This window comes from Mugil cephalus, chromosome 2, assembly GCF_022458985.1.
Source record: "Mugil cephalus isolate CIBA_MC_2020 chromosome 2, CIBA_Mcephalus_1.1, whole genome shotgun sequence".
Classification (NCBI taxonomy): Eukaryota; Metazoa; Chordata; class Actinopteri; order Mugiliformes; family Mugilidae; genus Mugil; species Mugil cephalus.
Genome location: NC_061771.1, coordinates 20,982,007 through 21,052,701, shown reverse-complemented (window position 1 = coordinate 21,052,701; position 70,695 = coordinate 20,982,007). Strand labels below are relative to the sequence as shown.

The window sequence follows — 70,695 nt, the reverse complement described above, 5'->3', positions numbered from 1 at the left end:
TACACCTCCTCCTACTGCATTCGCTATAACCCCTAAACCAGACGAACGCTTCCTTTGCCCCCCCTCCACACACACAATTTAAATGCACCTTGTCATTTTATATGGGACGGTGAAAATGTGGTTTACGTCAATCCAGTTTTAGACTACCAAGCCAAGTACTATTCAGACCTGAATCTCCACATTTCGAGCACAAAGGCTGAGGTTACGTGGAACAGAAAGAAATCATAGTCCGTCATGTGATAACTGTCTCCTCAGATCCACTAGACGCCCCCGTTCAGCGTTTCCAGATTAAAATGATCAATCGAGACATATTAAAGGCTATTTTAGGTTCACCTCCTAAAGCCTCTGACAATGAAAAACTGCAAAATAATAATAAAATATAAAACACTGCATGTCTCAATCATCCGTTCAGCTCACGCTAGAGCTAACGTCTGTTGAAACTTTGGAAAGCAATCATAAGTGTTCTATTAATACTGTTTCCAGGTGGACGTTCAGCTACAGGCCTATAAGCCGGATTAACTGCTAGGTTTTGATTTACCACACGTACGTCTTGAGCAACGGAATACATGTTAAAAAATATTTAAAAAAAGAAAGAAAAACTATTGGAAACTTTTTTACTGAAGCCCAATAAACAACCTTTCATGTCAACCATGGTTACTGCCCAGAACAGGAAGAGTCAAACGTCTCAGGTGGAGGAAATAAGTTCTAGTCACTCGAAATAAGTCATATGCTGCGTTTGGAAATACACAGAACTCAATTATCGCAATAAAAAACTGGTAATGGAAACGCCTATATTTCTAAAAACCTCTCAAATATCTAAAGCTAAAACACTTTTATGCTCTCGTGAGGTGGTTTTTCAGACGTATCGATATAGAAGTTTATCAAAAAGGTGCAATTTCACTGCTTTTCACCGCGGTCGATGCAGAGCAGCTCATTCTCAAAACACCTTTCAATGGAAACACATTCAAAGCACAGTTGTACTTTATCGAAATTTCAGAAATATCACTTTTATTTAGCAAAAAATATAGACACAAAGTACTTTTACTCAAGTATTGTACCTGATCCACATTGGAGATTTACAAATACTTTGTGCTGTACTTTTTAGCTCCATTCAGCTGTTGTTCTTTTTACTTAACTTCATTCATGTGACAGCTAGTGTTACTTTAATTTTACTTGTAAATAGTAAGAACGCTACATTTGTACTGTTGTGTCAGGACTGAATCCAAATCCCTGGTAGTCTCCAAATAATTTCAACATCAGCTGTGATATTGTCACTGCTCACAAACTAATAAGGAGAGAACTGTGAGATTCACTAATATTTTTAGTTGAGTATTTATGATTTTTTGTGTGTGTAAATAGAGATTTTCCACATAATGTGAAGGCACATCAAATTAATAAAGTACACAGTGAACATAGAAAACACAAAACCTTGGAGGTACAGTACTGGTACTTGAGTATTGCTATTTAATGTGGCATAAGTTGCAATTTACTACATTTTATGTAGAAAATATAGCTGGTTTACTTCACTGCATTTATCCTGTAGTGTATTAGAAAAAATAATTCATATATGTGCATACGATACACAATATATAATAATATATTTTTATATTATATATATAATAATATATACTAATAATATATTAGTTGCATGCTGGACATATTCGATAGCTGTTGATACCTGTATTTTATGTGTAATACTTTCACTTTTTGTGTCTAATTAAGTGAGTCCCAGTGAATTGTAAATGTAGTGTACAGCAGAATACAGTAATCTCTGCTTTAGAGTAGTGCACATTATTGCCAACAGCTTACATGGTATCTTTTTTTTCCTCAATAAAAAAAAAAAAATCTGGAGACTTCATCCATCCACTCCTCCATCACTGGACAGTAGAACATTTTAAAAGGTCGCTGCTCTCTGGCTGCAGCCAAGAAGAAAAAACAAAACAAACACAGTGCGGATGATCAATAAGTGCTGAAATAGTTTGTTCTGAATCTTTTCGTCAGGACGCGTTTCTGTCACTTCTGTGCTTCAGTTAACCCCAATCAGCTGGTGCCAGACCTTTATTGAACAATTCGTCTTAGATTGTGTAGATAAATAAAGCACACCGGGTCTGTATAAGTCTGTGATGCTGAATCAATGCGACACCTCGGGGATGGCACGGGGGAGGCGGAGGGGGGGGAGGGAAGGTCGTATGCCAGGCTCGTTCTTCACACTTTTTTTTTTTTTTTTTTTTTTTTCTTTAAGGAGGGTTGTGTGAGAAATAATACCCGCTCATTAGGAGCGCGCTGGCTCCTGGTTAATTCATCCTGGACTGTCACGGGCTTGTGTACGACCCCCGGGTAACACATAAATCACGCACAGAACCGAGCGGTCGTGCGGGGAGCTCCGCGCCCCTAACGCCGCTGATTTATCAACCAAATTACTGCGAGTCCTGCTCGGCCCCAACACTTTGCCGAGGAAATCACCGACTAACCCCTGAGCGAACCGATTTATTGAAAAGCTGCCCCCCCCCCTCCCGCCTTCCTCTGACGCCCCGCCCCAGCCTCCCGTGTCACTCCACTCATCTCTCACTGACTTAATTAAAATCTATCCCGTCGGCTCGTTGGCATTTATTACAACCACTGGGCTAATGAAACAAAGAGCACCACAAAAAAAAAAAAAAAAAAATCATTGCTCTGCAGTGCACCGGTCCCGGCACAAGGATTTCTCACTCCTCTTAAATCTTAAATCATCATCATCATAATAATAATAACTTGATTACAAAACAAACAGAAGTGACGCTGATGCTGAGGTGCACTTTAGGTGAGTGAGATGAAATACAAAAAAATTACCACAAATCATTATGATAGTTACTATATACTGATCTGGCATTACATTATGACCACCTTACTAATATCGTGTAGATCTCCCCTTATGCCTCCGAAACAGTTGTGACTCGTCAGAGGGTGTCCTCTGCTGTCCTACAACAGGATGTTATTAGTGGGGGTCTTTGGGTTCCTACGGGGTGAGGGAGGGGCCTCTGTGGATCATCCCACAGATACTTGATCGGTTTAGGATCTAGTGAATTTGGAGGCCAGGGCAACAGCTTGTGCTTCATGTTTTTGGTTGTTGTTTTCTAAACCGTTTTTGCGCGTGTCTGTTTGGAGATGGCTAGTGCCATCAAGGAGTGTCGTTGTTAATGGGGTCGGGGGTGCCTGGTCTGGTCTGGCCTGGTTTAGTCTAGGTGGGTGGTACATGTCTAAGTAACATCCACATTAATGCCAGGTCCAAAGGTTTAACAGCAGAACACTGAATTGTCGCAAGAAGGTCAATGTTATTCACTTCTCCTGACAGTGGTTTTAATGTTGTGGCTGATCGCTGTGTGCTACAAGCTTGAAAGCAACAATTAGAAGTGCCAAGGCCTTAATCTCATTTCTTAGCCTACATTTCTGGAGTTACGTCCAGTTCAAACTCCGTAACTGTTACAAAACCCCAAAATGTTGATCCACTGTACGCACACGTGTGATTTGGATGTGGTGAAAAAGGAAACTCTGGGTTTAAAAAGTAGGCCTGAGTCACAGATAAAGCCCGGATCACATTTAAAGTTCACATTTAACCACTCGGGCAACGTGACATTTGCTGTTGCCGGCTTAAAACTGGGTTCAGAATCACGGTTTGAGCAATTCTCATGAAATTATAGAAAAAAGTACAAGAAGTGTCAACCTGATATTTAAAAAGAGAGCGAGAAAACGGTGTTAAGTATGTTTTATGAGCCTGCAGGAGATCACTGGCGCTGGCAGGGAACATTAGGATTAAAACTAAACCAGCTACGACGCCACACGACTTAAGCCCTGAACTTGGGCTGACAGGGTGAGAACGTATTTAATTCATAAAAGTCTTTCATTAGCTCCTCTTCTAATTAGTTTTGACAAAATTAATATGTTTCTTTTAAGGGAAGACTAATTGAATTGAAACACGTTTAGTGGTGATTCTGGTTCGTTTTGAATGAGGGTAACTTTATATTTGTCTAATGATTCACGTGCTAAAGGTCAATCTTGACCTGCGAAATCGTCCACTTTTCCAGATTCTCTGCCAATATCTCAACTTCTTCCTCGTAGTTAATCGCACAACAACTGCTGGAAAAGCTTGAGAGCCCAAATCTTTGACATTTGCGTATGTCCATCCATGCATTTCTGCACCATACACCTCCCATATGGCGTACAGACCTAATAATGAAGTCTTTGATAGATCCCAACAGATATAAGCCATATTAAGTTGTCTGCTGATGAGGCTCGGGCCCAAAATATTAACCACTGTGGGTTCAGTGAGTCTAACGGAGCATCACTGGTGTCTGATGTTGGCTGCAGGCCCATGCCAGCCTGGATCAAAGACGCATGGTAATGACAGAAAGCTGCTAATTTACTCTGCGGTGGAGTACGGGAGGTGGTGGAGAGTCAGAGAGGGGTGGAGGTTGTAATAGGTTCTTGAAATTAGGCCTGTAATTAATTGTGCAAATTTGTTTCTATTAAATAAAAATAGCAGGAACTCAATTAGCGTTAATTAATCCTGCAAGAAGGGGAGAAAAAAAATAATAAAACATAGCAGGATGGAGCAGTCTCTCTTCTTTTCTGACATTATTTCTTTGATTCCCTCTAACCCCCGGGTTTTTTTTCTTCTTCACCGTTGGAGGTTAGACAGCCTATTGGACTCTCTCCTTCCCCTTCCTCTCCTCTCCTGTTTTTTTTTCTTCCTCCTTCCTCTTGAGAATTGGAAATGGGGGATGGAGACGGGGAATGTGGAAGGTGCTAAATTAGCTGGCTGATCCGCGCTCATTGCCGCATACACATCCCCCTATTACCGCGCCCCGGCGCCGCTTAATATTCCGGGCATGGCGGGCGCGTCTAGATAGCAGATTTATCAAATGGGAAAATGAATGTATGATGATCAGTTAAATTGAAAATCAGCGCCCGGGTGACAGGCCGCACTGACACCTCGGTAATTAGAAAGAAAAATGATGGCGTCCGAATGCATAATAGAGCAAAAACAATTTACGCTATCCCCCCACGCCGTAATGATCGCGCGTTCAAATTGAAAATTTCTCCCGGTTGAAATTGAATTCATAAAGTGTGATGCATGAGCGGCACGGACACAGCGGGGGGCCCTGCCCGGTACAGGCTGGGCTTGATCGATTGGTCGTTTGTGCCGGTGCCACAAGATCCCCCCCATCTCTCTCTCTCTCTCTCTCTCTCTCGGTCTATGCCTCTCTGTCTGTCTTTTCTTTTTTCCTCCATTTTCTTAACCTCCCCATCTATCCCTCGCCCTCACTCTCCCAATCTTTCACCCTGGACACCCAAAATAGATGGATGAATAGAACTGTCTTGAAACAAAACTTCCTACAGTCACCGAGTCGTTTTCTTTGGGGTTTTAATCCTTAAACGCAGAAATAATGTACAAAAATATATGACACCTCGGCCTGAATTACACCTCTACCCCTGAAATCCACTTAGAGGTCATTTATTTCCAGCTAATTAATTAAAACTCCAGACAGGGACGTTTGAATTGCTGGAAGCGGAAATGCTTGTGTTTTTCACTTTTTTTTTTTTTTTTTTGGATTTCTTATCTAGACATTACCGTGTTTGAAGGGTGAGACTATCTGTCTTCTAGTAACGTTGTGCCCACAGCATAGGTTTTATTTGGAAAAAAAAAAGGTGTCCAGTCTCATAGCAGAAACTCATTCTCGGTTGGTTTTTCTCTCTGGGCGCAGTCACACGCAGACACGCGTATAAAAGGCCTTTCGCTGAGGGGAGATCAGACCTATATTTTCTAATTAATCGCGCTCTTGAAACTAACCGATTATAATAAAGCGTTTCTCGCTGCAAAAAGAGAGAATAAAAGTGGGAATTTCACACAGCTCGCGCGGAATGAACGATTTAATGTGATTGTTTCGGTCGAAGGGGACGTTTCCCGAGGCCTTATGGGAAAATAATGTCCTTATGAATTAAATAATAGGGTTATTACTTTCATTGATTTTAGCTGTCTGGGAATTTAGTGTTCGGGCTCCGGTCTTAACCCATCCTCCTCCTGCTGTTTTCTCTCTCTCTCTGTCTAATTATTTTCCTGTAAGCTCCTCCGCTTCCTACAGCGCAAATAGCAGAGTCACCGAGCGAAAATTATGTAAATATTATTAAAGGGACTCGGGCACGGAAATTCATTTTAGGTCGGCGCAGCAAAAGCAAAGCTCTGTCCCCTCGGATCCCCCTCAATTTATTTGCAAATAAAAAGGCGAGGTGACCGGGAGGGATCAGGGATATTTAGCCGGGCTGTCAACACGGCTCCTCTGGCTCGCCGGCTCGCCGGAATTAATGGTTTTAATACGAGCGTGGAGCGCGCGCGCAGGGGGCGCTCCACGTGTGCAGGTGTGTGAGCTCGTGCGCACACACCTGCACGCGTGGAGGGAAAACACATGTCTCCTAAACATCTTTAATTAACCTATTCTTCTTCTTCTTTTTTTTAGTACTAACAACAGTTGGTCAAAAAAAAAAAAATATTAATGTAACATCACTCCTCCTCTCCCCCTTTTCTCTCCTATATCTTTATCTGTCTCTCCCTCCCTCGAGGGACTCGCGGTCCTATTAGAACAAATGACGAGGGGCTCGGGCGCTTTTGTAAAAAAAAAAAGAAAGAAAGAAAGAAAGAAAAGGGGAAAAAGGCGCATGCGGGCGGGCGCGCGGCTGTCCTATTATGTGCGACACATGATCAATAGGGCGATAACGCAGCAACATCAATATAAGCGACAGAACAATGAGGGATATCATCGAACATCTATCTTAATATAGCCGACTACAAGGGGCCGTCTGACAACCGCGGCAGCTCATGAAAATTCCGCCCCACGAATCCACCGCCTCCTCCTCCTCGCGCTCAATAGAGACTATATGCGCCCTCACGCACACGAGCGCACGCGCTGGCACGCGCATACACACATCCGCGGTGCAGCTGGCGCGTGTATTATTTTCCCATTTCAATTTGACACCCCTGCCTTTCATGCTAATTCTATTATTGTAGGAAGTTTATGTGATTCCATATCACTAGAAATCGGTAATGTCTAATAACCCTTTGGGCTGAAAGGAGGGGGAGAGGGGAAAAAAAGAGGAAAAAAAGAAAACTGCCTCGAGACCCGCGGCAGCCAGTGGGAAAATAATTACTTTCATATCAAAACTCAGCAGGAGGCGCAGGGTCCTATAGCCCGCGGCCACTAACCTCATTCCAGCTCGGCCTTTCAAATGAATAAATTTGTTAAAGCAATAAATACAAACAGCCAGGCGGACTTGAGCCCCAGCTCCGGCTCACTACACAGAGGCAGTGCTGGGGGGGCTGGGGTGGGGTGTGGTGTGGTGGGGGGATTTATCTGTAACACGACAAAACTCCAGCCGCCATGATCCGAGGTTCTGCCACACAACAATCACCCCCCCTCTTTTTTTTTTTTTTTTTTTTTACTCCTTTCACTCCCTCAATATGTCCCTGGAAGACAGAGATTCAATTTAAACAATAACTTTATTTATCAAAATGTTTACATATAAATATCATTTTCTCGTTTTTTTATTTTATTTTATTTTTTATTTTTTTTTTACAATATCTGAGGATTTCTGTTGTGTGTAAGATGTTTATTGTAGCCTAGTTTTTGTTACAAGTTGGTCACCAAAATTAAAAAAAAAAAAAAAAAAAAAGAGAGAGAGAAGAGAAGAAGAAAACTAACAAAATGAAAGAACCTGCTTCTAAAGGTGTCTGGGCCTAAAAGCCTGAACATAAGAGCCACAGCTTTGAGGGACCATCTGGATTGGACACACCTTACGATTAAAAAATAGATGAGAATTAAGTCTCCTGATTCCTGATATGTTTTCGAGTGTCTCAGCAGAGCTTTGGGAATGTTTGAATAGTCTGAGCGGTGTTCCTGGTCTTTTGTTTGTGTTTGCTCCTTGAAAGTGTTAGTCCATATCGACATCCTCTCCATCTGTTCCGGGTGTTTCTTGACAGTCTGTGTTTGTCTTGAGACACTCGGAGAGGTCTGGAGACGCTCGCTCCTCTCTCGCACCCTTCTCTTTTGCGCACGGCTCGGCGGGCTGGCAGCCATTGGCCGCTGCCTCGGATTTAACGTTCGGACCCGTCTCCTCGGCGCTGTCGCCAGCCTGTGTGGAGCTCAGCCGGGTCAGGGCCGTCTGAGACGCGCTGTTTGCTGGAGGAGAGACAGCGAATCTTCCATTACTGCAGTCACCACCACCACCACCACCACCACACTCCTCCATGTCGGTTCCATCCACTCTGCTGCTAATGTGATTGTGGTGATGCTGTGTGTTATGCTCCGTATGATCCGAGCTCAGGGGCTTAGTGATGCTGCCAAAGCTGGAGAGGTCACAGGGAGCGGGGCTCCCCTCGCTTGGCGTGCACCTCTGGCCCAGGCTGAGTCTGTTAATGCTGTCCTGACACGGTGTGGCCTTCAGGGCTGTTTGGGGCACTAGAAAACCCAGGGGCTGATGGGTAATGGGGTAAAGCAAGAAGTGACCTTTGCCCACCAGTGTCCTCTGACTGGGCAGAGAGGGGAAGTCCAGCTGAGATTTCCGCCGAGGCATCGTGTCAGAGAGGAGGCTCTCCACGCTGAAAGGGTTTCGTTTCTGCAGGGCGGAGGACCTCGGGCCTCCAGGACTGGAGCTGTGCGTGCTGCCCGGGGAAACCTGCTCCGGTTCTCCTGCGGTTCTTTGGTTTTGGTGGTTTTCTAGTTGACCGAAGTCGTGTCGTGTTTGGTCACAGCTGGATTCGGTTTGGTGTCCTCCCGCACCCTTCGTTGCTGGCAGTTCAATGTGAATAGACCCATTAACGCTCGACGTCTGCTGCTCGCTGTCGGTGAACTGAGAGACCCCGCTGTCGCTCTCCGACCCTCCGGGTGTGTGGAAGCTGTCGCCGGCCAGAAGTTTGCTCTGGGACTTGAGCAGCTTCCGCTCCTGTTTCCGTTTCTTCTTCTCGGCCCGCTCCTGCTCCCTCCGTGCGATCTCCTCCGGGTCCATGGGCTCGCCGCTGCACGTGGTCGGGTGGGAGTTGTGAGCGGGCCGCCCCGGCCCTTTCTTCGTGTTCTCCTTCTTTCTCCATTTAGCGCGTCGGTTTTGGAACCACACCTATGCACACGCACACACAAGTACACACATGAAAATACACACATGCACAGGTGGGATACAGGCGTGAAAAAGGGATTGTGCTCTGTGTCTTTTTGTGTCTACGAGCAGACAGCGTCTTTAAGGTTGTACATTATAGTACATTATTTCATGACTTGTGCTGTAGGTAGTTAATTAATCGGACGATTCCCTTAAAAATATTTTGATAGTCACATTTGATTAATTAATTTACTCAAAACACCTAAAGATCTGGTACAAATCTTCTCTAATGTGATGATTTGCTGCTGTTATTGTAAAATATATTTGCATTTTAGCTTATTCAATACTCAGGCCTATGTCCCTGTGATCATAATTATTCACATTTTACATTTTACAGACTATATAATAAAATAACATTATCAGTTAGGGCTGAATGCACTGTGTGTGTGTATATACATATACATATACATATGGAAAAATAATATTTGTTGGTTTATCTGACGTCTTTATAATTTATCTTACACATAATATTCAACAATCTAACGAAACACCATCTGTAATATTTACTTTCTGAGATGAGCTATTTCTACAATATAGTGATGTTTAAGGGTTAATATATGTGATATTAATGTCCTTACCCCTGTCAAGAAAACCAATAAATGAAGTCACTCATGTGGGCTGCATTGGATAAAATGTCATTGGTGTGTGTGTGTGTGTGTGTGTGTGTGTGTGTGACATCCTCAGACGCCAGCAGCCCTCACATCTGCCATGACATGCTGATAAATCAGCGTGGCAGTGGTTATCAGATGGTAAGGACAAAACCAGACTGCCTACAAATTCCACAAAGCCCTAAAACAAGTGAAATCCCTGTCCCCTGCCTCCCCGCGTCTTTGTTTACAGCAGCTTTAAACGTCTAAAGAGTACACTGGGTTAATAGGTCACAGCGGTGGACCAGAAGATGCACAGATGTGCCGGTGTTAATTACCAATGAGTCTCTGTAATAGGCACCTCGGCAAATTACATCTAATTGTGCTATAGCTAAATCAGCCATGTCCCTTCTGTGCGCACTCTTTCGCGCCCGGCCGTGCGCTGTGGCCCTGGCACCGCGGCGGTCCCCGGCTCTCCTCCCTCCGCCACCGAGCCAAGACGGGGAGCTTCCCCCGCCCGAGAGCTCTCGCCGCCCGGCCTCTGGGCGCGCTCGTGGCCGCGTGTTCGCCGCTGATAACTGCGGGAGTTTAGCATGCGGGAGCAGGATCGACGAGCATTGCATAATAAGGGACGGGGTACCGACATCATGTGCGACAATGGCGCTTCTTATGAATTGTTAATGTTGCCTGTATCTTTCCCCCGCAAACCTGGCGATAAAGGGGCGTTAAGCAGCTTGAGGGAACAATAATCGGAGGTTTAGGAGCGAAAATCCCCAAACAACACACAGCTACGATGAGTTCGGTTTCTGTCCCGAATTATCTCGTCCCAACATGTGAACTACGTACTTAGAAATACATGAATATACGTTAAATTATGCCTTGATCGACTGTCTTCGATATACAGATATTAAAGCCTGCGTAGCAAATAATTTATTATTATTATTATTAATAATAATAATAATATTAACAACAATAATAATAATAATAATAGTAATAGTAAAAAACATTTGGTAGTATATATTGTAGCATCACGATCAACGATATTATATATTTTGTTCCCTATAATACAGTTATGTTTTATCTTAGCAATAACATTATTATTGTTGTATTTATTATTATTATTATATTATCTGATGCCTTATTTAATTAATCTATATATGCTGATGCTTCTGCCCTACTACAAGGGTAATAATAATAATAATAATAATAATAATAATAATAATAGGAAGAATAAGTTATTTGTGTGTGTGTAAATATATCAAAGCTGAAGTTCAACCACTTAATTATTATTATTTATTTTTTTTTAAAAAAGATGCGGAATAAACTGATTAAAAGATAATAAAAAATAAGGGTATATTTCTGGATTAATTAAAAAGACTCCAAGTAATTAAAAGTGTAGAAAAGGACACAAGCTAACGGAAGAATAGTATTTAGTCTTTTCGCCCAGTTTGCTCAGTAAATAGCCTTGTTTTTATTAACCCATAAATCAATAGGTTGCCTACATGCATAATTCAAAAGAGACTCTTTATTGACGCTTTGGTAATTGACAAATAGCTGTCTCAGTGTGGGGCAGGCCTTCGTGGACCGTCATAGCGTTGTGGATTTAATTAAGTCAAAAATGTCTGGGAAAATCAGTCACAGCAGATGAAATAAATAAATCTGGGGGATGTGGGGGGAAAAAAAAGGCAGTTTCTATTGTTTTGTATTTATCCCATAGCCCAGCACCGATTTGAATAAACGCTTCTTGTCTTTACCTGAACCCTGGACTCCACGAGGTCGAGCCTGAGCGCGAGCGCCTCGCGCATGAACACATCCGGGTAGTGACTCTCGTTAAAAGCCTTCTCGAGCTCCTCCAGCTGCCACCCGGTGAAATTTGTCCTCGTGCGCCTTCGTTTACAACCGGGACTTTCCTTATCCGGGTCCCCAGAATCTGGAGCGAGTGTTTGTGTTTATGAGTTCAGGTGTGTGTGTGTGTGTGTGTGTGTGTGTGTGTGTTTGTGTGTGTGTGTGTGAGAGAGAGATGGATAGAGAGAGAGAGAGAGAGATGTTCATGCTACACGATCCATGGTGGTACACTGAGATTGTTAATTTAAAATAGTTTAGCGTCAACCTTACCGCTGTCACACGCGTTTATTTAATTAATTTACCGTCACTCTTTTCCTAAATTATGTCATAACAATTGGACCATACAGATTTCTGGCATAGGCTTTATTAGACATTTGACAATGTTTCCTAATAATTGCACAATATCTCTTAGCATTTGTTGGACATCACTAACCTATATATTATACTTTTTTAAAAAAAAAGAAAAAAAGAAAAGGAAAAGAAAGGTCTTCAGTGGAGCCTTTATAATAAAATTGGCCAAACTGAGTTTGTGCAAAAACTGCACATAAACTTTTAAATTTCCTTTTTTTCTTTCTCTTTTTTAAAAAATAAAAATAAATAAATAAATAATATTAACCGAGCTGCAAAACTTTTAAACAATGTGTTTTCTTATCCACAGTTTGATATTCTCAGAAAATCTGCTCTCACGGGCTAGGAAATGCATTAAATTCTACAAATGGGCTTATCTGACACTTAGACAAGCAACTTGCATTGGTCGCAATTTTTTTCCAGGTATTGTTTCCACACTCTTATGTTAATGAGACAACCAGACAAAAAAAAAAAAAGAGCCAGGCCTACCTGAGAGTTTGAACTGCGGACTGTCGGAGGACAGCAGCGGGTTGGAACTGACCACCGAGGCCGAGCACGAGCCGTTAAGTAATCCGTCTATAGAGAAGGGCACGGCGGCCGCGGACTGCAGCTGGTGTCCGCTCGCGAGCTCGTAGACGTGCTGGTGATGGTGGTGGTGGTGGTGATGGGGGCCGAGCGGGTACGGGAAGCCCACCAGCCCGCCCAGGGAGCCTCCGAACTGGGCGTGAGGATGCTCGAGGACCCGACTGTCCATGCTCGCCCGGGCTGCGGCGGGGCCGAAGTGAAGATGCAAAGGGAGGCAGTGTGGCTGAACATGCAGTCAAGAAAAAAAAGAAAAGTCGGGGAGAGGAGGAAGAAGCGGCGAAGAGGAAAAGGAGGAGGTAAAAAAAAGGCGGAGGGGGAGAGAAGGGAAGCCAGTCAGACGGCCGTGTCCCGCGGCCACTGTACGGTCGGTCAGTGAGGAGCGGCGGGGACCGGTCCGGGCTGTGGGAGGAGGTATTTACGGTCCAGCCGAGATGTCAAATCCTGCGCGTTCTCTGCGCGAGCCAGCTCATTAGGACTCCTCCATCTGCTCGCGGGACCAATAAGAAACGTTAATCGCCCGGTGACGTCAGAGACGCGGTTAATGGAGTAACGGAAGGTAGAGCAGGAAAAGAGAGAGAGGGAGAGAGCGTGTTTTCTTGTTTTTTTTTTTTTCCGGATCGATCGCTAATTACACCTGGCGCGCTCCTTTAATTCAGCTCTGTCAAAACAATGAGGACGGGGCTAAGCTGGCGCGTGGAAATAGTTAAGTGATTGAAAGGCCAAGTCTATTAAATTCTCGGCAGTACAGCCTGCATTTTAATTTCTTAAATATTTTTTTTTTTCTTTTTGAAAAAAAAAAAAAAAAAAACGCGTTTTCTTCTAACTTTAAAACAACCGGTGCAGCCTGCCGGCCCTCTCATTCTCATTCACACGCTCAGCCGCGCCACCGTGCGTGTACGTGCGTGCGCGCTCCCTCCCTGCCCTCCCGCCTCGTGTTTTACTGGGGCATTCAGGGCCAGATTGATCCAATAACTGCGCCTTTATCATCACCCCCCCTTTTTCCCGAGCTGTCACGTCGCATTTTAAACTACAAGCCTCTCCTCACCACCCACCGCACATTACACAACCCTTCCATGTCCAATGTGTTACTTGACCAAAGTCAAACCCCTTGCATTTGTTATTTCGATTTTTCACCAGTTTACACCCTTGTGTGGGGTGGATTGGAGGTTTCAGGATGCAGCGTGAGTCCAATACTGGACCCTGTTCAGTCTCTTTGCAGCCTAGAGTCAATTAAGTGAATGCATATTACATAAAGAACAACCTAAAGTACACCCTTAAAGCAACTTGAAAAGTCTGGAATGGTTAATAAAAAATAGGCTACAGTAAAACAAAACAAAACAAAAAAAAACATACAGTAGATAAGGAAGTAAATAAAAACAGAAACATAAAGAGAAATGGAATCACCAACAGATGACATGATATGAAGGGGGAAACTTGGGGGGGAAATTGTTCAACTAAACAAATTGATTCCATCTTCACTTGCATATGAGCTATCTCGTAATTCCAGAGGTTCAAACTGAGGATGGTCCTGATTGGTTTAAATGAGTTTGAAAGTTTCCTCATTATCCGGGAAATGACAACAGTGACGAAACGGTTTTACCTCGGGATCTCTGAAACGCAATTATTAAGTCATATTCTTAAACCAAGACAAATAAGCCGAGTCCATCCCTTCAAAAGCCACTTCCACCGACGGATGAAAGTGAAGAGCACTGTAATGTGATTTTGAAGTTACCCTGCAGAGTTTTCTCACAGTTGGCGTATGATACAGTGCATCACTGAGGTCAAACGAACTCCAGGTGACAATGATAATGGCACGAATCGGACAGTGCTCAATAGATAATGGATTCATAAACTGTATTTCTTTTACACTGTAATTTCTGACATTAATCCACAAATTAAATATTGTGTGAAATATCTCGACTGAGCCTCTAACTACACTGAAGACTGAAGTCGGTGTTTGATTTTTATAAATGAAAAGCAAGTCACTTAAATAACTTGAGGTTCAAATTAAGATCAGTGTTGCACCTTCTTTTATTTATTATTCAACACTCGACTGCTTGTTCCAGTCCTGAGATACTCTTATACTTGACTGAAAGGAGTACATTTTTTTTTCTTTTATTTAATTTGCATGATGTCTTGCGTGCAACATTAAAAACATCTCCGCTGCTGCTACATTTTCATGGACCGCACGGAGTCACTGAAAGTGGCCATCGAGTAGCAGCAGAAAAAACATAAGCACACTTTAAAAGGACCTTGCAACTGCCAGCTATTTGTTGCGACTCCTTAATCAGAACGGCCATTTTTGCTGCTCTGACTAATAAAACAGACGCTCTAATGAAAAGCAGAGTCTGTAATCATCTCCGAGAAGGGGGGAAAAACGGCGAGCGAGGCCTATTGTGAGAACCATTAATCTGAGTAATCTGGGCTGTTGGGTCAAAGTATTCAGATCACAGGCTGCACACTTGGTTTTTCCACGGTAGTAGGTGGGAGTGGAGAATAGGGAATAGATTATTAATCATTTTATAAGGCAAAAATGCGTCAAGTTAGTGTGTATGTGTTGGAGCTGGAAGAAACATTTCAGTGTCCCAGGTCATAGTTTATCCAAAAAATACATTTAAATAGGAAATAAAGTTGCAATTTGTATTAATTAGTTCATTAAAAGATTTAAACGAGGCTAAGAATAATACTGAGAAGAGGCGACTCAACCAGTCTGAATAACAAGGCTGTGTTTAGATGTAGAATCTACCATGAGGACAGTGTTTAAATACGGAAAGTCAGAATTTGTCCAGCTAAATGCACATGGTTCATGTTATTACGTTGAGATGTTACGTGTAATATTATAATGAGTAATGAAGGGGTGATAGTAACTACTCTCTGTTCCTGTTTGTCACTGTTTTCAGTGGCTCTGGAGACGCTGACTCGACTCTGTAGCGTAATCTTCCTACATTGGTGAAGGTTCTCAGTCATCCAGGGCGTCGTATGTACAAAAAAAGAGCTTGCAGAATTTCTTGAAGACGTCACTCGGATGAGTGGCGAAACGTCTTGAAGAAAAAGTCTGTTTGTCCCTGCTCTCAGCTTTTTCTGGATGGTCTTTCTCCGTTTTAAGACCAACTGTGAGTTTCTGGACTTTGAAAAATTGTATGCTGTATATATATATTTGATTTCTGAAATAAGTTCCCATGTGTCTTCTGGAAAAGTTAATCATTTTGAGTTTAATTTATTTATTAAGAGCCTTTCACTAAGGCTGGGTGGTATGTACCGGTTCATGCAGAATACCGGTATTTTTTCCCGTAATGATATGAATTTTTAATATACCAGCATACCAGTGTGTTTGATTGCACAGCTTTGGGAACGCTGCACCAGAACGGACCATTTTTTAGTGTGGTGCTTCTAAACATGCATGGTACCACTGCATCACTGCAAGGTGCGGTGAAGATGGAAAGTTTGTAAAAGTGAAGTGGCAGAACGAGAGGACTTGTGCGGTTAAAAAAAAAAAAGTGCCGTGTCGGCTGTTTGTGTTTTTTTAGGGTGACCAGATGTCCCCGTTGTAGGTGACCTGTCCCCTGGCTAAAGTTGTCCCTGAAAATATCCCAAATTTTAGCTTTTTATGAATGAGGAAAAAAATGTTGCACGCAGGCTACAGTTATTACGGTAGTCGGTCGTGCTGCTATTGACATTACAGAAAGAGGAGTTTAAATATGTTTAAATATAGATAAATATGTCAAAATAAAAGAAACCATAAGTGTCCCTGTTTCTTCCTTTCATCTTGATAACATTTATTTTTTATTTTTTTCCACATCAGCAGGCAGCGCTAACACGGGGCCATGTAAACCTATTTTATTACTAGTGTGGGATTATTCTACAATATTATTCATTATCACAGTATAATAGTCCATCCTTAATCAATCTGCTGCATTAATTCCTCTCTCAACCAGTAGAAAATGTTGTGAACAAAAAATGCTGCGACATACATTTTTGGTCATACCGCCCAACCCCACTTTGGCCAGTGACCATCTAAACCTTTTTTAGCACAACAGAGCTGAACACATTTGGAGCCCTGGTCTCTGGTGTCTGTCTGGTGGAGGAGAGAGACAAGATGTCTGCAATTAAAATTTCAAGTTATCCTATCGAGTTAAGGGTCTGGTCTAATGCAGGGGAAATGGTGCTCCAATTGAAGTGTGCATTGGAAAATGGAAAATGAAAGGCTCTGAAATTTACAATCCCAGGCAGAGGCCAGGAGCAACTGGGCGTCCAGGTGGACACCTTTGGGGGAAGCGATGGAGGCAGAGTGGGAGAGAAAGATTATACATATAAATTGTAAACGGTGTCGCAGGGGCCAAATTTTGCCCGAGGCGGTGACTGCTTCATTTTGTGTTAAATTTCTTGACAGAAAGCCACCCGCGTGCTGGTGAATACTGAATGGTAATCAGAGCTGGTTGAATAAGTGCCTCCCCCTCCCTCTTCCATTACTGTGAATTAATTCGACTTTATTTATCCAATTTCTGGAGCTGACAGAATGTTAATTTGAGTTGAGATTTCTCTCTGCTGTTCTGCCTGTGACCCGTAGCCCTGGGATTGACGTGTTGTAATAACCTGAATCTTTCACCAGAAGCTCAGATAATTGTTACCTTATTAGCATGTAAATTGTTTAATTAATATTATTATGAAGAACCATATAATCCCTCCGTTACTTGACCCCTAGTCCACACATGAGCAGGCTTTCTGCATTTCAATGTCTAGTTTTTAAAGGGGCTCTTTAATGTCGGCTGGTCGTCTGGCTGTTCTAAACCCCTCTCCCCCCCCCCATCTTAGCGCAACTTTGAACGGCTTGAGAGGCGCTTTTCATGTCACCCCTTCTCCGTCTCTCTGTTTCGCTCTCTCTGTTTCGCTCTCCCTCTACTCCCTTTTTATTTCTTTGCTGCTCCCTCTGATGTGTATTTATTTTCCTGCTGCCATTTTTGAACATCAAAATCCAACGCCTTCTTGTCATTTGCTTATAAAAGCCTCTTTTTTTAAAAAAAAAAAAAGAAGAAGAAGAAAAAAAAAAGCCCCCCTCCTTCCACGTTCCCAGTGGCAGTGTGAGCCAAACACATGCAGTGCTCGATGAAAAGCAGCCCTTGACATGAGGTCCTAAGAGACCGCAGCATTTAAATTCGCTTTTCTTCCTTCCTCCTCCCTTTTTCGCCGGGCACGAGTGACATTGTCAGATGCTAGCTTTAATTAACTTGATAATAAGATGGGCGACTCGCATACAGGCCAGGGTTCGGCTTGCCTCGCCTCCAGCCCTCCCCCCCCCCTCCTTCTCTCACATCTCTGCGCAGGCGACGCCACTGAAGCCACACTCGCGGAAGAAAAGATAAAAACAAAACAAAAAACCCTCGCCGCCGCCGCCGCCGCCTCAACTCAAAGCCGTTGTCATCCCGGATCTGAGGCCGCCTATCTCCGGCAGAAACACCTAAAACATTTTTAATTTAGCCAAAATAGACATCAGAGTCCCCCGAGGAGTTAAAGGGGATTCCCAAATGAAGGACAGGCCACTTCTTTGAGCTGAGGTCTGAGTGAGACCAGACATGTTCTGGATACAGATAAAATGACCAATATAATATGACACATTCACACGACCTGTGTGCATCAAAATAAGACAGGAAATTATGATATGACGGGATGTATCTATCCTATAAGGTTATGTGTAAAAACACCAGGAAAGTCAACTTTGTCATCGTGTCACGGTCTGCAGAGCTTCCTGAAATGGTTGGTGATACGAGTCATGCGAGAGATTTAAAAAGATCTGCAGAGTGTTTGAAATGAATTATTCCGCTGTAAGAAAAGATATTGAGAAACGTGGAGTAGATATTAATGGACTCTCCATTTGCTAAGAGCCAAGTTCCTAAACAGATTCAATCCGAGCGTCCAGGATCTGCAGGTAGTTAACGGGTTGTGTCAGACTCCTGCATCTATTGTCAGAGACACGTCGCACAAAGTTGACCTGATTAGAAGACAAACGAGGAAAAAAAAAAAAAGACTGTCCACAAATGTTAGAGTAACATTATCAGACATAACATTATGACCACCTTCTTAATATGGTGTAGGTCTCCCTTGTGTCTCCGAAATAGTTGTGACTGATCAGAGAATGGACATGGGTCTTCTGAGGGTGTCTTGTGGTGTCTGGTAACAGGAAGTTGTTAGTGGGGGCCTTTGGGTTGTTTGAGATGAGGGTCCTCTGTGGATCATCCCACAGATACGTTGGGATCTAGAAAATTTGGTTTCCAGGTCAACACCTTGTGCTGTTCTTAATGTTTTTTTAGTTGTTCCTAAACCATTTTTGTGTGTGTGTGTCAGGCTGCATCCTGGTGGGTACGGCTGTTGTCATCAAGGAGTGTCATTGCTATGGAGTGGGGGTGTCTGGTCTGGTCTAGGTGGGTGATACATACATCTAAGTAACATCCACATGAATGAATGCCAGGTCCAAAAGTTTCCCAGTAGAACACTGTATTGTCACAAGATGGTCAATGTTATTTACTTCCCCTGTCTCCAGTCATAATGTTGTGGCTGATTGGTGTAAAAGCCAATAAACATACAGGCCTAGACCAGATCTTTTGGAATAATATGCTCCGGATAAAGCTTGTTTGTACTGTAGATATGTCTGGTGCTTCATTTCCTCAGGGTCTAGAAAGCTTGAATTCATTCAACTAAACATTCTGCTCCATATCACACTTAAAGGTAATGTGATGCCATCAGTCCAAAAGTTAGAGACGGACTGAAACTTGGCCATCCAGAAAATAATGACTAGACTCACTACCATGTCCACCAAGGATTTACTTGCAAATAAGAAAGTGGTGTGTATTCCAGCTGGTTTTGGAAACTGAGGTTTGCTGCTCACAAATGCTCCATCTCCAACATTTAGGTATTTTTATAACCACATAGTGTCTCAGTGACTTGAAAACCATGTATCTCTGCTGTGGTAACACAAACGCAAATGATTCAAGTGCACTCCAGATAGCTCTGCATTCATTCACGGCCTTATTTTTGTCCTTGACCTCCCCCACTGTGAAGCTAGAAGAGGCCGCTTATGTGGAAACGTCCACTGTAACGAAAACGAGCCCTTCATTTTTGTTTCCCTGATCATACTGAAGCGGCAGAAGTCTCTTCAAACTTTAAATGAGGGGTTCTGCAAGAACACGGTGTGGCTTTATGTTAGTGGTACTTTTGCTTCTGTACTTAAGAGCTTAAGCTGGGGGTGTTGAAACCAAGATACTGTTTATATTCTGAGCTCAGTAGCAGTTGTTCAGCATGTTAGCCACAAGCTATTCTATCCTGATCCTTACTCTTGCCAATTAATAATTAGTGTTAAACTCTATAAACAGCTGAGATAAAAAGTAATTCACTTTAGGGGCACATGGCCTGTTAGATAGACTGTATATAAATATGGAGACGTCTCCACTTCCTTACATTGGCCAAACTGACACTAATTTCCCAGGGATACAGGCAATGGCATTTTACAACTTTGGAGCCAGAGTTGATCAGTACAGTCCATGAGTCGAGTCACAATATCAATGACCCGACGAGGAAAAGTTGGATTATTTTACTTGTTTAGCTTTTCTCTCACTGTCGTGGTTGGCATGGCAACTGGTGGTCATGTCACATTCTGTTTCTATAGCGTCTAATGCAGGCATGTCAAACTCAGTTTGGCTCTGGGGCCGGATCCAGACTTTCTGTTCTCAGGTGGGCCGGATCAGCAAAAGAATGTCAACTCCAAATATTTAGCTTTGCTTTTCAGTACTATGCTTTATCAATCAGCCTACATTTGTAGCCTACCCTACATATTATAATCACGGATGACAAGGGATCTTTTCTAAGCACAATACATTTATTCAAAAACAATGGGGAAAAAAATGATTTTTCATGTTTGGCCGTGAATGTGTAACAACTGGTTTATTTTAACAGTTGAGTGAATGCAGTTTTACACCTGAACCAACTCACCACACTAAACAAACTCAAGTGGGAGCTATAAAAAAAAATATTTTCGCCTTAATTGTCATACTGCTTTGAAATAAATTAAAAAAGAAATACAAAATAAAATAAAATAAATAAATTAATAAAAAAGTTATAGCAGTGCATGGGCAATAGGATTAGACTACATCAGATCAAACTACTAGGATGGGCCTACTGAAGTTGAGAATATACTGCACAATATTAATTGTCTTTAATATGACATATTTGTCTTTATGATGAGTGGCGCCGAATATTAAACTCTTTTAACACTGCAACTTGCTGATTACATACCAAGCACACTGGTTTTGCATTCACTTCTGTGAATAAATACTTCTCGGTCCATTTCTCCCGGAAAACTCTGCACTCCGTGTCCACTCTAACTAACTTGTTTAGTAGTGGTGAATGGTGAAGCAAGATTGCCGGTTTATTTTTACTTGGACACATCACGTTGCGAATGTTTATTTCCTGTGACTAACTCGTGTCAGTGCCGCATGCTTGACGTGAGCGCTTTTACACATTTACTGCCCTCTAGCGGCCGGAGGGAGCATTTGGTTTGTATTTATTTTAAAAAATCACAACTTTTAATAGAAATTAGCTAGAGACTCGCTTCTTTTTTTGACATACTCAGAAATTTATGCCGGGCCGGATTAAATGACCCAACGGGCCGGGTCCGTATGTTTGACATGCTTGGTCTAATGACTAAACTTAAATGAAACTCATCTAAAAAAGTGACACTTTAACATGCATCAACATTATATTAACTACCCAAAATGACAGAAACCATCCTTGATGAAAATTGTTATTTTGGATCAAGTTCCATCCACTGACGTGGAGGAGGTGGAGCTTATGACCTATACTGCAGCCAGACACCAGGGGGAGCTTTACTTGCTTTGGGGTTAATTTATACAGTCTATGGTATGGGTGGGAAAACATATCAATGTGGCAATATATCGCAATATTTTTACACCCAGTACGATTTTGAATGTTTTAATAACGATTTTAAAAGCAAGCAGAAAAAGTTGTTTTGAGTCGATCGTGAACGACTTTCACACCTCCGCCACCACTTTTTATGTACAAGTGCAATGAATTGGAATCATTTGGATTAATATTGTTTTTTGACTCAATTTGTCCAATGAATTATCACTATCGTCTGATGTACATATATACATATGTGTATTTTAAGCTGCATTTAAAATTTCTCAGTGAACTATGTAGAATAATGCAATATATCGCAATACCATAATATCGTAATAATATATCGTATCGTGACTCAAGTATCATGATATGTGTCATATTGTGAAGTCCTTGCCAATAGTCTATGGTCTGTTACTCTGCCAGTCTACTCACAGTCATGTTTGCAGATTGAACTGCACCCAACCACTTTGAAGCAACATGACCTGAACCCCTTCTCAGTTTGTTTAATGGATGAATAAATGTTCATGAATGAATTTATTTATTCATTCAGAAACAGCTCAGCCAGCTTATAAAAAGATCCCAGCAAGACATGCCAACTAGCTGGACCAACACATACTACATGCAGCGTGTAGTTTGATTCTACGGCCTCTCATTGAGCAGACGTGGACACTGGGGGCATTTGGGTCAGAATACGAGGCCTCTGACAATTTCAACAGTGGCTCCCAGTGGACGCCCTTCAGTTCTGGCACCATTTGGAAAAGTGACCTGCTACTGGTGCTTTGATATCGGCTGTGATTCAGAGACCTCTGACAAATAGAGACAGACCAACATTTAACCTTGTGAAAAGACGCTTCACTGACACGGAAATAAATAATAAAATAAAGAAACTCTAGGACCCTGTGATTGAACTGGACTTAGGTAGTGAAGCACAAATATCATATAGCAGGGGTGTCAAACATCACCAATCTGCCCTTAACTTAATTAATAGCGCAAAAATTACAATCGCAATTTTGTCCAAGTAAAAGTAAATGCTATTCCTAATTTCCCCTCTAGGTGTCGCACTTTTAGTAAAAGTTACAGACATAATGGCAGCAATTTCCCAAACTTTTACTTATTTTTCTTAAAATGATAGTTCATTAAATATAATGTGTGTGTTTGATGAGCATGTGAGAAACAGACAGAATTATAAAAAACAAGTTTACATAACGGTCCTAAAGATTTTGTATTATTATTATTTTTTTTGTTTTATGAATGATGATTTTGATTTGTCAATTAGCGCCACCATTTACACCTCAGCATATCCCCTCAGAAGATAAATCCTTGGGACTTTGATGATTCTTTGACCTATCTACACTATTCTGAATTGTCAAGAGCAAACAAAAACAAAAAGGTACATGGTGATGTTACATTATCTCCGTTGACGCTTTAACTCTTTATGTAGCGCCATCATCATGTTCATTTTTTAAAAATGTGTTCACGTTTTGATGGCAATGACCACTTTTGCTTGCTGATAGTGTTAGCGTTATGTCACCGTGAGCATGTCAGGACTACACCTGTTAGCTTGTTGGAGCATCACAGTGATGGGCAGACCACGCAACTTTTCAAGGCCTTGAAAAATAAAATGAGAAAGGGGCCCAGATGTCTACTTTTACACATATTTGGCAGTAAACCCCCGTAAACCTATGAAGGCCCTACAGTGCATCGTCTATCTACCAGATTTTGTTAGTTTGGCATGGAGCCCCCCTGAACCTAGGACCACAAGTGACTTCATTCAGCATTGATTGAATTCCCATAATCCCTCACTTCAAGTCTCAGGCTTTATTCTTGTTAGATAATGTGTAGTTCCAGCCACGGATCATTTAGGGACACACATTAAGGTCTAACTTAGGACAGCTCCACTGGCGGAGTTTTGTCTGTTCATCTTTGCTCAGAAGGATCTAAACTCCTGATACCTGAAGAGGGCTGAGAGTTTTTTTTTTTTTTTTTTTTTCCCAGGCCACAACCTCATCTTATAAGTAGGTGTGGACCTGCACAGGCGTCGCACTGTATGAGCCACACATACGAGCTAAACTCACGACCACCCTGTAGTAAACAAATGCCCAAAATAAATCCGGTTTGGTGTAGCTATTTCAACCTGAACCAAAGTTAAATTGAGACAAATCTGAAGACTATTTATGCTGGAGGTTAGAGTATTTAGGGGCATGGTTAGTATTTATTTGATTATGACAGGTATTTAAAGATTTCCCTCTTGAGACTCAGGAAAAGCAGAGTGACCAGTTAAGGTGCTGAATCTCACCTGATCAGGTGACCTGGAGGGATACACGCTGCTCAGCAACCACACTGCCATAAAGGATGGAAAAAGCAATCAGAAAAACCTCCCTTGAATATTTTTTTGGGGGGGGTTTCCCATCAAACATGTTGAAAAAAAAATGAACTTGTGGCGCTGAAGGTTACTACACACGAGGGGATTCTATTTTGAGCCACAAACCCTCCACAAGCCTCTTGAGAGGAGGAATCAAGTCATACTTATTTTTTAATTAGCAAACTAAGGTGAAGCAGTGGAGAGTTAATTACTCAATTACTGCCTGCAAGTTAATTTTTAACTATCTAAAATGAAGTCAGTCATTATTTAGTCGATTGGTTGATAATTAAGAGACTAATCTAATTTAATTGTTGGGAGACGGGGTTTGATCCTGCAGTGCGCTTTGCGCAGCCGGAAACCAGGAAACTGGACGCGATTCCAATTAAAAGTGAAAGGATTTAATATATTGATGTTTTGTTTTTTTCCCCCCTTCTCCACAAATCTTTTTTTTCTCCTGACACATAATGGGGTCTTTGATAATTTAGAAAAGGAAAGACCCCATTTCCAGACGAGTGCGTTCCTGCTCCTTCTCTCCGCGCAATTAGAAACTTTTCCTCCGTCTAATTATGAGCGTAATTGTGCCTCCGACGGAACACTGGGAGAAATGCAAATTGTAGTTGAAGTTATTTTCTTTAATTCACCTCCTCTCCGATAGATTAAAAGTGATGTCTTTAAAACAATCTGACTCTGCCCGTGCACACACGTTTAAAATGGAGCGTAACAAAACTTCCTCTGGAGCAATAATTCTATTTCAATTAAAACTGACTTATCACCTTCTCCTAAAAAACGTGCTTGATATGCCAAAAAAAAAAAAAAAAACTCGATGCTTGAAAGAGTCCAAAATGCCATTTTAATTGTTATCAGCGAGTCGGATCCCCCCCCCCCCCCTCCCTCTTCTGCCCACTCTCCTTTTTCCTTGGCTGTCTTGGCACAAGCCGCACGGAAATAGACCTAATTAACCCTCCTACCCCGCAGGGAAATCCGCTATGCAAATTAACATTTTTATAAAATATAGCAATTTGAGAAATGGTGACGCCAATTTTTCATGCGCCGGCTCCAAGCATTTGCATATGCATTTTGCAGCCCAATCAATACCTCCCTCCCTCCCTCCCTCACCTCTTGATCGTGTGGATGTCGGTGCAGGCGTGCGTGCGCGCACGTGCACGCGTCCGTAGAGGGGAGGGGAGGGGAAGGGAGGGGCGTTAAAACAAATCCCGGGATCTCGGGGGCACGTAGAGGAAGAATGGATCGGCCTATTCGACCACTGGCAGTGCTACTGGAGCCCAACAAAACCATCTGCTGGGAGTGAAACAGTGGAGGGGAGGGAGGAGGGAGGAGGGAGGAGGAGAGTCGCCCCCCCCTCAAAGAGATCAGCTTAAAGTCCGTCTGTAAACGAGGGAAGATGTTTTAATTAGGAGGCGAGTTCACGCGCATCTCCTTTAAATCGCTTTAATGAGTAGCTCAGCCAAACACGGTGACTGAAGCTGCACCAAACAAAGCCCCCTCTTCTTCCTCCTGTGCGCTCGATTCATGTTTTGTTTCCTCAACTCGCCCAGTGTCTCCCAGTGTCTCCTCATGATTCTGATGATTTTAGGTATCAACTCCACTTTGATGGCAGCGTGGAAACGTCAGTCCAGCAGGATTTTATTCACTGTAGAGACTCAAATTTAGTATTAGGCAAAATAATAATAAAAAAAAAGGCCAGGTACAGTAGAGCAGGCCAAAGTGTCGTTGTTTTCCTCGGATCAGTTAATTTATTCCACGATGATTAGTTAGTTTAGTTGAGTAAACACACCCATGGCTGGTATGGTATTTATTCTGACACATACTTCATATGTTAAGGCCTCCTCGTCGCACACGTGGAGGGGTAGCCTACTGCTAGTCCATAATTTGCTGAGCTCATTAAAGCAGGTTGTATGTGAGTGTATGACCTATTATTAACGCCAGCAGTCACTGACACTATCTCCACACACACAACCTGATACACGTCCTCCTCCCTGTAAAACACACATAACTGCATCAGTGGTGAGTCACGGTGAAGGTTGCTCGGGACTTCAGGGGTTTTCTGAGTTTTGTGTCACCAAAGCTGACGCATCTGCTTATCCAGCTCGTCACATGGTTTGCAAGTACCAGCATCAGGCTTATCTTCTTTTGTTAAAAAATAAATAAATGAATGAATAAATATCATCTTAACTGTAGGTTTCCCACAACCCAGGCCTCTACAGGTACTTCCTCGTTCCTGATGATCTGTTAAAAGCGCCACGTTTTTTGAGAATTTTACGTTAATATTTTGTGGAAGACCTTATGGTGACTTGAAAAAAAAAACGAGGCTACTTTCAAAGCCTCTTTCTAGGGAACTGTGACCTCACAAGAGCTATTTATTATTGGTTTAAAGCTGTTCTTTTCTTTTGAGAATCGACTAATCGTATGAAGATGTTGTTGTGCTTTTGTCTTTTTAAACAGTGTTTCCTTTTTATTCCCACTCTGCACTTAGATCAAATGTCATAACACGTAGAGGTTAAAAGTTAAACAGGATGTCACTAAAGTGAGCCCGGCAACAGCCGAGATCAGAAAACTGTCGTCGACGCGAGACGCTTCCTCTTTTAATCTGGAATTAATTCACAGTTGTGAAACAACCGCTTGTTCCTGTGCGTTTGTTTCTGCTTGGTGTGACACCGTGCAGTCGGTGGCACGCAGCCAGAGTGATGTGACGGTCTAAGCACTTAATGCTCAAAGATATTAGTCAGGGGGAGCAAATAATATCACACAAACTACCCATCCGCCCAGCGCAGCCGGATGATACCCTCTGGAACATCCCATCCGAACATATGCCTAATTGTTTACCACTGCTTGTTGACACAAATAGAAAATGCTGCAGGGGAGGAGGGTGGGGTGGGGTGGGTTGGGGGGGTGGTTAGGGGACAAGGGGGCAGAGGGGGGTGGAGGGAGAGGAGGGTTTGGAGTCGGTACATTACGAGACAGAGCGGGAGAATTAATAACAATTTGCGGCAAATAATTACTTATCAATTAAAGCTGTTATCCTGCCTAATTAGGCGGCGTTCATTAAATTCAGCCAATTTAAACCTTAATCAAAGTTAGCAGGGCCTGACAGCGGAGCCAGCCGGGGCCTGTGGAGGAGCGCACCCCAGTGGAGGAGAGGGGACGGGAGGCGTCTGCAGTGGATGGCCTTTTCATTCTTGCAAAGCTTCTTCTTTCTTCCTCCTCTACTTATTCTTCTGATAGTGATTATGATGATGCAACATTAATTTTTGTCATTTTTATCATCTAAATAACTTTTTTTTTTGTCCTGATTACTGAAGTTAAGGTTTTCCCTCCTGTTTTTAACGTGCACGCTGTTTGGTGGTTTAACGTATAGAACAAATCACATCTTTCCAGTCGTACATTTAAAACCTGACACTTACTTATCCTCATCCTGGATCTGTAGCGGTTTAATGAATGCATGTCTGGTAAAGGAGTACCATGTTTGCATAACCTATGCGTGGGGCCCCGAGGCAGCGGCGCGCTGCTGGGCCTCTATTAACTACCTGCAGCCGTCAGATAAATGTGGTGTATTATAGTATCAGAACTATTAGAATATCAGAAGTCAAGTGGTTTCCCTGCTGTGGAGTAAATCAACGCTGTTGTTAAATAGAAGAGTGGAGTAAATACGATGCTTTTCATTTTTATAACATTTACCACGCGCTTTTCCCAAAAAAGTTAACAATTACACAACTTTCCTCCATGATGATCGGTGTTGGCTTTTATAATTCGTTGCACTTCAACTGACATTCAAGTGGTAAAAGTGCAAACGTATCATGAGCAAAAAGTACAAAAATATCCAATAAAGAAAACAGTTACCATCCATAATATAATCTTCGAAAAGGTGTGATGAGTTACTAGCCATGTTGTTGCAGTCGTCTGCTTTTCTTGTGTAGAAATAACCCAAAAATAAGAAGTGCATGAGAAGTGAAAGTATGCTGCAGTACGTGCACCACGCTGCACAAAACGCGTGTATATAACTGAAGTGCAGCCACTCAAAACTGCACTTAAGAATAAATTTACTTGGCTGTTAATCTTTTTTCTTTCTATTTAAAATCATAAACGCCCCCTCCCACCATACCCCCCCCCTCATGCCCACCCCTCCCTCTGGCCTGTCAGATGTGATTTTCACTTCCAAGAACTGTTGTGGCCCTTTGACAACAAAGCACGCGCTTGTCCGGGCGCCTCGGCACAGGGAAAGAGTTAATTAATATTGGCTCTTGTTTGGTCTAGTTAATGAATGAGTAAATTATGCACCTCTGGGACACCGCCTCCCCAGTCGGTTTAAATTATCCCCCACACCCCTCTTCCAACATTGTCCTCCAATTTCCCCACTCTGATCCTGCACTGATGGGGTCCCTGTCACCGACCAGACCAACACACACAGACACACGCACACACACACAGACACACACACACACACACGGAGAGCAAGGCTACCCCTGCCGTCTCCATCTGTCTGTCTTTGTCCTGCTCTGGTGTGTTTAGTTCATTGTCTCCTGCACATTTATTGACGCCTTTCTTCCTCTTCCTCTTTTTTTTTTTTTTCTTAATTCAACACTTCTGTTCGACCTCGCATCGCCAGCTCAGGGTGGCAAATAACTTCCATCCCATTAACTCGTTTGAGAGGGAAGGCTAGTCAAAGAAAGCTCGGCAATCTGATCCTACACACACACATGCACGCGCGCACACACACACACACATAGAGTCCTGTTGGTGAGAAGGGGAAAAAGATCCATATTATTTGCATTAAAAGCCTCGCACCGTGAAATTCATTTCTAATTACAAAGTGGGGTGCTGTGTGTGTTATGCAGATCAGGGACATGTGTGTGTGGAGGGGCTTGGATTGGTTATTTTGTGATATGCTAACACCGAATGTATGGTGACAGATTGCAATTATCCAGTTATTGTAATTGTCAGAGTCGATCCAGCGCGGGCCCCGTGCTGGCTGCATCACGAGGATTTGCGCATGAATTTCCACATCGCATTGTTGTGCCCCCTTTAAAACTCGCACACCGCAGCCAAGGCATCCCCTCACACCCAAAATCACACTCTGCAGGATTGCTTCCAAAGTTGGGCATCATTTAAAGATTTTTTTTTTTTTTTTTCACAAACACAAGTTGACTGTTAGTACCTGGTAGACACACAAAAAGACTTTTCAGTCATATTCAAGAATCTTCTGCTGAATTTAACGCCACACTGGTGTCATGACAAAGAACACTGTGTTTCGTTGTGTTGAATGATCACGAGTTTAATCCAAATAGGTAAACTCCATCTGAAATATCCCTGCATTCAGTCGGCTCTGCCCGCCCTCGTGGATCTCCAGCACCCCCATGTAGTGAACAAGGTACATTGCAGGTCTTTGTACAGGTTGTGCGTCTATCTCTGCACACAGCTTACAGTGCACCCTCAAATCACTGATAATGCTCAGTTTTAACGAGAATTAAAGAAAAAACCTTTCGGTAGAAATACATAAGTTATTCTGTGGATTAGATACAAGCGACAATCAGTTCAAATCAGTTGGTTTGTCTTGGTTGTACATGACGCAGTATGGAGAGTTTTATTCACATCCTCAGTGTCACTTGTTAAAATTCATATCTGATTAACATCTGAATCTTTCATTGACATGTTTATTGTTCTTCAATAAACATGTCTATGTCTGTTAGTTTGTAATGAATTTTGGAACAATGCAAAGAAAAACAAATAAAAATTCACGCAGGTTCATGCTATACTTATATAGATACACTTAAGTACAATTCTCACACAAATCAATGAGAACTAGGATGGGACCAGCACTACAAACAAAGTTATTCACAGATTAATACTCAACTACCCTTTAAAAATAAGGGTTCAAATTGGAACCAAACGTGGTTCTTCACACTGATGCCATAGGGGAAACTTTTTTCCTATTAGTTCTTTAAAGAACCAAAAGTGGTTATTCAAAGTGTTCTCATAGGGAACCTTTTAAAGTTCTGCAGAGAACCTTGTGCCTCTTGGTTCTCCAGAAAAAAAAAATATATTATCATGTTTTTCAGAACCCTATTCAATTCTTAATTAGAGAACCTTGTTAGGTTCCCCATGCAAGCTTTTATTCAGGGGGTTCTCTGTAGAACATGTTGATAAAAAACAAAATCAAGTTCTTTACATAAATGTTATGCATGTTAAAAAAAACCTCTCTTCAAAATCCAACAGGTTCTTGGAGTTCAAATACGACAGCATTTATCTTTTCACAATAAAATATTTGATAAATATGCCGAGAATCAGTCTGTGCTCACGCGGTCGGTCCTCGCATACATTTTGAGTTTTAATTAAATAGGTGAAAGGTAGTGATTACCAATCTGACATTAACCAAAAACAAACAGTCTCAGAACATATGATCCATATGTAAAGTCAACACTTCTCTGGTATGAAAGAGTTTAATCTCATTTGCTGTGAAAAATCCAGATGATTTTGTATGACACGTTATTTAGTTCATGTCCAAAACAGTAACACATTTGTATCATTTTCATTATTCATATGTGAAGTTCTCACAGAGATGAATAAAGTATCTATTATATCTGTAATGTGTGTTAACATGTCAAACATATCCAGCCTGTTGCATCCTGGTGAGTTGAACCTGTAGGCTACACATTCCAGATAAAATGAACAAGACTGAAAGGACATTCACGTCACAGTGCAGTAAAGCAAGAGTTACGCTGAGTGTTGGCAGGTTATTCCCCCTCGAAACCATCTAGTGACAACCTGGCAACCATATAGAACACAGTAACACTCACCAATACATAACATTACACACAAATCTGAGTGTCTGGCCAGTCCTTTCACACACAATTCTTTGCACAACATAAGGAGCAAAACCATTCATTTTCAAAACAGAGGACTGTAGAAATTAGACTGTTTTAAGGTACTGAACATGGAAGATGTGGTTAAAGTGAGATGCGACTCAAACATATTTGAGTGATGAATTTGTTCTGCAGATTAAGACAGAATTCTAACTTTAATCTTGAGAGCTATGTGGGTCGTCTTTGAAGACTGAAGGTAGGAGGAGAACCGCAGCATTGACAGTCTGACCTTAAAAATACAGCGGCATTGTTAATAACCAGTTGAGCATGGTAAATTAAAACACAGAACCTGAAAACCTAGAAGACCTAGAAGTTTACTTCCAATTCAAAACAATGGCTTTGCAGGGGATTCAAGTCTAAGGTGGTTGCTTGGTGGTTGCTGTGGTGTTCTGATTGGCTGTCAGGGTGCAGCCATCTTGAAACGCTTGCATATGTTCGGAGTATAACAACAGGACCCTCACGTGTTACAGCCAGTCTAGTGGTTTGGGACGTAGTACTTAAAAAGAAAAAGAAAAAAAAAGACCAAAAGTGACCAAAGAGGGTTTATTTACAAGGTAAAGAAATATATATCATGATTCAGCTTCAGAGTGAACTCAAACTAAAATAACAACCAAAATCTAACCTGATGGGGGAAGAAACAAAAAACAAACACTCACCTGCCTCAACCTCAATCAAAAAACAGGAGTTAACAAACATGACAGTTCACAGCTACTGCTCTTAAACCATAAATCACATCCAAACAACACAGTAAAGCAACAAAGGCAGTGGCCAGTGGAGGAGGATGTGGAGTTCTTGGTGGTTTAAATAGGCCCCTCCTGGATGATTAGCCAGTTGACAGGAGCTTGTCAGATATGGCACACACCTGTTTGAAGATAGGAAAAGGAATAGAAAGCATACACTCCCATCAGAAAGAATATACAGTGGTAACACACAGCTAACAGCGTTAGCCACCTCTTAAACAGAGATGCGGTCTGTACCACAGTTGTGTTAGAGGCTCCATAACTCCGACTGGTTTAAGGTTGAAAATATCTGAACAAAGTCATCGTGTGGTCACTAACAAGCCCTAAATGGAGCCTAAGCTAGCACTTAACAAGCAGCGGCTATTAGCTCACAATGAGAGGAGCCACTGGACGAAAGTGTCTCCTCATGTTCAGTGTCTCACACACACAGGATTTAGGCCTAACAAGCAAGCAAACTTGTTCGTAGGTGATATGACCGAATTCATCATTGATTTGTGACCTTTATTTTGTGTTTCATACCAGGAAAGCAGACTTGTAGACATTGACCCTGGCCGGATTGGTGTCCGTTGCTGTTTATGTTGTTTTATATGGATGTTGCACATAACGGTGTTTATAGGGATAAATTGTGCAAATTCAGTGCTTATGCTGTGTGCTCAGTGGGGCTATTGTATATTTATTTGTATGTACTGTATGTGAGGACACTTCCTCACTGTGGTCATACACAACTGTCCGAATCTTCTAAACGTGTGTTGTTATGTAAGGGGAAATGAATAAATATTTTTAAAGCTAGCTTGTTTTTTTTTTATTTCAGCAAACAAACATTGTACATATTATAACTTCCTCACTTACATATTACAATACAAAATACAAATACAATGAATCCAAACACACCACGATGTCTTTTCAGCAACTGAAACTGAATATGGAAAATAAATAATAATGATAATAATAATAATAATAAAATAAAAAATAGAAGAAAAGAAGAAACAAAAAAATAATAAATAAGGCAGCATCAACTCAGCTATGACAAATAATATACTTTTCATGCATGAACATTTCTAGTTTTTTTTAAACACAGCAAATCTACCGAAGAGGATAAAGGCCACTGAAAAATTTATTTAGTTTTGACTTTAATCCCAGAATTATGACTTTTTTTCTCAGACTTCTGAACTCAAGTCAGAACTAACTCTTACTTTTTTTTCCAGTGACCCTGATCCTGTTCCGTACAAATCTGCATTTATGTATCTAATACTTTGTTATTATAATCATGATGATTGTTGATCAGGAATTGATTCTTTTTATCGTTATGAAACATACCAAACTGATCAATGTTTATGGTTTTTGGAGGACAATAAATCATGAAGTTCGGACTGTTCCACAATCATAAAATAACTTTTGTGTCGTTTCTATATTTGTTTTACACAAGTAACAATTCTCCAGCTTGTTGGACCAGAGCGAGCGTGGCTGCGCAGCTGTAGCAAACCGAGCATGCGCCAAAATTCGCGCGCACACCTGCATCCACTCGTGCTTAATTAAAGCTTCAGCACGTCCGTTCAGACCAAACCTCGAGAGTCAGTGTGAGTCGTCAGGAAGGATGGCTGAGGCCCGGAGGGTCCAGCTCACCACTCTGAGCTCTGACCTGCCTTCGTCCTCCTCTCAAACCTCGGCTCAGAAGTGTCCGTCGGTCGTTCTCCCCGGGAAAGAAACCCACTCAGACGAACCCACCGTCAGCGACACGGTCCGGTTGGTCCTCAGTTTATTTGAGCCCGACGAGCAGAACTTCCCCGAGTTCAGCTACACTCAGCTCATTGAGAACCAGGTGGGATTTACCTCGACGTCTTCTGAGACTATGCTGGGTTCTTAGGTGCTGCTATATCACAGCATAAAAATATATATATATATATATATATATTGTAGTTTATATTTTACAATAAATTATTGTAGTACTGTGCTGTTTCTGTCTACGTAGCGTAAATGAGCCAAAGCACAGGCTACAGAACCATTAGGCCATCAGGCGTAACATTATGACCACCTTCCTAATATTGTGTAGGTCTCCAAAACAGTTGTGACTCCTCATAGAATGGACATGGGTCCTCTGAGGGTGTCCTGTGGTGTCTGGTTGTTAGTCGGGGGGGGGTCTTTGGGTCCTATGGGATGAGGGGAGGGGCCTCTGTGGATCACCCCACAGACACTTGATCAGTTTGGGATCTAGTGAATTTGGAGGTCAGGTCAACAGCTTGTGCTGCTTTTCATTTCTAAACCATTTTTGTGTGTGTATCCGTGTCAGTCTGCATCCTGCTGGGGATGGCTGCTGCCATCAAGGAGCGTCATTGATGTGGGTTGTACATGCCTAAGTAACATCCATATGAATGCCAGGTTCAAAGGTTTCCCAGACGATCGTTAAATTGTCTGAGGAAGTTATTTACTTCTCCTGTCTGTGGTCATAATGTTATGGCTGGTCAGTGTATACAAGCCTTTGTACGGCCTTCCATCGTCTGAGCTGATTCAAGTTTATCCAAATTATGATCCTTGACGTGTTTTAGATCAGTCAAACCAAAGGCGACGTCCCACTGAGCAGATTTCAGGAGAAAGAAAAGCAAGAGCACGATGAAGTTGCTGCCATCGCGAGAAAATTGGAGGAAAAATATGTGAGTAGCTCTTTCTATGGAGGCAGAATGTTTTTAACTAATGAGTGGAAATGGTACAAGAACATCCTCTCATTTCAGGGCGACAAACCTAAGAAGAAGAAGAAGCAGCAGCAGCAGAAGAAGAAGGACCGCATTCAGGACCTGATTGATATTGGATACGGTTATGATGAAGAGGATTCTTTCATTGACAACTCTGAGGCTGTGAGTCTGTGTTCAAACACACATGAATTGCACACTTTCACCTATGGTATTTCTGACCTTTTATTTGGTATATAAAGTTTGTCATCTTATCTGCTTGAATGTTTTCTCATTCCTATGGATGTTATTTAAAAGTGTATATATTCTGGTTACCAATCTTCTAATTATTTGAACTGTTTTTCTTGTTCATTAAGTTTTAATCTATTTCATCACTTCTTTTTGATTTCTAGTATGATGAGTTTGTGCCCGCCTCCCTCACAACCACGTTTGGAGGCTTCTACGTGAATTCAGGGGTCCTGCAGTTTCGTCAGGCTTCTGACACGGAGACGGACGACTTACCGACAGAGGAGAAAACTCTTGATATGACAAAAGTAAGTCTTGGAAACAAAATGTGGATGTTTCTGAATTGCGCTAGGCTAGATGTTAATTTATGGAGACGTTTACATTGCTCTTTTATGAGTGCTTGAATAGCCAAGATGTTGGCTACAACCACTTTCAATACTACAAAACAGAACCATAAAGATAATTCACCAGATTGGCTGCAGACAGAACTCAAACTATTTATTCATAAAGTCAAAAATATTGAAATTCACTGATCTGGCTCATTTTCAAACTGCACATTCGGAAACTTTTTTTCCAGAGAGAAGGGGGATATAATTTAAGGGGGGAGCTAAATTTTAAACACCTGTTGTCTTTTCTACGTATTCTTTCTGTATGTGGAGTGAAATTATGGAACAGACTGACGGGGGAACAAAAGCAATGTGTTCACCAGGTATCGGGAAGAAGGCGGATCTGAATATGTCTAAATATACATATTTATGAGCATGTGAGGGGGGACAAAAACACAGGAAGTAAATGTTAAATGGAAAAGGGGCAGGATCAAATAAGCTTCTTCCTTCTCCTTTTCAAACATGGGTTGGGTAAAAATTGTTCATAAGTTTTCTTGTTTTGTCTTTTGTATTACATGTTAGAAATAAAGCTTTCATTCAATTCATTCATTCAATATATTATAACATCACATCTTATAACGCTTTCTACAAAAATGTTAGAAACGTAAGCTCAATGAGGGACAAGACAAGCCAAAGAAGAAGAAGCAGCGTGGAGCAGGTGGAATGTGCCTGAAGGAGGATGCTAAGTTCAGGTGAGGCTGACGAAAGTTACTGTACCTCTTGTTTATACTTGGTTTGACCTAATGTCTCTAGATACATTTTTTTGTTTATTTTTACAGCACTATGTCTGAGATCGAGCCTCATGATGAGTTGAAGATGAAAAAGAAAAAGGCTGTCAAGATGCTGAGTGTCACCAGCATGCTGAAAAAGTTTCAAAGAGAAAAGGAAAAGGAACGCGAGAAGTTGGAGAAAGTACATCAGAACGCTGCCGTGATTATGGGCGCGACCACAATCCCTCTGTTCCCGGCAGACGCAGGAGGAGGTGGAAGCTCCGGACTGACCCTGACCGACCCCCTCCTCAGTTTAATTGGTTCAACCAATGACCACGCTCTTATCCAGGCCGCCAGCACGGTGGATTTTGATATCGATTTGGATTCTTTATTAGAAGTCGGCGAAGAGACTTTGTCGCCAAAATCATTTCCTCAAACTGCAGAGACGCAGCTGAATGTTTTCTCAGACGCTAAAGCCCAAAATCCAAATGCAAAGCGTTATCCAGAGCAAATCCAGTTCCCGTCAGAGGCCGGTTCTACGTCGTCACCCCTGCCAGAAGGACTACCTCCAGGACTGGAAGAGAGCATTAGGAAACTGACAGTGGTATGGTTTTATTTTAACATTTAACTGTAGTGAAGAACACGTGTTGGCAGATTAAATGGTGATGTGGTTGCTAATGTTTCAGGCTGCCAAGACTTCAGAGGGGGAATCGAAACTCAAGTTCTTCAATCCAGATATCAACTCAATCCTGCTGGAGTGAGTTATACCACCGCCCCACAAACATTTCCTCTTAAACTCGGAACCGCTTTAAAAAATAATGAGTTGCAAAACAACATGGAGACCAAACAGATGGTGTTAACATTTGTGCAGCTACATCTGGTTGAATTTGTGCAATATGTTTTATTACTTGGCTGTTGAACACAGCAACTTGATACCTGCTGATTGCTTGCATAGCCTGATATATACTGCTCAAACAAATCAAATGAACCATTTTTAATCAGAATATTGCATCAGGTCAGTTAAACTAATGGGATATTGATCGGGTCAGTTAAGTAGAAGAGGTGGTTGTTAATCAGTTTCTGCTGCTTCAGTGTGAAATGAAATTAACAACAGGTTCTGAAGGAACGTTAACCCACTCCCCTTGTTTCAGATAGACTTAATGATCTATTTTATGTGTGTATATATATATATTTAATATATTTATTACCTGACATCATGCTGCTCCTGGAAATTGCTGCTCTACTTCTTCTAGAGGGGAACATCGAGATGACACCTAAAACAGGAATAGTTTAGGTGTCTGTGTAGTGGTTTGACTTTGTGTTGAGTGTCCGGGTTATGGTTCAATCCTGTATCCTCCATCACCTATGTGAACCTGGGTTTGTATCCCAATTTCCCCACCCTCCCCTACCCTTAACTAGGGTTTGTATCCTCATCACACCCCTTCCCTTCTGGAGAGAGAGAGAGAGCTTGGACACTCGACCAACAAAATTGTGTATTTTGGTGGATAGCAGTAAAGGGCTAAGCTGTCTGTGATTTAAAGTCACATGGTTGTGTGGTGGCAGCATGGAGGGGGGTGACTCCAGGACGCTGGAACTCACTTCTTGAGGTGTCGTGGGCCTAACTAAACGAAGCATCGGTGAAGGGAGGTGCCCACTTGAAAACCCCAATGATGCACCGCATACTGCCTACTACTGTTGGCTAGGCTAGGCACTGAAAATCATTGCATTTATGTGGCAGGTTTAACATCTTAACTGAGCATACGCTCATACTATGATCACTACACACATTGATTCTTACTCTGAAGCTGAACTACTCATTAGGTGCAGCTTCTTGTCAAATGAAGTGGATTAAACCACCGTTCCTTCATTGACTTGTTCACTCTCTGTGTGTTTTAGTGCATTGTTCAGCTCTCATTGTGTCTTGATCCAGTATTGAGTTGCAGTGTCGGGAACAAGGTGGCCAGCTTCGCTCCAAGGTGTACACACACCTGTCGTCCTTCCTGCCCTGCAGCAGAGACACACTTCTCAAACGTGTGAAGAAGCTGTTCAACACACACGTGGTGAGCTGGTTTCTCCATCATGAGTATGGGCTGTTGATGTTTTTATATTTGTATGTGAATCACTTCTTGAATATGATAAGGGGGGACCCCCTGATGTGGAAGATCCCATGCAGAAACTTAAGGCCGCCATTGGAAGATCTATGCCTGAACAGATTGCGTGTTTCCATGAACACTGCCAAGCATATGAACAAGTCAGGATCTCAAAGTGAGTTCATCAGCATTCATTTTACTTTGTAAGCCTGTTCTGTTGTAGGAATTTATCAGGAAATTACAATAAATATTAAATTTAAATGTCAGTCATACACCAATCAGACATAACATTACGACCACTCCTAATATTGTGTAGGTCTCTCTTGTGCCTCCAAACAGATGTGACACATCAGAAAAGGGACATGGACCTTCTGAGAGTGTCCTGTGGTGTCTGGTAACAGGATGTTGTCAGTGGGGTCCTGTGGGTTGACCTTGTGCTGTTTTTTATGGTTTTTTGTGTGTGTGTCTGTGTCAGGCTACATCCTGCTGGGGATGGCTGCTGCCATCAAGGGGTTTCATTGCTATGGGGTGGGGGTGTCTGGTCTGGTCTAGGTGGATGGTACATGTTACAAGCAACATCCACACGAATGCCAGGTCCAAAAGTTTGCCACCAGAACACAGGATTGTCTCAAGATGGTCAATGTTGTTTACTTGTCTTGTTAGTGGTCATTATCTTGTGGCTGATTGGTTTATATTTCAGGGAAGACATGAAATTAAAAGTAGGGAGAGCGAACTTGATTAAAGAAAAAAAAATGTGTGATGGATTAATTAATGATACTTAACAAGGGCATGTACAGGCATATGAGAAGTATAAGAGCACATAATTTCAAAGATGGTCAAGTGTCGTAGACTTCCATTAAAAATGAATTACTTCATCAATAACCCATTTACTCCTAGAAATATGCAAAATCCGAATGTTGCAATAAAAAAAATAAATGACTTCAAAGTGAAGTCTCGCATGACAAGATTTTAAGAGAGTTATGGGATATTGCGCGACGAGACTTTGAGAGTTGCAGCTCATTTGCAAAAACACTGTTTAATGGAAATGTGCAAAGCGCAATTGTACTTTATCAAAATCTCAGGAATATCGCTTTTATTTTCTGAAAAAGTGTATTGGAAACACTGCTAATGATACCACAGATATTTTCTAATTTGGTTAGCTTTCACTGGAAATATATATATATATTTTTGTCTTGTGCTACACTATAATTTCAGAGCATCACTGGAGGACAGCGTGGAAGAGAAAGGTGGCAAAAAAGGAGGTCCAAAGAAGTTGTTCAAATGGAATGAAGAGATCAGGTTAGATCTCAGTAATAATTAGAAATGGAAATTTGAGATTGTCTGGCATTTTTGTGTAAAACAATCAAGCTTTGGTAGTCCATTAAAAACAAGAATTTAGTATTTAAATTTGTGGATATTTAAAAAATGTATATTTTTCATGCAGAGAGTGCTTTAGCCATGTGCTCAGGGCAAAAATGGACAAATATAAAAAGGAAGGAAAGAGTGCCCAGGAGATCGAGGAGAACCTCAAGATTTTACTGGACAATGAGGTCAAACCACTCTGGCCTAAAGGGTGGATGCAGTCTAGGTATGGTCTAACCCTGTCTTCCATACTTTTAGAAACTGTAATGTGCACGTGTACACTCTTTTAATTAATTAACCTCTTTTGGTTTCAGGCTGCTGATAAAGGAGAGTGGGAAGCTGTTGGGCCTATTTACTGCTTTACCGTAAGTTCATTAAAATAGAGCTCCAACTCAGTGGTGACTTTGGCTTGGAAAATCTGGTGGGGCTATGCAGGAAAATCTCATAACGCAATTCAGAAATACCATAATCAATACCCTCACGATGACCCTCAAACACAGTAATAAGAACGAGAGGGGACCACAGCACCTGACAAACGGGTGATGCAAAAATTGCAATTGAATAATGCCATCACACAAACAATACCAATATATTAACATATATCAACAACATATCAATAGCACCACCAAACGGCAGCGTTCAAGATCTCACTAGATCAAATATTAAGATTGAAACTGTAACGTGACAACAATATGAACGCAATGCACGATTCATTGCGTCAACAGTGCACACCCAATACATAAAGTCACCGCACACAATAAACCACAGCCAAACAGCCATTTCAGCTCCACAGACAGGTGAACAGCTCCTTGATGTTGTTTCCCTGACACGCACATTATCAGCTATGCATTATACAAATCCCATTGTAATTCAAACAATATGTAAACAACATAATCAATTCCATTTAGATTAAAAATAAATTACTTACAAAGTGCCTTTTTGATTAGCTCCTAGTTAACCAAAGTTTTCCTCTTAAACGACTCCTGGTTGAATGACCTAGTTTTGTCTTTTCCTTCAGTTGATGTGTTCCCAAACCTTTTTATGTTCAACTTCTGCTCAAGTGGTAAAGTCCTAAATGCCACACTAGCTACATAGTGAAGTCCATCCATCATGCAATTAATGAATGAACCATGAATTAGCCACCGGTATGCTATGTTACCACGTTAGTCGAGGTAGTGAGAGCTGTGCAGTCCCTGCCCCCTGCTTCACACCAGCTGTACACGCACATGCACACAAAGTAGTTCACCAGTCCACAATACTGCAGACCAGGGCCATCTCAGCAGTACTCCACCGAGCAAGGACACAGCATCAGGCACAACAAACTACTCACACACAACTACGCTACAAAAAGTGTCTAAAGAGGAAATTGCGTTCATCAAATGTGAACATTTCATTGAGGACAAAGTTTATTACATATTAACTTATGTGCAACAACATTTTTGACAGAGGAAAACTTATAAAAGCTGATAATCCTCGTCTGCACAACAGCGCCCTTTGGCAGGGGCCCCTAATGCAAAGACGCCACTGCTCCAACTACAATTAAATATCAGTTTAATTTGTTTCTAAATGCAGTATATGTCTATCAACTTTATACATTTTGGCTCAGAGTAAAGAAGATCAAGTCTGGGAAGAAGCCGTCCTCCATCAGTAGTGGTTCCACTTTGCCAGATGGCTGTGACAGCCTTCAGGGAACTCGGTCATTATCGGGGGAACTACAAGGAACGGATCCAGTGTTCGCTGAAAGCTTAAATGTCTCCACTTCTGAGTCCCTTGGTGCCCAGAAGCAGGGTGCAGTAAAGGGTGAAGTAAAAGTGGTGTTGGGTGCTGGTTTGACTACACCTGCAGAGTCAGAAGGACCTCCAGTCAACACCACATCTGCTCCCACTCACTCATTTTTGGATCTCCTTGCCGATCAAGCACTGGCTCACGAGCAGCCTCTCACAGTGTCCCAGGAGCTCCTGGCAGTAGCTGTAGCAAAATACAAGCATTCAGTTCAGCACTGGAGCTTAAGCGTGGACACCAGAAGTCCTCCTCTTCCTCCTGCTCCTCCCCATTCCAGCCCAGTGGATTTCCCACTGAACAGAGTGTGTCAGGTGACTGTGCCTCGGCTGCTGTTGGCAGGAGAGGGCAAACGGGATGATGCTGACGAGGTGCATATCATCTCTGATGATTCTGACATTTCTACACAATGATGATGTCCAACGTAAACATGAACACGGTGAGTAAGGTTGAATTGACCTCATTTATCTGGCAGACGTAATACTCAAAAGGAGTAATCCATATGGAATTTGCGTTTTTCAAGAATATATTATACAACATACACCGATCAGGCATAACATTATGACCACTGATATTGTGTAGCTCTCTCTTATGCCACCAAAACAACTTGCTCATCAGAGAATGGACAGAAGCCTCTATGGTCTCTGGGAAGAGGATGTTGTTAGTGGGGTCTTTGGGTCCTGTGGATTGAGGGGAGGGGAGGGGCCTCTGTGGATCATCCCACAGATACTTTGATGTAGTGAATTTGGAGGCCGTGTCAACACCTTGTGCTGGTTTTCATGTTTTGTTTTTTGTTTAGTTGTTCCTAAACCATTTTTGTGTGTGTGCGTCTGTGTCAGGCTGCATTGTGCTGGGGATGGCTGTTGCCATTAAGGAGTGTCATTACTATGGGGTGTGGATGCCCAGACTGTTATAGGTGGGTGGTACCTGTCTAAGTAATGTCCACATGAATGAATAACAGGTCCAAAAGTTTCCCAGCAGAACATTGAATTGTCACAAAATGGTCATAATGTTATTCACTTCTCCTGTCGGGGGTTTTAATGTTGTGGCTGATTGGTGTATGTAGAAGTTATTACTCTGGTATTTGCAGTTTATAATGTGTCTCAATGTGATGACAGCTGTGTGATCATTGACATTGTAATAACTAGATTAAAATAACTAAGGATGTGTCTCTTCTTTCTAGGTGGGGACCTTGGAGGTGGACACACTGGATTCTAATGGAGCAGTAAAGATGTCTGCAAAACCTAATAACTGACTTCTTCATTACGTGTGTTTAAATCGGTATTTTTGTGATGGGGTAAAAGTAAAGAAAGCTATTATGTTTGGACACATAAAATAGTAAGTTTTCTCAAAGAGCAGACAAATAAATTGACATATGCCACCTAATCAGAAAATCACTTGAAAAGAATTATATTTGAATGGCTTTGTTTAAAATGTAAATGATTTATTTTCAATAAATAAATACTGATTAAATACTTGATGCCTCATCTTTAACATAAGGTACAGACAACACACTTTTTTTTTTTTTCATTTATTGAAAGCTATGTACAGTTAAAATAGCCTAAACCTTGTGAGCTCTGATCATTAGAAACAACTCTTAACTGTTGATCATTGTAATAATAAACCAGCAATCTTCTTTTCATATCAATTATTAGTTATGTACAAACACATTTCCTTTGAAATAAAATATGTTGAAAGGGAACAGCAAACATGTTGGACATGTAATAATCCAGCATTGTAACATCCAAGAAAAAAAAGACAATGGAGACAGAAGGCAGAGCATATACACAGCGAAGACACATTAAGATTCAGACACTTCACAGGAAGAAAACCAGTGTTGCATTTACAAGCCTATGACCCTATGAGTTAAGTACAAGTCTAAAATGGGAAAGTATTTCTAGTCTGAAAGATGTAAAGTACAAATAACAAGAGCATGTACCTGGGGTGAAAATCATCTGCTTTTAGTGACGACTGAATTTTTGTGTGTGTTGAAAAATTGACAACAAACAATTCATTTAAAGTCAAAACTGATTAGTTTGAACACGAGAAGTCACACAAAGCAATGAATCCACCCTAACAAACATTTTTCACAGTAGGAGCAGGTCATCCTTTTACCTTTACTCCCAGTTAATCACCTGAGTAAGCAGAGTAACCGCCAAGATATGTCCAGTCCAGCTATTTGTAGTTCCTAGAAAGGGGAAGAGGGAAGAAAACATTGTTAAACCTGCTGCTTTTAATCATGCAAGATCATGTAACAGAACAAAGTTTTTCACAAACCCAGGAAGGAAGGCTCAGAACAATAACAAGTTTGTAATTAAATCTTGTTTTGCGATGTTATCTGAAAATAAAACAGTATTAATGTGCAGGACATAAACCTACCACTGGCAGCGAGGACCTCCACCTCTACTGTGAAGTTTCTCTGTGCAATAAGTCCTTCGGCACAGATGGTGTATTTTCCAGTGTGTTTTCTGCTTGAGTGAGTTGGCATTGTGACTCTCAGACCATCCTTAAACCAGGTGACCGATGGTGGAGGGTTTCCTGCCACCTCACATTTGACGCTCTCTCCTTCTCTCACCTGCAGTTTTGTTGAACAAACAAGCTGTGGCCCAACTGAGAGAAGAAGAAAAAATCACAAATATAAAGAGTTTTGTTGTAAGATGAGTAAATGGGTGACAAGACGTGCCTTACTGATTTAATAAAGAACAAATCAGAATTTTGTTGAAAACGTAGATAAAAAAAATTTATAGGTCAAAGCTAATTTACAGTGCCTCTTAAAAATATTTTCACCCCTTTTTCATATTTGTACATAAATGTGACTCCAGACTAGGGACGGGCACCAGTTCAATTCATTGATATTACTGAACTTCATGCTTATCGATATCGAGTTTTGCGCTGACTCTTTAAATCCCGGTCCAGAAGGTGGCGGTAATGTACCTAAAATTTGTTTTCCAACCGCTATAAAACAAAAGAAGAAGAAGAATTTTTCATGTCTAAGCAGCCATTCACATCATGTGACGCTCACGTAACGACAAGAAAGATGCTATGGAGGAGAGTAGTGATGTTCAATACCACCGATTTCTTTTCCTTTGTGTAAACCCACAGTAAACGGTAAAAACGGAATAAGTAAAATAATAAGACCATTAAAATGTATTGTTTAACTATTAAGAACTACTTCAAAATGAAAACTTAATGCAGACACTCTCCTCTTCTGTCCATCTGATCATAAATACCTCATATTCTGTGTTGTAGTTTGACCTGAGTTGTTTAACAAGGTTTCTTGTGTTGCCACAACAGTCAAGTTACTTTCCACTGTGTTGCTATATAAACTCGAATGACTGAAGTGTTGAAAGTATTGATAATTTTATTTGAGAATCAATTATAGAGCATAAAGACCTGGTATCGTTAGCATCGATCCGCACATCACTAGCGTTGAGACTGAAGTGTAGCTTCACTTCACAGAAGGGTCCTTAACAGCGCAACGTGCAATTTATGCACGTTTAAGTGAGGGCGGCAACACCACCAACCTGATGCAATTTTTTCTCAACGACGCATGGCATTAAATACCAAGAGTGGCACAATCTTGCAGAGCATTGCTGGTGAGGATCCACTGAACAATTTCCTATTTGTTTACTTACACAAGCTGTTGATTAGAATCTCAATAAATTTTCTGTTGTTTACACAAAACCACGAATGCCTACTTTTTCTAAACCAAAATTCACAGGAGAAATTGATAAGGGAATCGATAGAGAATTGGATCAATAAGCAGACTGGTTAATGGCATTAGTATCATTAAAATCTTATTGATGCCATCCCTATTCTAGACATTAGCGGATTGTCCTGACAGTAGACAAAGAGAACCCAATCAAACCATATTTGGCTTTTTTTGTTTGTTTATTTAAAAAAATATAATTTGTACAAATCTTAGGTGTAAAAGAATATATCGGCTAAAGGTTTCTGGTAACTGCTGATCAGTTGTCTGGGAGGTGATTTACCCCATTCCTCAGTAGAGAACCGCTTTAGTCCTGAGATGTTTTTTGGGTTTCTTCACATGAACTGCTTGCTACAGGTGCTCCCACAACATTTATATTAGACAGGCATCAGCATTTTGACGTGGTCATTCCAAAACATAAATTTTGTCCTCCTTTTATAGAACAATTTGTGTTCTTGGGTTCATTGTCTCGCTGCATGAGCCCAGTTTCTCTCAGGCAGATGTCCTGACATTTCCTTTTAGAATTTATTGAAATAATTCAGATCTCATTGGTCTTCAACGATTGGGTTTTTCTATGCCTACTGTGAGGAAAATCATTGGAATCTTTTTTATGCAGAAATGTCAGAAAGTCTGAGGGGTGGAAATACTTTTGAAGAAAAATAATAATTTGTACATATCTGTGAGGTTCAGAAGTAAGTGAACCCTTGTTGTCAGTATCTGGCGTGACCCCCTCATGGAGCAATAATATTGACTAAAAGTTTCGGGTATTTGCTGATCAGTTCAGGGCCGCTTCAGGTCAGACATATTGCTGAGTTTCCCTCACATTAAACTACCTTCCACAACATTTTTTGTACGAGATCAACATCGGGACTTTGACTTGGATGTTCCAAAACATACATTTTGTCCTTCTTTTATGGAAAAATTTGTGTTCTTGGGCTCATTGTCTCACTGCATGACTCAGTTCCAACTCAGACAGATGTCCTGACATTTACTTTTGGAATTTATTGAAATAATTAATTTCTCATTGGTCCTTAATGATTGGGTTTTTCTATGTCTACTGTTGGGAATATCCACCGAGCCATTTTTATGCAGAAATGTCTCAGGGGTTGAAATACGTTTAAGTGGCACAGCATGCAATAATAAATTCACTCACAGTGGACTATAGCGCTGAGTTTTTTTGACATGACTACTGGAGGGGGTTGTGGTCCTTCAGGTCCCAGTTCTAGCTTGGCTTCACACCAGAACTGAGCTCCATTATCTTCTTTACTAACGGTGATGTCCAGAGTGAAGGTTTCAGTCACTGGTGTCCTCACTTTGTGGGAGTTGGAGTGGAGTTGACTCAGTGCTGTTTGCCCTTTGTAGAAGGTCACAGTGAGGTTTTCAATGGGTGCAACATTCTGGACTTCACACTCCAGAATGTAGTGATGACCCTCCAACATCGCCCCACTGTGATTTACTAATCTGATGGTTACGCTCTCTGGAGGCTCTGTGGAGACAGATGTTCAGATCAGTCACGTGGAAGGGCTGGATGCACATTTTAATGTGATAGAAAGATGACATTCTTAACTCACCGTAGACTATTACAGGGAGACTGATGCTGCACGGTCCTTTTTCTTCAACTAATGCAAAACATATAGGATTGATGGTCCATTCCGTCATCTGTTCCACCCTCCAGACCAGGAAATTACTCGGAATGTAGTCAGGAGTTGGCTGGATCTGCTATTGAGGTTGTATTTAAACAATCAACAACTCAAACTATCTGTGTAGTCATTATTATGTACATTAAATCCAACACAGCAGCCAGACAATAAATCTCACACCTTCAGAAAGTCTTAAGTGCTGAGGCATTTCAACGCTAAGATATCCGACAACAGATCAAAATATGCTGGGTATAGTTCACAGAAATGATAGGTTTATCTCTGTACTCGTGAACTACAGACAAGGTCACTATGTTCCTTTAGATCCACAGCCTCCAATTTATAGGTGGCTGCACCGACGTGCTCTAAAGATCATTGATCAATCTAAGGAAGTCCAATGGTTGGCAAAGAAAGACGGTGGCATTGTAGTGGGAATCATTTGAACACTGGATAGAGGAAAAGGCACATAAATCAGATGTGGGAGAGGCTCAGGGACGCCATTGAGGAGAACTTTTAGACGTCCTGAAAAGGGCTGCTGCAAACAATAACATGATCCAGGAAGGGACGGCCAACCTTTTCCCTTGACCCACCTCTGCCTTATTTTCGTGAATGTCTGAATGGGAGTGGACCCCACATCTAAAGTAAAAGATTACATCGATAGTTGGCTTTTAATTTAGCCAATCTGTTTTGTTTTCTCAGGGCTGATCATGTAAGAGCTTGATTGGGGATGGGGGAGTTAGTTAGTTAGTTAGGACAATATATTTCAATATAATACACACAACTACACTGTGGAACAGCCAAACGTGTAGTTCATCAGCTGGGGTCTCAGTGTATGCGTCTGAATTATTCTATGACAGTCATACAAAACAAAACATGCTTTTAATTCTCTACCAAGGAACATTTGAACCTGGGTAGAAGTGATGTTCTCAAGTCACTGACATTAAAAAGCACTGATCCTCTCACCTCCCATCCCAGCATAGGAAACCCTGTCATTTCAATGGAACAGTTAACGGCGACTGGATCCCCAAACCTGTAACAGTAGAAGGTACACACTATTAAGGCTATTTCTTTTTTGCCATTCAGGGTAATTTTTGTTTCTACTTCCTGCTTCGCCTTCAACAATGGCAAACAAAACTTAACACGTGTCACACAGATATTTGAATCTCCAAACTTCCTGAGCTAACTTCTCCTTGATGCATTCTGTCTTTATTGATCCAAAACAGTTTTAATATTGGAGAAGCTGTAGAAGCAGCCGGAAATACTAAAGCAGAAACACGCTACCACCAAGTGGACCAATCACAGCTCTTGCTCTCTGCATTTCATTTCATTTTCATTCATTTATTTATTTATTTGAAAAAGACAGTGCACATTAATTAACATTTCTGTGAATGTGCCAGTGTCAGCCAACAGGCTAATTTTCAGCCTTCAGCCTAATTTCAATGTTTGAACCAACAACAGTGAGTTCTACTCAAACTATGGCGGCTGGACTAGCTACCAGCTAACCAGCTAACTACTAGCTAGTTAACTAGCCACCCTGCTGCTATTTATTTGTTAGCAGCTGGCGTCTGAAGGCTCTCTCTAAAGATATGGGCACAGGTAAAGGAGTTGATGGTAGAGGAGGAGTTGCTGCATCTGTGCCAACTTAACGCAGAAGTATAAACTGCCTATTAGTTGTTCCCCTTTCAGTCATGCTGCATTTTAACACGACGGTCTTAATTCTTACTAGATCAGGGTTCCTAAACATTTGAAATTTTAAAATTCCACACTTTTTCCAGACCCAATTTCTAGACTTCTCGTTAAGATAAAAATCTAATTTATGGCATTTGAGTAAATAGTTGTGTATCATGGAAATAAATTACAAACAGATCCGGTTTATGATTCAGAAAATTGAACAGTGGTAACAGTCTTCGAATCACACACTAGTTTTCATTTTCCATACTTTTCCTCTTTCTGCCACAGTCTTTGCATCTTTGAACAAACCTGAAGTAAAGTTTCAGTGTCTGATTGACGCAGAGCCAATTTGATTAAAGCAGGTGCTGGTGAAGACCTTTATTGGCTTTGTTTGTCTGTTAGTGTCTGTATTTTAGCACAAACTGGACCAAGAAAAGTCTTGTAATTTTGTTGTTTTTTGCATTGCATCGAACAATCTCCAATCAAACAAAACTCTGTAGCCTGGATGCCAGTCCCACAGTCTGGAGAGGCTCCATTGGGAACTGCCTATACCTCGGGTCAATTAAATCGTTTGGGTGGGCTAGTCATACATGTACATTGATTGTAGGACTCATTGGTTGTAGGACTATCCGATTGTGTGCAAACGTCAGCATTGTGAACTCTTACAGATAACTCTCATATGAGAAGATGGTTGGTGCAAATAAGAAGCTGAGCTTATTCTACAGGATTTGGCCAAACAGATCCTTTAATCCACAAGCCCCCATGTGATCTGAAGTAATATGACTAGTCATACCTGACCACCAGAGTGGACGGCGAGATCTTCAGAGGGCAGAAGGAACTTTTTTGCATCTCTTCGGGGATGCCGGTGGAGGGAGTGGTGGAGGAGAGTAGAGACGAGGGGGTTGCTGGAGGTGTAAGTTGAGATGAAATAGGTGGAGCAGATGTATGACTGGCAACAGGGGATGAGGTGGCTGAGGTCAAAGGGAGCAGTCGGGGAAAGGGAGAGGAAACGAGACACAATGAGTCACGTAGCCAAGTAAACGTATATTTGAGGAGTTGAGAGCTGATGCAGATGCTGAGGGAAAGTTATTTTCTCATTTTGTTCTTAGAAACACCAGATTGTCCTTTTCAGTTTCAGTTCATTGGGCATAGTTTACCAAAAGAACAAATCTGGAGGTAAAATCCATATATTGTTGCACTAGAACACGTGATAATGAACAAGATAAAATGTCACTTCACGTGTTTATCTTGCTGCTGTGAGCTGCATAAACTCATGAGTCATTTTCTCCCGTCTTTGCGTAACATGGGCGAGGGGTCAATTGAATTTTGCCATCTCGTAAAATAATACTCTTTTTAGCTGATCTATCGTGAACCATTGTTTCACAGCTGGCTGAATACACCCAGTGTGTTCCTCTGAGGAAGGAAGGACACCCTGCCCAAGATAGAAGAACTCACTCCTCTGTTGAACTGACCATTGTTCCACCAAATCCTGAGGTTGTTCTCCAGCTTATCAGATGATCTCACACACAGCGGGCATGCCTGCTGTCAGGATTTATAGTTACATTTTCCACATGCCGATCTGCAAAAGGGTGAAGTAAGGCAAATGCCACTATTGTCTACACTGGCAGCTTTGGCTAGTTGTGATTGAATGATATACACCAATCACGCGTTACATTGAAACCACTGACAGGTGAAGCAGATGACGTTGGCATAATAAAATGTTCTGCCATATGGGTGTTACTTGGACATGTAGCACCCACCGAAACCAGACCAGGCACCCCCACCTGATAGAAGCCATCCTCAAAACGGTTTAGGAACAACAAAAAAAAACTTTAAAAACAGCACAAGGTGTTGACCTGGCCTCCAGATTCACTAGATCTCAAAGTGGTCAAGTATCTGTGGGATGATCCACAGAAGCCCCTCCCTTCAACCCATAGACCCAAAGACCCTCAATGACAACATCCTGTTACCAGACACCACAGGACACCCTCAGAAGGTGCATGTCCATTCTCTGATGAGTCACAACGGATTTGGATGGAAACCTACACAATATTAGGAAGGTGGTCATGATGTCATGCCTGATCGGTGCATATCACAGCTATCTAGCACAGGTAGTGTTATTGTGGCAATCTGTGGCATGCATTAAATAACCGCTAATATAATCTTGGCTATAATCTATTAACAGATCTCTTGGTATGAATCTTAGTAAAACTAGAAACGTCACCGATCATCTCGCTCAACTTCTTGAACTGCCGCCACCTGGCAACATGTGCCACCAGCCATCATCACAGCATAAAAACAATAAATTATTAGTTTGTCACTGACAAAACTGCAATTCTTGTACCATGCTGCACCTTAAGGTTGGTGTATTTGTAAATTATTACGCTCCTGTACCATTTTTCCTTTTATTAGAATGTCCTGTAATGTTTGTTTGTACAAGAAATACACAACTTGAACCGCTGCTAATAATTTAGTTTTATATTTAGTTTATTGTAATAACTGTAATACAATCAATAAACTAAAAACTAAAACATTTTTTTAGGTACAGATACTGACTGAAGTTAGGTCACAGGTATGGAAACTTAAACCTTAAAACCATACAAACCTGTGTGTGACAACTTTGATGAAATAATAAGCAGAACTGTATAGTCATATTTATACTTGTGGATTTGTCCACAACAAAACATCATATTTTAATATTTAATATTTGTATACATGTGTTTTATACTATATATATATATATATATGAAGTCATATAAGTATAAATATAATTACTGTTCATCAATTACAACCATGCAGTCTACAACCCAGTCAGTCTTCCAGAAATATATGACAATATTACAAACTGAGACGTAAAAAGGCTTTTTTGGTAGAATTCCTCGCACCACAGTGAGGACCTATGAGGAGTTATGCTCTGTTCATCCTGTCAGACCTCCCAGCTCCACCTGTCCAGCCGTTGTTTCACTCACCTGAGCCAAAGAGGCAAAGCAGCACGAGTGTGATCGTCCAACCAGGAGCGCGCATCCTTCATCAGATTCCTTCCCCTCTGAATTCTTGGCTTCTGATAATCACGTCTCTGTGTCGGACCCGTGTTAGAGTTTGTGCGATGCTGGCTGAAGGCTGACTTCTGAGAAATAACAAAAACCCCTGCCTCAGGTTTTTATAGAAGTGTGGGTGTGTGTGGAGCTGATGATCAGGCAGTTCCTTTGCTTTGGCCCCTGGAACCCGCCATGGGCGTTGGTATATCAGGGGAGGAAGGAAGGGAGGGTCAAGAATAATCATTCTACTGGAGCACAAAGGACAAGAATAAGAGTGTGTGTGTGTGTGTGTGTGTGTGTGTGTGTGTGTATGACTTTCGAGAAAACAAAATATTAGAGTCAAAGATGATGTGAGGAGAGGAAAGTATAGTCATCACTGTAATCACAGCTGATGAAGTTTCAGTTTCTGTTAAACTGCGTAGGCAATGCAGCTGTTTGTAATTGATAGATGACAAGTTCTACTGGCAAGAGGCAAATCCTCAGAGAACTATCAGCTGCTACACAGTAAAATCAGCATACAAAAATTAACACTGTAAGAGTTGATCTTAACACTTTTAAAGTGTCTATGTGGGTCCACACCTCAGAGTGTTAATTTAACACTTTTTCAAATGTTGGTACCTTTACACTAAGTTAGTGTAAATTTGACTCTTGTAGTTGAATTTAACACTGCCTAACACCAACCAGTTTAACACTTTTATGTAGTGTTAGCAATCAACTCTCTCAGAGGACTATTTCTTAACTACAAAAGTGTTACCCCCATAACACTTAAAAGGTGTCAATATAATTCTTATATAATCCTACAAAAAATACTTGGAAAATAACCTTTACTAAAACAAAAAGGTAGTCATGTTTGGCAGTTCAAAAACACTTATTTTCAAACTGGCACCACAAATATTAGAACATGGAACAGTAAGGCACAGTGTAGTGTTAGCACCACTTTAGCTAGCAACTCCGAACCATTAGCATCATCTTATCACGTTTTATATCTATGGTTACAAAGTGCATGACTCGTCTCACTCAGACAAAACGTTAAGCCAAACGTACCGTTTACTGCTGTTACTCACTTTCTATGTTACAGTGAGGCCAGGCATGCATGCTAACCATGCTAACCTGTAGCTCATTAGTTAGTGTTCAGCTGGTTAGTAACAGCGCAACGAGTAAAGTTTCCGTGACTCACCGCTGCAAAATAACAAAATAAGTTCGGGTGCCCGAAGAGTAATGGAGGGGGAGGGTGCAGGGGGGCGTTAATATTTGAGGTGTTAAATACAGGATCAGAGTTTAGAGCAGGGGTCGGCAACTTTCAACACTCAAACAGCCACTTGGACCCATTTCCCACAGAAAAGAAAACGCTGGGAACCACAAAAACCCTTTGACATCTAAAATGAAGATAACACTGCACTTATGTATTAAACAAACTGAGAGTAAACATAACATGCACCATTAAATGGAATTCTTTAAATGCTTGATAAACTCCTTAGTAGTATTATTCAGTCTTAGCAAACATTTGCTAATTGATGTTGTTCGACATGCATACAAAAACATTACAAAACCAGATATGTCTTTCACAGTAAAATAAAATACACGTATTTTATTTTATTTTATTTATTTATTTTTAAAAAGTTAAACTTCTTAATCTATTGAGTTGTACTACATTAAAAGATTCATATCCCAAGGGATTATACAGTATGACACAGTTTGAGTCCACAAAACACAGAAGGCAGATTCTTCAAGGAACATATCTTTTTGGGGAAAGTGTAGATATATACACTACCGGTCAAAAGTTTTAGAAGTAGGGTGCCCGAAGAGTAATGGAGGGTGAGGGTGGAGGCGGGCGTTAACATTTGAGGTGTTGAATATAGGATCAGAGTTTAGAGTAAGAAGTTCGGAGTTAATATTTAAACATTTACACCTAGAAGTTTGATTTAGTGACACATCCTTTTTACGCTCAGTTTTGACAACAACTATTTATCGACTGAAAGTTAATTATAATGATTAACTCTACCCAGAGTATAATTAACTCTACTAGTGTACGTCTAGTTTAACACCAAGAATTCAACCCTTCTCAGTTTGCTGTGTACATATGGCATTAATTAGCCATCTATCCAGATCCAGCTTCATTTGAATTGAAGCTTTTTATGTCAAAGTGATAGTTGTGCAAATGACAACACATTAACCTATAAATTAGCCACTGTTAGCCACAGAACTTAATCTTGTATTTAAGTATTTCAGTCTCTTGAGTTGTGTTTCTTCTTAGGTGTTTAGGTGGTTTAAATATGAACAAATATCTCAAAATAAATGAAAGTGTAATTGTCCTGATAAAAAAAAAATTAATGAAATGTCATCAAGATGAACTGAATTCTTTTTTTTTTTTTTTTTTTTTAACTTTGAGCTGTAACTGTCCCCAGATTTCATCTTAGAACATGTTGTGAACTTGTAATTCTCCATGAAAAAAATATGGTAATATACCGTGATACTGTCAGAATTTATGAAAAATAGCACAAACAGCACAAAAACGACCAAAAACCGTGTTGGAAAAAAAACAACAAAACAGTAACACACTAAGAATAACTAAAAAATGATGAACATCAGAGAGCTACTAGCAACATGCAGCCAGTAGCTCCTAAGCTACTGACTGAGCGCCCCAGGTTTAGAAGTCTAACGCTGCCCCTGCCTGTTGTTTATCTCAGTAGTTTTTTTTTCTTCTTCCTGTTTCCTATAGTTTCCTATTCCTGTGCGCTGATGAAATCGAAAGCAGGCTCTAGTGTTTAAGCCTTTCTATTGTCAGCGGTGAAACGGTGAGTGCTGTTTATGTCAAGTTTTACTTCTTTGCCTGTGGTTGGGTGTCTGGTAATTCTGCATTTCTTGCACTAACTTATTGTGTGAAAAGTGTTGGACTTTTCTGAGTAATTGAGAAAATACATCAAATGGGTCAATTTGCCGTGTGTTTAGTTTATGCCCGTCAGTCTGACCCATCGCTGATATGCAATCTTTGACAAACCAGCCTACTGTACTGATATCAGTGCTATGCAGACTGTTTAGTTTATTTATGTATTTTTTTACCAAGTGTGTTTATACAGAGCAAGAAGACTTGAAGCAGTAAGAGGAACTGAAAACTCTTCTCGTTTTTATCTCTTCTGTCTTTCCAGTGAGCAGAAATGACTCAGGAGCTGCTCTTGACGACTCTGGAGGACTTGATTGATGAGGACTTAGACAAGTTTCAGTGGTACCTCACGCTTCTGGTCTTGGACCAGTGCAAGCCATTTCAGAAGTCCCATGTGCACAAAATATCTCGGACTGAGACTGTGTCTAAAATGACAGAGAGCTACGGAGAGGATGTAGCTGTCACCCTCACCATTGAGATCTTGAAGAAGATGCGTTTCAACAACGCTGCAAAGAAGCTGAAGGACGCATACACGTGTACAGTGAATGACATCTATTAAACTTGCCTGTGTTTCTTGTCACTATTTTCCTGTGCTAATTCTCTGCATTTCTTTCTTTTTGTCAGCAGAGGGAAGCAAAACTGCACGCCCCCCCACCTCTTCCTCTCCCTTGACACAACCGTCTGCATCAGGAGGAATAGTGGCTCAGCAAGGAGCTATTGTCATACACCCGGTGTTACAAGGTGGCACCACTGGAGCATGGAATATAAACATACGATAATAATAAACAAAACTGTCGATATGAATTTGTAGTGTATCTTCTTAGTGGCCACTTCTTAGCTATGTTTAGGCCCCAAATGGAGTCATTATTGTTACGTACCGAGGAGAAAGTGAAAATCTAACCACGGCTATGCCAACACTGTTTTAAGTCAATATTTGAGTCACATTTGCTTTTTTGTACATATGAATGACAATCAGTAAAACTCAGCTATATGCATTTGAATTTGAGATCAAAACGCTTTATTTTTATTTCATACTGTTTATTGCAGTATATTTTATAATGTTTATGGTGCAGGGTTGTTTTTTTTCCTTCGGACTTCCTTTGCTATTACACAAAACCACATAAGAGAGGACTTTAAAATGTGGTACTCTGTGCAAGGACAATAAAGGTATTCTGATTCTGATGCCGATACTGCAGTCCAAAAATACAAGTTAAGATTAAAAATTTAACTATAACAGGGTAAGCTAACAGCTAACAGACTATTTATCCCAGAGGACGAAGCAGGATGGGTGAAGGGGAAAAATGGGAATTATTAATCAAGTCAGTGGGGCTGTGACCATGGCACTATTTTTTTGACCTTGGTAGTAATGTATTAACATTAATATTAATAGATTTGGGGAAATGATTTGATGTTCATTTACAAATGTTTCACTTCACTCGTTGCTGTTTTGTTTGAACAGAGCAACCTTCATATCTTCAAGTTTGTTTTGCGCTTATTGTTTGTACCTCATCTTCTCATTTAAATACAATTTCTTTTCTTTATTTATTTATTTTTTTAAACGAAATGGTAGCTTTGTGACCGTTCAGCGCCCATAAAGTTCTGACCCTAGAAACGGCCTTGCTTTTACTTGTCAGATGGTTGAACATTATTGATCTCTGCAGACATGGCAACTCGTGGACGTGGATTTCATCGCGTGAACGGTTTTAACCGGAAGCTCACTGTCAACGCGTCAGCACGTGACTAAAATCTAGGACATTTTCTTCTAGGTGTAGCCAAAGCCTTCGTAGTGAGAGTCCTTGTTTGACCCAAAAAGAAGTCACCATTGTGGATTATTTATACGTATATATTACAAGTTGCGTTTCTTTTTCTCCCGTAGCTTGTATTTAACGGCGTTGTGTGCTGAGTCGTGCATCTATACGACAGTGTAGCCGTCGCTAGCCTGCTGCTGCTGACGGTTGTGTCTGCACCTTGCAAAAATATTTTGCTCTCGATCCAAAACCAGGAAGCGTGAACTCTCCACCTACGAGCTAGCTGTTATCTTACGCGATGAAAGCACAACAGAATCGGAAAACGTAGCGTAAATGGTCAGAATTTGACATAAAGCGACGCGTCACGAGAGCTGGCACTCAGATTTTAAGGAATAGCAACCACTTGTACCTGAGCTGGTGAAAAGTTAGAGCCGCTAGCCGGGTTGCTAACTGGACATCTGGAAGCACCGAGGCTTGTCAGTATTAGCAGCTAAGTGCCGTTAGCAAGCTGACGATGGCCGTGGCACACAGGAGCTGCTTTGTGGTTGGATTTTTATTTCTGCTGTTGTTGCCCGGGTGCAAAGCGAGGATACACAAGCTCACCCTGAAGGTAAGGCCTTAACTTGAAGCTACAATCACGTAAACGGTAGGAAGCCAGCGTCGTGGTTGGATTCGTCCAAGCGGCTTTTTCGTGTCGAGCCAAAACGCTCTGACAGATAATGATGACATACCACAACTCTGCTGTGTTCAATTTTACCAGGAGGAACCTCGGCCTGAGGTCGAACTCAACAACTTTGGGTTCTACGCTAATGGCACTTTGGATGTGAACATGTTGTCCCTGCGACTCAGCGATAAAATAGGAAACCACAGCGAGCACCCGGTAAGAAGTTTGTGTTTTGTGCACATCACTAACTAGTGTTACGTGCGTTTAGCTGTTTCACTGCCAATGGCGTCTTCCGCACGGGATAACCTTGTGCTTATAAATGGTATTAGCGAATACACGAACAGGTGCCTTGTTAATTACACCTGTACAAACTACGCAGCCGTTTATAATGATCACTCAGGTGGGTTAATTCATGAAGGATGGTTTGGTCTTATTGCAGACTATCTCAACGATCCTTCCTGTTTAGATTCATAAAGCTGCAGACTATTTGGAGAAACTTTTGACTGTGACACAGTCGACAAAAATACTCTTGAACTATACCATTGAGCTTTGGTGCAGCAACTCATTGAATTGCATTAGACTGCACGGTAGCACAGACTGAATATATCAGTAAAATCAGCTTTATGCGTTTGAATTCGAGACCAAAACACAAACAAGGCCCTTTGGACCCTTGATGGAATAAACAGCTTCTCTTGTTGTTTTTGGTTCCTCTTCCTGAAGGTGTACAGTCACATGTATTCACTATTACGTATGCACACAGAAAGAACTCATTCGGTGCAGTGATAAAAGCAGGTATGCAGGAAAAGGAAAATGAACGATGCATGCAGTATCTTGAGGTTAAATTTGGAGATACATTCTGGAGAAATTCATTTATTAAAACCTGAGTGGGACGTTTAAATGTGAGGATCATCTTGCATGTGTGATAGTAATGCCTTTGAACTTCTGGTTTAAATAAACAAAGCGTTTAAAAATGACCAAAGTAATGTCTTTAAATGTTATAAATGATTTTATGATAATATATCAAATAAATAAGTTATAAGGGAAATGTGGAATATTTAATAATGAAAATGATTTTTAGCTGTCGCCCTACAAAGGCAAGAACATGATGTGTATTAGACACACGGTTCAGATTCGTCGGTCAGAGGTAATAAATAAATGTAAATGTAAATAAATGTTGACCTCACAACTGGACCTGGAGTTATTATATCTAGCGGGATGTATTTCGACCAGAGATGCCATGCGTTTTGAACCCACAGACTGACAACATTTGCATGCTCTTTTAGTTTGGTTTCAGCCTGTCCAGGTCCAGAGTTAATGGCGTCTTATCCAACACAGTAAGTTCATTTAATCCCAGATCTTTCCGTGAACTTTCCCCTTTTTCTTTTTCATGCAAATACATGTACCATTTTAAACTTATCGTTCAAGATACTGTTACATTAGTTTATTAATAATATTCAGAAAATGTAGTGGTGAGATGTTAAATTTTTTTTTTTTTTCCCCCCACAAGGCAGAGGAGAAAGAGACATGTCCACTCACTCTTACAAAGTCCCCCAACAACGAGCTTCTGATTCTTTTCCTTCTCGATGTCAACAAACAAAGGTGTGTGTATGTTTTTTCTCGTCACTGTTTAGATTTGTGTATTACAGTGCACTGATGTGAGCTGAACTGAATGCTGTGTGTTTGTGTAGTGTCAATGTGAAGGCTATGGGTGTCCTAGACAACATCTTGATAGCAAAGGCCCAAGCAGATGAAGGTCAGTGTTGACACTTTACATCCTTTACTCATCATCATCCTACTTCCCATTTGCAGCCAAATTTATGAATGGTAGAATAATTTTAAACAAGCTGTGCTTTGTGTCCTATAGTCCAGAGGAAAACCAGGGAGGCTGTTGAAAAGGTTCCTGCGGATAAATCGTCAGGTGAGGGCAAAACAAACGCACAAAAGCCAGAAAGCACAGGGGATGAGAAGAAAGAAAAGGCGAACACTGACGTGGCAGCTAAGACAGTGGAGGAAAGACGAGTCCATGTAAGAGGCCTTTTGTTGATTTATCTGTATTTGTGTGATTTGTTCATTAGATCAGCTTCTAATCTTTGTTCTCTTGCAGCTCACAGAGCCCACTAAGCTGACTTTTGCTTTGGGGAAAGTTAACGGCTCCTACAACTTCAGCGTAAGTGCACATTTCTTAAGCATTATGTAATGTGTATTCTGTGGCTGTATGTTCACTTTGCTTGTTTACGGCACTGGAATAAAAAACAGGCTGCACAGTTGTTTTCAACTGTCTTTTAAAAATTACCACAAGTAGTTCATCTCTTAAACAGGCACATATACTGACATATATGGAGAACACACAAATCCTAACATTATCTTTTATGAAAGGTTTTCAGGACCCTTCTTGCTATACAGAACATTAAGTCGAATTATTATTATTAATTATATATATTTTTTAATAATTTTTTTAAAAATAATAAATATAATTCATGTCTGGCAAAGGTCTGCCATGCCAATCAAAACATTTTGAGCAGGCTTTGTTTAAATGCCCGTTGTTGCATCTGCTATAAAAGACACTAACAGCGAAATAACTTTGAACGACAAACACTACTCAGTTGCGTGTACGTATTTTCTTCTCCATAATGGTTGAAACACGCCCCCATAATAAAATCCCGTTGGCTAATGAATATAGGCCCAATAACACAACTCGCAATACGACTCGTGCAGTGAATTATAGCTCAAACTAATAAATCTAAATACTTTATTTTAAATGGACAGAGACAGATTGTCTCACACATTGGGAAATGCTGTGTTATTCCTCTTTAAAATGCTGATTCCCATTACAGAAATTACAGAATCAGTGTCCGATCTTTTTTTTTTTTTTTTTTTGGTGCCTTTAAATGCCAGGAACAGAAAAACGCATTAAAAGTTGGCCAAGAATAATTCTTCCTCCACCTTGTTTCATCTTAAACGTCAGGTTTTGGTGGCATTTAGCATCAAGTTTGCGGATTGCAACAAAACTGTAAACCCCTCCTTAACTCCGCCCTTCACAGTAGTTTCTAATAATGCAAGAAAAAGAAACCCTACTGTCAGGTTTTCCTCTGTTTGTTCTGGGCTAAGATGATGTGATCCCTGATATATAGCAGGTGGGGATGAAATCCTCCAAGACACAGAAACACACGGGTTGTGCGTCATCTTCCTCTCAGTGAAACTTTGCCTTTTACTCTTGTGTGAAATGTTCTTCTCTCTCTCTGCTCCACAGTTCAACATGGTGGTTGGCCCGAAGGTGGAGGGTCTGTACAGCCTCAAGTTCCACTACTGTCTGAACATGGAGCCAGGAAGAGTGCAGCCCTACTCCTTCACAGTGAGTGCAGTGTGTTTGCGTTAGTACGTGCGTGTGTGCTCGGGTGCGAACGGGCGTTGAACTTTGTTTCTCCGCTGCAGGTGGAAATGACAGAGAAGAACCCGGGGAGCTTCCTTTCTGCGGCGGAAATTCCTCTGTCTCGCCTTTACATTTGCATGGCTGGAGTCTTCTTCACTGCCGCCATGGTCTGGGTGTACACGCTCATGAAGCACAGGTACACACAAGTATATTACAACTTCCTTATTCAATGCAGAGTTGCTATTTTTGCATATGATATGAAGCTGTTCAGAGGTTCGCTTTTAGTCAAAACTTAGATTGTGCAGCCATGTTAGAAGCTTTGTGAGTTGCATGAGCTAAATACACTCATGTCAACATGAGATGCTGATGCAGTAATTTAAACTGAGTGATAATATTCACTAATTGGCACTAAATACAAAGTACAGCTCAGCTTGACGGAGATAATCTTAGTGTCACAAGTATTTAGGGAAATATTACAGAAATAGAATCGCAACCACAATGACTATGACTTACCCACAATGCATTTCCACATCCGCGTCTCTTAGTGGCCAGACGAGCACAGACGTTCTTCCCCGCCTTCTCGCTTTCTTTTGAATCGAATAGTTTGAATTGAATTCTCGCTTTCTTTTCTGTGTTGCAGTGTATTTCAAGTAACTTTCATTCAATATTTATCAGCCCCAGCACCGACAGGGTGCCGCTCTGTTCCCGTCACCATTGTTCCAAGTGCACAGAGAAGTGACAGAATAGAGCAGTATAAATGCTGTTGCTTAAACTGGAGGTTTGAGAGCTCTCATAAAAACAGAGGCCAGTCTGCACAACACTGTAGCCAGGTCTGCAGATGGAGGGCAAATAAAGCTAAGTGGTATGTAGTGTTTTTGTAACTTTCCACTAAACTGGTCTGTTTCAGTTCTGTGTACACGGCTTCAGGTAATGTTACAATTCTATGTTAATATGATTTAAGAAGAAACAAATGAAACAGGAAACAGGATGCTGGCCCAAAATAATTGTTAAACAATTATAAGCTATCGAGCTAGATGGATGGGTTGCAGCAAAAGGGTCAAAAATAAAATAAAAGTGAGGTACAATGTATTAAATATACAAGTGTACATATCAACAATATAAAAAAGTGTATAAAAGCAACATACAAACTATAAATACAAAATAATATCCAGAGTTGGATCTATGGATATGAAGATATATAGTTGTAAGATATAGAAGATATTAAAAATATGATGCTGTATAAAAAATATGAAGTAGTGTCAGAGCAACCAAACAGAACTGTGCTTTAAGGATGTATCAGTGTCTCATCTTTTCATTTGTGTTTTCATTTTTAGTTGTAAAACAATTTAAATCTAAAATTTTAAATTTAAATTCCTAAAATTTTAAATTCTTTAGAAAACCACCCACACTGTCTCTGTTGTAAAGGCTCGTTTTTATTATTATGAGTTTATTTTATTGCACATTAATGAACATTGATGCGTAGTCATCAGTGTAAACGCTCCAGACTTAGCACAAATGCTAATCTTCAGCCGTAAGGTGCTGCTGGACACACGTAGCCAACGCTGTTGTTGTTGGAATTTTTGTTTCCATTTCCTGCTTCACTTTCACCAATAGCAACTGAATCTTTTGCTAACATTTTTACCAGAGACAAGTCATACAGATGAACCCTGTAGCTCCTCAGTAAACCTTTGCTCAAGCTGTTCCGTCTTTATGGATCAAAAACAATCAATTTGAAAATTGCGCAGATGGAGAAGCAGCTGGAATCATATAAAATCTTTCTGTGTGTGGTTGTTCACAGGTACAGCGTGTTCAAGATCCACTGGCTGATGGCCGCTCTGGCCTTTACCAAGTCCACGTCCTTGGTTTTCCATAGTGTAAGTGCAGAACGCACCTCTGCTGTTATTTCTCATGTTACTTGTCATTTTATGCAACCGCTCTCTGTCCCCCCTCTCAGATCAACTATCACTTCATCAACACCGAGGGGCATCCCATCGAGGGCTGGGCCATCATGTATTATATTACACACCTGTAAGTACGTCTCTGGTGCAGCACATACGCGGTTTAGCGGGAGCTGCTTTTCACTGATGTGTTCACATCCTTCCCAGGCTGAAGGGGGCTCTCCTGTTCATCACTCTGGCTCTGATTGGCACCGGCTGGGCTTTCGTTAAATACATCCTCTCCGACAAGGAGAAGAAGATCTTCATGATCGTCATTCCTCTGCAGGTACAGCACGTGTGTGTGCGCTTGACAAACAGCGTGTGATATTTACCGTTTAGATGTAAGTGAGTTTTAAAGACTCGCCGGTCTCTCTCTCGCCAGGTCCAGGCTAACGTCGCCTACATCATCATCGAGTCCACAGAGGAGGGCTCCCGCGAATACTACGCCTGGAAGCAGATCCTCTTTCTGGTCGACCTCATCTGCTGCGGGGCCATCCTTTTCCCTGTCGTCTGGTCAGTGTGAGCCTGCGGGCGCCCTAAGACGGATCGGTTACACTTTCCATTTTTAAAAAACCAGTTGGAAATTGTATTAGGAGTTATGTGGATAAGATTCCACAGAGGAAGGTGAGATAAGTGGGTCTCTGTGACAGGACAGGATAGGGGATAGTTCAAAATAAGACATTTTGTAATTAAATATTAACCAGACGCACGTTGCCTGTTCGCAGGCTATAGAGTTGCATCCAGAACAAAGACTAACTAATGGTCAACTGGATATATTCACTCTGCATCTTTATAGGTGGAAATAATTCTCTGTACCTGCAGTTTGGTAGTAGTAAATATTAATTCACTAAACTGAACAGCCAATCAGAGAGAACGTAGCAAAAGGAGCTGATATGAGTCGGACTAGTGACAATGGTGCAGGATACACTGAATAAAACTGTCAGGTTTTGTGTTCAGGTTTTTCCACTATTACCAGTGATATTTGCAGTGTGTGTGCACATGTACTTATAGTTCTCCAACACAACTGTCTTTAAAGGTCCATCCGCCACCTACAGGAAGCATCTAGCACCGACGGAAAAGGTGAGAATTGGGGATCAGCCGCAAGAATTAGACACTTGGTGTAAAGTATTGGTTCATTTTTTATATTAAACGTGGTCCTTGTGTCTTTCAGCTGCCATGAATTTGGAGAAGCTCAAACTCTTCCGACATTATTACGTGATGGTAAGAAGCAGTACTTTCTACAGCCACATTAGAGATAAATAATAAAGTAATATAATAATGTTGTGGATAAGGCAGAAAATCAGGAAAACAGGCTTCTTTTTGTTATCTGGAATCAAGTTTCTTTTACAAACAACAAATTATACTGAGTCACACCATTTGGCAAGGACTCTCCGGCTTCAGATTCAGCAGAGTCACTGCTGCAGAGTCAGAACAAAAGCTCCACAAACAACCACACACTTGACCTTTATGGTAATGTGTAATGCAGACTGTGTTTACTAACCCAGAACAAGACGCTAATGTGAAGATGTAAGTGTGGAATAAAAAAGGAAAAGCGCTTCCACCTTTGTGCAGTTACTGCAATGATGTTTCCTTCGTTTCAGATCGTGTGTTACATCTACTTCACCAGGATCATAGCCATCCTGCTCAAGGTCACCATGCCTTTCCAGTGGCAGTGGTGCTACGAGGTAAGACGTCAACAACAGAAACACTCTCGACTCTCTCTGAAGGTCAAAGACATTTAGTCTTATATAAACCAACCAGCCACAACATTATGACCACTGGCAGGAGAAGTGAATAACGTTGGCTGTCTAGTGACAATTCAGTGTTCTGCTGGGAAACGTTTGGACCTGACATTCATGTAGATGTTACTAAGACATGTAGCACCCACCTAGAAAAAACATGAAAAACAGCACAAGCTGTTGACCAGGCCTCCAAATTCATTAGATCCCAAACTGATCAAGTATCTGTGGGATGATCCACAGAGGCCCCTCCCCTCAACCCATAGGACCCAGAGCCCTCCCCCACTAACAACATCCTGTTACCAGACACCACAGGACGCCCACAGAAGGTCCATGTCCATTATCTGATGAGTCACAACTGTTCTGGAGGCACAAGGGAAACCTACACAATATTAGGAAGGTGGTCATAATGTTATGTCTGATCAATGTAGGCCAATCTCTCCGCTAATTTAACAATACTTATTTAATTGTCTTAATTACCACTGGTAATGGCTTTATTTCTGCTGAGGGTTAAAGGGACATGAGCATGACCTGTAGAAGAAGTAGATACCCAGAGTTAAGATTTCAGTTTGATTCATGAAGATTGTTTTGAAGCTGAAGAAGAAGAAGAAGTCATCTTACTATCTGTTTCTTCTCTGTCTCAGTTACTGGTGGAGGTGTCCACGCTGATCTTCTTTGTGTTGACGGGCTACAAGTTCCGACCAGCGTCCAATAACCCGTACCTCCAGCTTCCCCTGGACGAGGAGGACGTAGAGATGGATGAAGTGTAAGCATGCACGCCTCCCATTTAATGTTGTACACCTCACATAGTGTCTTTAAAACCTGAATAGGAAGCTGCATCTTTCGCAACATCTCTTGAACTTACAAGAAACGGAAACACAACCAAATGTGGAAAATGACTGATTAAAAAAAGCAATGGAGAAAAACAAGGCAAGCACAAGGTTGAATAAAAACATGCAAAAATATTTCCAGCTCGTTATGAGACCATGGTGGAATAAATTGACCCTGGTGGGCTGCCGTAGTATTAACATTGTATGGGAACCACTGCGGCACCACTGTTAATGAGCGCAACAAAAGGATCCTTTGGTTCTGACACGATGCTGTACAGATACGTCTGGACCAAGCGCAAGTGCAAAAAGCTGCAGTTCATCGAGTGGCCACTTGAGGCTGGCTCTGAAAGGGAGTCAATCCTCGTAGACCCCCATGTTAAAAACTTTACAGCATTATTAAACATGTTTACAGCCTGGTACAAACAACGATTTTGGTCTCAATAGTTTATTTCACTATTCATGACAACTGTACGGAGGTGAATTTTTTGTTTATTTTTTATTGAGGTTAAATTCTGCATAATTAAGGGCGTTCCAGATTTGAGTGACCGGCGGTAGCCTGAGCTAACAGGTAGCGGAGAGTTGGGTGAGCGGGTCTCCACATCCAACACGACCCCCCATGTCCATATTTGAAATAACCAAGTGTGGGTGGAGTAAAGCTCATCCAACATGGCTCCGCCCACTTCAGGCTTCATTTTCAAGGTTGAGAATCCAATGGGTGACGTCACGAACTGTCCCCACTTTTAAACCACATGAGATTCTCTGGACCGTCACTGTGCACAACAACAATTAATACTGAAATGCGTTGTTTTTTTTTCTCGCCGTGCTGGGGGCAGTGTAAACGCTGAACATTGTGTAACCGTTTTGCGTGTCTGTGTTTAGAATGACCGAGTCAGGCGCACTGGAGGGGATTTCCAAGGTGAAGAAAACGGCCAACGGACGCGACCGCCAGAGAGAGTCCACCTTGTGAGCGGGACGCGTCGACTTTGGGAGTAACCAACTAAACATCCTCCCCCAGGCCAGCTGGTAGAAACATGGACCAAGGCTCCGCACTTCTAGTGACAATTCTCCTTTAGAAACTTTAAGTGGTTGCAGTGGTCATGGCCACTGTCTGGCTATGCAAAAAAAATAAATAAAAAAATGAAAAAAAAAATGACAACAACACAAAAAGACTAACTCCATGATGGACGCTCTCCATTTCCCTTGGGACACTCCACCCAGAAAGGGTTGCAGGAGGCTCCTGCCATATGAACGGGTGGAGATATGAAAAAGAGCTCTGATGTTCTTCAGTTTTCATTTCCCCTCTGCCCTCTCTCCCTCTTTCTCTCTCTCCAAAGATAATTATTGTTTCAGGGGAAGAGTTGCTTTTTGGGTTTTGTGTTTATATCGGATATTTAAAAGCGGTACTCCGGCGAGCCTCTTAGCTGTACCTTTTTTTTTTTTTTCTTTCTTCCCGTGTGTGATGTGAGTACACTGTGTGCGTGAGTGTGAGACAACACAAGGTTTGAGCACACAGACAATAGCCCCATACTCAGGTTAAAGGCTAATCAGTATAAAATGTACATTGTGTCTCTTTACCACTTTCAGGATCAGTAATGTCACATCAGTCATTACAAGAACCACACTTTTTTTTTTTTTTTTTTTTTGAACTGTATATTGAAATATATGGATGAAGAAGGTTGTATATTTCAGTATATTGACTTATTGCATATTGAAATGTTATGTTTCAGTATTACTGTTTTTATGTTGGAGAAGTGAAGTTCCTCTCAGCCTGTCACTGGGACCGCTGTAATTTAGCGCTTTAGTGGCTCATGTGGACCTCTTAATGAATAAATAAGGTTTTTGGATCGGTCTCTAAAATACTCCGAGCAGTGGCCCTGCTTTTGTGCTCAGTGACGGTTTGTTTGTTTTTGTTTTTTTTGCTCTTCTGTGCCGGTCTGGGGCGGAGAAGTGACCTTTAACCGATCACATCTGAGTTGCTTTTGGTTTTACGTACTTTGCTGTTGATGTGAAGCTTATTTTATTGATTACTGATGACTCTTGGGTTTTGTGCCGGGTAGGTGATCCACTGTAAATAATTTAAAAACTGTTGTTGCAAAAGAGGGCACGTTTTCGCACCGTAACGACGTGGTCGGTTTCTTTGGTGCGTTGGGCACGTGAGGATTTAACACAGCGGCCGCTCAGCGCTTCCAGACGACCGTGTCCGTGTACTTTCAACTGAGTGAAGAAGGTTTTCTGCTTGTTAACAGAGGTCTGTTGGATATCTGTGTGTCATAATAAAGCTGGAGTTCTCAAACGACGCTATCATGTATATAAATAACTAAATATATGTATATCTTGATATTCAAAAAAAAAAAAGGAAAAACAAAATGATAAAGAGCAGTGGGAAGAGAAGCAGTTTCGTGGCCGAAACCGATGCAGGAGCGTTGAGTTTGTGTTGACTCGTAGTAACTAGTGACTCCCTCTGTGCCTGGCATTGCCGTCTGAACTCCCATCAGTTTGTAACACAGGCTTTCTGTTCCAGCTGCTTCGTTAAGACTCTTCACCACAGCCGCCTTTCTGTGAACAGTGTTTTTTCTTTTTCTTTTTTTTTTCTCAGCAATATTAAACTCCGTAAGTACGCGTTGGCAACTTGAGCTTGAGTTGGACAGTGGTTATAAAAAGTGTTCACCTCCCTTGATGTTTTCTACTTTTATTGCTTCTATAAATGTCAATATATTTCTTTCCAAAACAAAAAGTAAAGAAAAGCTCTTCAGCGTCAAAGTGAAAGCAGATTTCTGATGAGGCGCTGATCAGGCATAACATTATGACTACGTTCCTAACATTATTGTGGTGTCTGGTAACAGGATGTTGTTGGTGGGAGCCTTTGAATCCTATGGGTTGAGGGGAGGGGCCTCTGTGAATCATCCCACAGATACGCGATCAGTTTGGGATCTAGAGAGTTTGGAGGCCATGTTTTTTTTTTTTTTTGGTTCTTCCTAAACCATTTTTTGTGTGTGTCTGCATCAGGCTGCATCCTGCTGGGGGTGACTGCTGTCCATCACGGAGTGTCATTGCTGTGGGGTGGGTCTAGGTGGATGGTACATACATGGATGAAGGCTCCAAAAGGACATTATATTGTCACAAGATGGTCAATGTTTTCTCTCCTGTCAGTGGTCGTAATGTTATGCCTGATCGGTGTGTGATGTAATCATGTAAAATTGCATAAACATCCATTCCTTCTAATTCAGCAGAGGTCCAGCCAGTAGTTTTCCAGCAGCCTCACAGTTACACCGTGAGATGGAGAGGACGTGAGTGGCTGTAGTACAGAGACACGGTGACATGTCACTGTTACACCATGAAGACAAAAGGGACAGTCCAGGCAACTCAGAGAAAAGGTTATTTCAACGGTTGAGACTAAGAACAAAGAGAAATTAAATCTCAATCAGGGTTTCCCCACAATGTGTGTTAGTCACCGAACACGTCACCTCAAAGGCACCAGGCCCTGAATGACCTGAACAGCAAAACGAAATCTGAGTTGAGCCGTGGATCTGCTACATGCTGCCTTGAATGGAGGGCAATGTTTATGCAATTGCCTATTTTACATTATATACTATTTTTATTCAGTTGACGTTACCCTGTAGAAATCTTTTTCACTTTGACATTAAAGACATGTTTTCCTCCAAAGTCTCAACCATTATTTCATTTATTGAAGCAGCACGAAGGGAAAATATCCAAAGGTGTGAATCCATTTGACGGCTACTGTGAACCATCATTGTTTTATTATTACCACAATGACAAGACAGACTTTTCAAATCGGTCTGACTCAGCCAGCCTCTCAAGAAGTGAAGAAATAAAAAATAAAAATAAGATTCATGCCAGATATAGAACAGTTGTTCCTGGTTTCAGAAAAGAAAAGAAGGTGTTTTCTGCTTTAAACTACATCTTAAATAAGAAAGTTTGACTGATGCTAATTAACTGTCTGATAATTCAGGTGAAAACTGGAAAAGTATGATGTAAAAAAAAAGGGGGGAGGAATTGAATAGTCAATGAACTGATCAGTGAATGGACCGAAAAGCTCAATGGAAACAATCTAAATGATCAAATGGAAGTTTAGGTCAATCACAGATAAATGGATGAAAGAAGACGTCACCGTGAAGACTGTGGATAGACCAGATGATCTATTCACCAAGCAAATGGACAATAAAATCAAAAGGTTGAACATAAATATATAAAACTTGAGACAAAACTGCCAGTCACGCTTTCGAAAAATGATTATTTTAAGTTCAGATGTGAAATGTGTCAAAAAATAAATAAATCGTTTTAATTGTGCTCTTGCGCAGAGCTCGGATGTCCCACACAGATTTAGTTATAACTGGAGCATAAAGCACCGGATGAGGATGAGTGGATGGTTCACTCCTCTCCTCCTGGAGCTGATGGCGCAGTTGTGACCAGACTTGCCTCATCGATGCTGCATCGCTGGAGGTGAACTCTCATCAGTGAGATCGAGGATCATAATATCATGTGTCCAGCGTCGGTCCTGCTCAGCCCCTCCCTCCTGCTAGACCGAGGGCCACAGTCTCCTCCCCTCCTCCTCCCCTCTCCTCTCCTCCCATCTCCTCTCCTCTCTTCTCTTCTCCTCTCTTCTCCTCTCCTCTCTGCAGTCCGCAGTAAACCCACCTGCGCCTGTCAGAGTGCAGCAGACTGCAGTCTCCGTCGCACCGCTCCTCCCTGCGCTCCCCCTGGCAGGCGGAAAGCAAGGACGCGCGCACGCACACACACACACGGGACCATGTGAGTACCTGCCCTTGCAATTGTTATTAGATGATGAGTGAGGCTTTTTGATGCTTACAAGCTCATTTTAAGTGTTTTTATTGCGATTGTTTTTGCACGGTTTAAGCTGGTTTCTGTAGCATCGCTGGTCGGCTGCAGAAAATGTAATATTTAACAGGCAAAATGTGCAATGACATAGAGGATAGATCTGAAACTTAACCGATTCATTTCTCCTTCAGTAAAAAGAAAAAATACACGACTATTTGAAATCTTCCTTCACATAGACCATTATCTTTAATCTGGTGCTTGCATGTAATCTGGTCTAAATCAGTTTCTGGTCAAATGGATGTGATGAGACTCTCCTGTGTGACCTCAAAACGCCTTTGGTTTTTTTTTTTTTGCCAGCAGACAGACACAGCCTCATGATGCAGCAAATCTCTCCCCCTCTCCTCTCTCCCTTCTTTGCGTCGCATGCAGGAAAACGTCTCCCGTTTCAACTCTGCAGTGCGAGCACCGGGGTGCAGCGTCCCGACGCGCACATTCAGAACCATTTTTCCTCCAGACGTTTCCAGATTCCTCAGACTAGTATCTCTACAGCCTTTGTCCAGTGTGCTTAAAGACATGTTTCCCAATGTACAGTCTAAAACAAAGGGTTGCGTCTGTCCTCCAGGGTTTCTTCTCAGTCTTTTAGATAATTAATTTAGGGTTTGTACTTTGTAATTGTGCAGTAACGCAGGTTATGAGATCATTTGTTTGTCCTTCCCCATGCAGGGATTTTCTCTCAGCCTTTGCGGTCTTGGCCCTAGTGGTCTCAGCTGAAGGGAGTGTTGGGTAAGTAGAACAGATTTGATGAACTGACCAACAGAAAATGAAGCCATCACAGGTTTACATGACTTTATTTGAGTGTGGTTCACACCAGAGCCTAAGCCACAGTGTTACATGTGACCGCCTTCGCTCATTCCCCCACAATGTGCAATAATGTGCCATCACATAAAGCCTACGCCCTCCTGGCTTTTAATGAGATCTCCAAAAACTCTCTGCAGGGATTTTCCACATCAGCATTAGTGGCTCAGGGACTCATAACCAGGTGTTTGCTTTCTACAAGCAATTATTGCTCTGTGAAGTCCCCTGCACTTAATATCAAACCAAATCAAATTGCTATGCTAAGCACATAGCGTTTAGCGCCCCTAAGCACACTTGGAGCAGCCTACACGGCGCCCAGGGTGTCCACATCATTTATATTAAGGTCAAAGCTGAAAGCAGAGATGGATTTACTATTGTTGATTTTTAAAAACCATCATGCATGTATCGTTGTTGTTCTCTTTTTAATTTGCAGGTTATACAAACTTATTCTTAGCCGCAGGAGCAGCATGACTGTGTGGATAGCGTGAAATTTGCTGAATTTAAGATTCAGTTAACCTTCCTCTTTAGTTACAACCGCATGCAACACTTATTCTGTCATAACTATATATCGGTGTGATGAAATGACACCAGTTCATTGTTCTCACATCCTGAGAATTTCCTCCACCATCATATTCTTGGTACAGAGTGAAATGACTGCACAGTGATTTTTTTTAAGCTAATTTCTGTTATAATAAACATTATAGCAGCTGAACACCTGTTTATTATTAGCATTGCCACTGTGAGCACGTTAGCCCCAAGCAACAACCCCCCCAGACTGAAAACAAAGCCGGCGCAGTTCCTTGAATAACCACTAGAGGTCAGCTCCAAAAGCGAAGTCAACCTCCGCAGACCTCCACGTTAAAACGCCCGTAAACCGTTTCCTCCATTCATGACAGCTGCTCTGCATAATTTAGGGCGTAGCTGCACTGAGTGACAGATGGGTGCGGTCACATGTTGATGTCAGTCTGTCAGTAGGCGTCACCCTCTCATTCACCTCTTTGCCCGTGTTTGCGTTTCGGCTGAGCTGCCTAAAATGCTGTAAGATGTGTTGACACTGAACTTATCCTCTCAGTATTTAAAAGCGGGCTCGTCTGCACACTTTTGGCCATGTAGTGTTGCTGGATTATAAATATCCTTCTTGTGTCACGCTGTTG

The 70,695-nt window shown here is 41.4% G+C and overlaps 5 protein-coding genes across 7 annotated transcripts in view; 3 read left to right on the top strand and 2 right to left on the bottom strand.

The window, feature by feature from the left end:
• Positions 1–7,448: 7,448 nt before the first annotated feature.
• LOC125004458 (homeobox protein unc-4 homolog) lies at positions 7,449–13,015 on the bottom strand. The gene is made up of 3 exons (XM_047579069.1): positions 12,447–13,015; positions 11,519–11,694; positions 7,449–9,141 (listed from the first exon to the last, which is right to left on the bottom strand). Exons 1-3 carry the CDS (start codon positions 12,709–12,711, stop codon positions 7,960–7,962), a joined length of 1,623 nt encoding a protein of 540 aa, XP_047435025.1. The 5' UTR covers positions 12,712–13,015; the 3' UTR covers positions 7,449–7,959.
• Positions 13,016–32,978: 19,963 nt separating this feature from the next.
• ubn1 (ubinuclein 1) lies at positions 32,979–42,140 on the top strand. Its single transcript, XM_047579061.1, has 14 exons — positions 32,979–33,248; positions 33,973–34,077; positions 34,156–34,278; positions 34,506–34,646; positions 35,325–35,416; positions 35,504–36,038; positions 36,121–36,191; positions 37,365–37,494; positions 37,575–37,699; positions 38,740–38,823; positions 38,969–39,112; positions 39,201–39,251; positions 40,493–41,104; positions 41,849–42,140. Exons 1-13 carry the CDS (start codon positions 33,024–33,026, stop codon positions 41,076–41,078), a joined length of 2,412 nt encoding a protein of 803 aa, XP_047435017.1. The 5' UTR covers positions 32,979–33,023; the 3' UTR covers positions 41,079–41,104; positions 41,849–42,140.
• Positions 42,141–42,193: 53 nt separating this feature from the next.
• Positions 42,194–50,797, bottom strand: LOC125004463 (vascular cell adhesion protein 1-like). Of its 3 annotated transcripts, none has more exons than XM_047579078.1 (7): positions 50,652–50,797; positions 48,476–48,653; positions 46,951–47,041; positions 45,946–46,093; positions 45,528–45,860; positions 43,045–43,275; positions 42,194–42,853 (listed from the first exon to the last, which is right to left on the bottom strand). In XM_047579078.1, the coding sequence occupies exons 1-7, from the start codon at positions 50,704–50,706 to the stop codon at positions 42,783–42,785; spliced, it is 1,107 nt and encodes a 368-aa protein (XP_047435034.1). In that variant the 5' UTR covers positions 50,707–50,797; the 3' UTR covers positions 42,194–42,782. The 3 variants fall into 3 exon arrangements, with proteins under 3 accessions (XP_047435034.1, XP_047435036.1, XP_047435035.1); XM_047579080.1 differs by having other exon boundaries at positions 42,195–42,853; positions 45,946–46,090; positions 46,975–47,041; XM_047579079.1 differs by having other exon boundaries at positions 42,196–42,853; positions 46,975–47,041.
• Positions 50,798–55,349: 4,552 nt separating this feature from the next.
• On the top strand, positions 55,350–66,182 carry LOC125004457 (protein GPR108). The gene is made up of 18 exons (XM_047579068.1): positions 55,350–55,959; positions 56,110–56,229; positions 57,297–57,347; positions 57,521–57,612; positions 57,702–57,766; positions 57,878–58,038; positions 58,118–58,180; positions 59,264–59,365; positions 59,446–59,579; positions 61,182–61,257; positions 61,338–61,411; positions 61,489–61,606; positions 61,703–61,833; positions 62,357–62,400; positions 62,492–62,541; positions 62,922–63,005; positions 63,704–63,825; positions 64,769–66,182. Exons 1-18 carry the CDS (start codon positions 55,864–55,866, stop codon positions 64,854–64,856), a joined length of 1,671 nt encoding a protein of 556 aa, XP_047435024.1. The 5' UTR covers positions 55,350–55,863; the 3' UTR covers positions 64,857–66,182.
• A 2,310-nt stretch (positions 66,183–68,492) lies between these two features.
• The window catches only part of soul5l (heme-binding protein soul5, like), a 6,269-nt gene continuing 4,066 nt past the window's right edge, over positions 68,493–70,695 (top strand). Inside the window, exons 1-2 of the mRNA XM_047579076.1 lie at positions 68,493–68,659; positions 69,410–69,469. Of these exons, the coding sequence (XP_047435032.1) occupies positions 68,658–68,659; positions 69,410–69,469 (62 nt within the window). The 5' untranslated portion in view covers positions 68,493–68,657. The remainder of the gene's footprint in view (positions 68,660–69,409; positions 69,470–70,695) is intronic.

What these genes read in the sequence shown, in the direction of transcription:
- LOC125004458 (XM_047579069.1), bottom strand. Translation starts at nt 12,711, where the DNA reads ATGGACAGTCGGGTCCTCGAGCATCCTCACGCCCAGTTCGGAGGCTCC. An exon ending in TCCGCAGTTCAAACTCTCAG is followed by an intron (nt 11,695 to 12,446) that starts GTAGGCCTGGCT and finishes CACTCGCTCCAG; the next exon opens with ATTCTGGGGACCCGGATAAG. An exon ending in TCGTGGAGTCCAGGGTTCAG is followed by an intron (nt 9,142 to 11,518) that starts GTAAAGACAAGA and finishes GCGTGTGCATAG; the next exon opens with GTGTGGTTCCAAAACCGACG.
- ubn1 (XM_047579061.1), top strand. Translation starts at nt 33,024, where the DNA reads ATGGCTGAGGCCCGGAGGGTCCAGCTCACCACTCTGAGCTCTGACCTG. An exon ending in GAAAATTGGAGGAAAAATAT is followed by an intron (nt 34,078 to 34,155) that starts GTGAGTAGCTCT and finishes CTCTCATTTCAG; the next exon opens with GGCGACAAACCTAAGAAGAA. An exon ending in AGCTGTTCAACACACACGTG is followed by an intron (nt 37,495 to 37,574) that starts GTGAGCTGGTTT and finishes GAATATGATAAG; the next exon opens with GGGGGACCCCCTGATGTGGA.
- LOC125004463 (XM_047579078.1), bottom strand. Translation starts at nt 50,706, where the DNA reads ATGCGCGCTCCTGGTTGGACGATCACACTCGTGCTGCTTTGCCTCTTT. An exon ending in GCTTTGCCTCTTTGGCTCAG is followed by an intron (nt 48,654 to 50,651) that starts GTGAGTGAAACA and finishes CTTTGACCTCAG; the next exon opens with CCACCTCATCCCCTGTTGCC. An exon ending in GAGGATCAGTGCTTTTTAAT is followed by an intron (nt 46,094 to 46,950) that starts GTCAGTGACTTG and finishes CAACCTCAATAG; the next exon opens with CAGATCCAGCCAACTCCTGA.
- LOC125004457 (XM_047579068.1), top strand. Translation starts at nt 55,864, where the DNA reads ATGGCCGTGGCACACAGGAGCTGCTTTGTGGTTGGATTTTTATTTCTG. An exon ending in AAAGGCCCAAGCAGATGAAG is followed by an intron (nt 57,767 to 57,877) that starts GTCAGTGTTGAC and finishes TGTGTCCTATAG; the next exon opens with TCCAGAGGAAAACCAGGGAG. An exon ending in AGTGGCAGTGGTGCTACGAG is followed by an intron (nt 63,006 to 63,703) that starts GTAAGACGTCAA and finishes TCTCTGTCTCAG; the next exon opens with TTACTGGTGGAGGTGTCCAC.